Genomic DNA, 72089 nt, shown 5'->3' with positions numbered 1-72089 from the left:
TTTCTTGGTACCTTGCCAAGGTAGCACAAAGAATTGTGGAATCAGTAGTGAGCTATTTTATTTTGAAAGACTGAACTGAGACTAGATAGGAATTAAAAATAGCTGTGCTTGTTGGCTAAGTGAATAATATCTGTCATGTAGATTCACAGTATGAATTAGATAATAATCTCTGAAATAATGATCTGCAATTACTCCATTACCTTAGGGAACCAGAAAGATAAAAGACAGTGAAAGCATAAATTGTGTGTTACAGATAGTTTTAGACCTTCCCCTGTTGATTTACACTACACGCAGGAAGAACTAGTTTCAGCTTGAGCATTTGCTAATAGCTTTGGGCTACACACATTTGGAAAGGGAGCTAGTCCTGCCTGGCTGTGTATCCTGTGAGAGATCGGATTACCCCTCCGAATGGGGCCGTCGCACACCTGGCTGTCCTGCCGGCCGGACACACGGCAGGCACAGGCACGGGACAGCCTCCTGGCACCATCTGCCTGAGGGAGAGTGGACTTCTGGCGTGCAGCCGCCTTGGAGCCTGCGGAGAGCTCACGGTGGAGAGCGCAGGGCTCTCCTTGCCCTGGGGTGCGAGCAGGGCTGTAACAGAGATGCTCCTTCTCTCTGTCAGTCCAAGGCGACAGGACGCCCACGCTTGCACCCGTTATGTGATGCTGTAAGACAATGCCAGGAACAGCCACCTTATTCTGCGCTTCCCTGGACTCATGTTCTGAATGTTTAACGTTATACCCCAAATCCATTTTTTTCGCAATGCTGAAGACACGCTGGGTTCTGGAGGGGCAAAGCTTTGAAGCAATTCCTCCTCCTGCACTCCATCTCTGCATCCTACATATAATACAGAGGACCAGATCACTGACCGCGGCTTTATAAAAATAATTAACAGAAACAGACGAAGCCCTGTCCTTGGGTCAGAACTGTGTCTTGAGCGCTTTTGCCCATTATGACTGCAGCAAGTAGGAAAGTCTTGCCCATCCTCAGCGATCGACCTCAGCTACCATTCTGTCTCTCTCTTAGAACCTATCGTTTTCTTTATGTTTCTAAATGTGCAGAGCTGCACAAAATACTTGCCAACTATTAGAGGATGAAAACTGACTTTTAGTGTTTTGTGCCTTATATACATCACGAAAACATGCACTCCCACAATCATTTTCGTCAATTAAGTATTCAGTGTCTGACTTCAGCCAACAGCAGAGAATGAAAGGGAGATAAGTGTACCAAACCAAACTGACAGCTCTGAAAATGATAATAATGGAATCTACTGTTTTTGGACAAGTTATGTTGCATTTTTGGTTAATGACAGAGCTATAATATCTGTCAAACTGACAGCAGAATTATTAGAAATGCAAATGGCATTAAAAAAGCAGTAAAGTGGACACAGATAAGAGTAAGGAGGGTAGTTTCTGTGAAATAACAGCACTTTGCCAGATGTTTCCATGCAAAACCAGATGGAAGTTGTAGCATTATTTATTTTTTCAACAGAATATAGAGTCTAAGTTGGAAGAGGTATGACTGTAATCATAAAGACACATGTGAGCCAGTTTTTTAAATTAATTGGTTTGATTGCCAGTAGTAGTATGGTTATGGCAAGCATGGCCATCAGCTGCCCAGGACTTTTCCAGATGGGCTCAGAGCATGGCACGTGGTGGCTAGTAAGTGAACAGGTTGATCCAAGGTAAGCTTACCCACACCTTCCTCTTCTCTACTCACAGCTCAGCAATGCAGTATGGATATTTCCTTACCTAATGTTACGAGAGATACCTACATTAAAAGTAGAGGGATTAATTAGAGTGACTTAGCAGCGTGGGGTTTGTGTTATGAGAAAACTGTAAAACCTGTGAGTTTCTTTGCCTGACTCCCATTTGTGCAATTAAGAGAGTTTTATGTTTTCTGAGAGTCAGTGACAACTGGTATATATATTTGCTCCAGAGAATAATGTGCCTTAATAGTGAGGGAGGCCGTGCCTGTATATGGGAGATAACAAAGTGCAGGACGGCCTGAATTAGTACTGAATTGCTTCCTCCTACGCTGCAACCCCACTAACCTGAGCTCCCCGTGTGCACGCAGCTCCCCAGCTGGGCCAGCTCCTTCCCTGCTACACCGCTTTCTCCTATGGCCAGTTTCTGCCTTTCCTGGAATTCTCCTCAAAATTGCCACAGAGGGGAATACTTTTCCTCTTAGCAGCCCTGGCTACAGGATATCGCTAAGTCTGTGTTGCTGGCTGACGCTGATTTTTGTGCTTCAGCAACACTCCCTTGCTCAGCTACGTCTTTTGTATCTCTGGCTTGAATTTACCGGGCTGTCAAGACAGAAGTGTCCAGAGAATATTGCTAAATATTTTGTCAGGGCTGGATTAGATGCAGGCACAGGTCTGTGTAAGTGTTCACGTCCAACGACAGTGTCTTAGCTACCTGAGGGTTTTGTGGCATTTCTGGCTCAACGTTTCTCTAGCATGTTGGGGTAATACTAAAGGTCTGTTCTGCCACATCTCCAACTCTGTGGATTGACATAATACCACTTTGTATGACATGGTGATGTTATGCAATATACATATAACATATCACCTGTCCCCATGATGTGGCTAATTCAACCATTTCAGGAAGACACATTAGCAGTGGAAGCTGCATCATTTTTTCATAATGTTAGTGTGTCAGCATGAATTTAATGGGCCTCACAGGACAAAGGTTGTTCTTCAGCCTCTTGAACGTGCTCCAGTGGAGGAAAAGCACTGAATTTGTAAATGGTACGGGTATCTGATCTGGCCACCGCATGCACATTATTTCCTAGGCAGTATTTTCTCTTCAAATATGTACTAAGATTTTTTTTCTGTGCAATTTGCTTCTCCGTTCATATGTGAATGCCACGCTGTGTTCTGCACCTCTGGGTGCAGAAGGGGAGGGACTCATCTTCTGTAACTTCAGGTGCCTACCTTGGAGATGCACACCTTGGACTGTCTTTAGTGTCAGCTGAAAGAAATGATCGTTCCTGGGACACAGCAACTCTGAACTAGTCTTACCTCCTAGGTGAACTCAACACTTTTACCTACCAGGTAGGTAAAGTGCTTATCTTAGGACATGGAGAATCAGGCTTTAGAAACACCTAAGGCCTGAAGTCACCTTCAGTGACAGCCAAGAGGGTCTAAAAGATCTGGATTCGGTCACACGAATACTTTGTAGGAGGCCAAATTTAAACCTATTGAGTGGCTTAGATGACTACCAGTTGCTGTTACGAGCAGGGTACTGCTTACCCTAAGTAAGATAAGCAGGACAGGGTCAATGTACCAAGTGAGTCTTAAATTTGGGATGTCCTTTGGACTCACCTGAAGCATGGGCCTAACTTGTATGGTGACTGTCTAAAACCTAGAGAGTGGGTAGCACATGAACGTCTGGTAGTGCCTCTCTCTTTGGAGACAAATAAGGGTAGAACATATATCTGAATGCCCAGGGGGTTTTGTTTCTTATATAAACAGATTATTTTTATTTAGAGTGGGACAGGTTTACCCCGTCTTCTCCTGGAAGAGCTCATAGCTGCAATCAAAGGGGAGATATAGCAGAGGAAATTAGGATCAGGCACTCCTGCCAGTGCGGTATCAAGTGATAAGCCACACAAAAGGTTACAAGTTAAAGAAACTCACTCTTTGACAGGTAGTAAAAGTATGAAAGCAACATAATCTAGAAGTCATGGTAAAAAAATAGTAACTTTTAGACACTGGAGGTCCCTGCAAAAATTCTGAAAAAAATTACTCTTAGCCATCACTGCTTCCAGAAAGAAAATAAAGGAAATGTATATATGTAAGGTTCTTTTGTTCTTTTCCAGGAATGTGATTTTTTTTCTTATCTTGTGGCTACAGCTTTCCCTAAGATAGAATAATCGCCAAGCATAAGGCTAGTTTTCTGATATCATTAATTGTATCATGAAAGTTGTCTTAAAAGACTGTCTAGGGGATTTGACCCTGAAAAACTTAATGAGCAAAATCTGCAATTTTATTTAAAATAGTTAATTTTTTGAGAGAATTGTAAGGATAGCTTTGATTGCATATAAAATGTTTGCTATTTGCAGTAAATCCTTTTTCTTAATTTTTTTTAAAGGACAAGTAGAGTAGCTTCCTAGCTCCGGTTTTCTGATTTGAGGTCTTCTGAAGTATGTGTTGAAGAAGAATGGAAATACTGTCTTTTTTTTCTGTGCCACAAGAGTTGTGTTCAGTTCTAAGTAACATAAGCACATTGAGCTCTATACAGTGAGTTAACAAAGATGTCAAAGAGCTTCTCAAGTCACGATGTTTTAGACGTCTCTTGTCAAAGTATGTGGCACTTGAATGACAATGACATTGAATTGTGTTCTTCTAAGAAATGTTCTTCAGAACTGTTGCATTGCAAGCATAGTTCTTTGTTGAACACTTAATCGGTCAAAATGAAAAATAATCTCACAACAATACTTTATTGCAGAATTTGCTGAAATATGAGGACATCTAACAGGAGCCATGTATGCATAGAGCCTCCTGGTAGCAGGCAATTCATTTTTAGATTGAACCTCATGTGCCTTGCCCTGAGTTTTGTGTGGAACCACTTCTGATGGTCTACCCCAGGAAACTTGTATTCCTTCCAAAGGCTTTGGGAAAACTGTGGTTAGACAATCAAACCATGCTGTTCATGGTTTAGTGGAACCTAATAAGCCTCATTTTGTCTGCAACTGTTGTAAATTGTCCCTTGCCAATCCTTTCTGTGTCTTTGATCTTATAAGGCAACTTTGGCTTACTAAAAGGGCAAGCTAAAATGGTCTTTTAACAGAAACCTGTTCTTTTGAACAAACAAGATTTTGTGTGAGATGTGTCTGCAGAAAATACTGATCTGGAAAAATTATATCACAGTTTATGGTGGTTGTAGCTGAGTTGTGCCATAAACTAATGACATTTCTGTGGGTTAGTTTCTTTGTGTGGATTTTGTCTGGCGTGATACCTTAATCGGACAATACTCCTATGTGATAGTGTTGATGTTAACATTTTCTAAAGCAGACATACCTGCTCCCTGTAAAAACTCCACAAACAGACCACGGAAAAACAAAAAAGGTTTTAGGTGTCATAAAGAAGTGAGAAAAGCCTTAAATTTATTTTCTTTGCAAATCAGCCCTCAAGGCAGATTTCCCTGGGCTAGGTTAGCCCAGTGGAAAGTGTGAGCAGGAGAACTGCAGCCTTCCAGATGTCTGAAAGTTTTCTGTTCTGCGGTACTTTGAGTTAAACGTATTGCAAGACCTCAAAAGGTCCCAGAGTTAGTGAAACAGTGACATTTCAAAGGGGCTTTGCCAGCATTGTCATATTAAAAGCATTTTCAAAGCACTCCAGTGAAGGCCCAGGTGCCTATCACACCCACGCACAAGTGCCAGAAAACTTTTCTATGTCATCAGAGGTTTCCATTTCCGTAGGAATCTCTGTATATCATGGGGCTCTGAGGCAGCCAGCAAGGATTCAGCCTGGGTAACGAATGATGAATGGGAAGCTTCTGCTTCCATGTTTTTTACTGTTCGAGACACATTTTAAGGCAGAATGACAGCTCCAGGATCACACTCTGTTCCTTGCTCATCTCGATGAAAAACAAGACAAAAAAAGAACCCAGGTCGGTCCCCTGCCAGACATGGAAATATCTGTTCAGAAAAGCAGCCACTACTATTTTGAGGGCCAAATGCCGGTTACCAGTAGGCTGAGTGGGTGGAGAGCGTCTGAAGGACTCTGCACCCAGACACCGGGAACCAGAGTGGTATTGCAATATTGCTGCTGCTGATTTATGAGCTGAGACTCTCATATGCTGTTCAATAAAGTCCAGAGCCTGGAAGAAACTTATGGCCCATCATCAGTGAGACCCTCAAAAAACTAACGGCGAAGTTCCTCTCATTTGTCCCCCTGGTATGTATTTATTGGTTTCAACGTATTGGTGACTCAGCACCAGATGATGGAAAAAATGGCTTGCAAGCTGCATTTTAGCACTATTGGGGAAAAATCAAACAGGGAAGAGAGAGATGGATTAGACCCTTGTACAAGTACATGCTGTGGGAATGGATGTATCTTTCTTTATGCACTTGCAGAGGCTACAACGATGTCGTGGTTTTGCCCCAGCTGGCAGCTAAGCACCAGGCAGCCGCTTGCTCACTCCTCGCCCCACAAGGGGATGGGGAAAAAAACCTCGTGGTTGAGATAAAGGTGGTTGAATAAGATAACAAACAATGATGATGATGATGATAATAGTAATAGTAATGATAATGTTGTGATGCACAAATGCAATTGCTCACCACAACGAAAGCAAAAAACACTAAGCGTTGCCCAGTCTGTTTCCGAGCAGTGATCCCGCCTCCCAGCTCGCTTCCCCAGTTCTGTCGGGATCATGACGTTCCACGGCAGGGAACATCCCTCTGGCCAGCCTGGGCCAGCTGTCCTGGCTGTGCTCTCCCAGCTCCTTGTGCACCTGGCAGGGCACGGTGAGAAGCTGAAAGGTCTTTGACTTAGTGTAGGCACTACAACTACCCAGCAACAACTGAAAACATGAGTGTGTTATCAACATCATTCTCATCCTAAATCCAAAACACAGCACTATACTGGCTACTAGAAATAAAATTAACTTTATCTCAGATGAAACCAGGACAAACAGTAAGGTAAATGACTAGGCTGTCTGGGGACCAGTCCTAATGAAATCCCAGTGATAACTTAAAGCCTTATGTATTGCTTAACAACTCACATATTAAGGTGGTCTTTGAAAGGAAGAGAACTGGAAGAATATTTTATAGAAAGTTACACATTTTGCACTATTGGAGCTTTATGAAGAAGAACAGAAACATTTATTCAGAATTAGTGAAAGATTTTGAATAAATGTAGATGAAAGACTTTGAAATTCCAAAGGGATGTGCATATGCTCATGCAAAATGTTTTGATTTTGTAACCAATGCACCATCTTACTCACCATCTCTTTCATTGCGTCATCTGAGGCTATGTGGAACAAGTACATCTATAAGATGAATTCCTGGAAATATGTTTTCCTATTATTGCATGTTCAAATTGCAACTTGCAGGGCAATAATAGGTATAATATTAATTCTGCAGAGTCTTTTATAAAGACATTACTGGGGGATCACACTCTTGAACTCCCTTGGACTTTGTAGTATTAATGAAGCAGGGGCTTCCTCTCTGGAAAGGTATATAAACCCAATTTCAGTGCATGTGGCCAGCTTAAGCTTTTGTCTGGAGAAGGATGCTGTGATTTTAACATGACTTCTGTAGGAGAACTTATTTTGGGAGGAATAATCATGTTAATACACGGAAGATCCTCAAAGGAACAAAACTCAGTGGCCTTCTGAAACAGACAGGGAAAGCAACGTGGCTTATCCGACAGCAAATATTTCCCTGCAAAGGATCAAATCCTGTGATAAAAGTGTGTGAATCTGTGCTATGCTCTCAGACTGTAGGCTTCATGTCTGAGATTCAACTAACAGTCAGACCAGCAGAAACTTATACTGGAATTAATTGCCTGTGTTGAAAGCCTGAGAGCAGGAAATAATTACAGCAGCGGTGCAAAAGACGAGTCGTGTCTGGCTGGTAGGGCTTAGCCGCTGCAGGACGGTCGCACAGACCGCCTTGTTCACCGCTGTCGCCGTGCAACACATCTGCTGTAACCAATAGCGGCCACTGTCAAACTCGGCCATGGCCAGTACTTCAGATTGTTACTTTGATTTTACTACTCTCATTTTTCTGTTGCAGAGAGTATGTCCTTTGATACCGAGGTCATTGCTTGCTAGATGATTTTGTCAAATATGTCTGGCAGACATATTTCATGTCCTCCAAGAGATTTTTTTAAATTTACTTGTATAAATTAAGGGTTTGATCATAACACTTGGTGATTTTAACAAACACAGACATCTCACAATAAACAAACTCACATTTATCTACTGCTCTCTGTATATGTTTTTCAGTGTGGTTAGAGTTTATTCTCATGTATGTTCCTACCAGCTACACAAAAGGAAGATCATATCAACTGCTGGAAATTTGGAACAACTTTATGTCTGCAATTAGAGGGGCAACCAATAAATATTTTCCAGCATTACAAGAGCCACATACATCCAAGATGCCAGATGCTTAATGGCATCAATAAAGAGTAGGTTCTGTATCTCAGAGTCATGCAAATGGGATATTCTAAATAAAGTTCTTCCTCCTCCTTGCCAGCAGAGACAAGATGGAGTTACACCCTCTCCAAAACTTTGAAGTACCAGGGAAGAAAGTAAATAAAGTAGTTGCATTTGAAGCACCCTGGACAAATATTAATGAATATATCAAATATCCAAGAACTAAAAGTTAACCACTAGATATCATCTAATTAGTGAATTTGAAATGAGTGAGTTGGGACACTTCATTACACCATCAGGCTGTTTTAGATGATAGAACGAGGTTAGATTGTTTTTTCTTGTTATAAATGTTGCAGACTTGGATAACTAAATGTTAGAACAACTATTCTGTTGCAGCTCAGCTGTTTCTTGAAGCACTGCTTTTATTTTCAGATCTGCTGTTAATACCACTGAAATTTGGTCCAAAAGAATTTGCGCTACTATTTCAGTAACATTCAGATCTTGAGTGGATTGCAAAATTGTTCTAGGATATTGTCTCATTTCTACAATATTCCTTCCTTGCAACAACTTAAAAGCAAACAAAATGAAAAGATAAATCTATTAAACATAAAGCTGGGAGTGCCCCCATGGAATGAAGTTATATGATGAGACTAAAGTTCTCTGTGCCAGGTAGTGGGAAGAGAGAGTGCCAAGTAAAGAATGAATGGTGGAAAATTGGCATTTAAATAATTGTAAAGGAAAACAGAGATTGCAATAAGCTATCATTAAAATGTGGGCTTTTAAAATCAAAAGCTGGTTGCAATTTTGACAATTCTATGTTGGCAGGTGGCTGCAAACAAAATTACACTTTTCATCTTCTCTGGAAATAGTAGTTAATAACTCTTAGGCATTTCTGGCCCGTGGGACTCCAAAAACAAATCAGTGTGCCTAGATGAGATAGTAACGGGTGGTTCATGAAAACTGGTGCCAGTATGAACCAATTCAGAGCAGTGTGGTAATGAAAACTATAAGTTGTATATAAAGGTGTTTGTAGATGAAGGAGACTATGGAGGAAGTGGGAATGAGAAGACTGGAGAGATCTGTGTTAACTGGCATTAGGATAAATGGTTCTCTGAAGAAGCAAGGATTTTTTGTAAGATGCACTTCTGTCTTTTCTTCCCTGAGAAAAAGCGCGTGGACCTGCAAAGTATGTGTTAGCCAGCTGTAGCTAAAAGTCCATATATTGCCTGTTTGTGGAAGAGAGAGGTGCTCTGGTCAGTACCATGAGCTGCAGCTCTGTGCAGCCCTCCCATGAACGCAAGACAGGGAAATCTGTTTCTTCTGGGAAAGTCTGGGAGACAAAAGAGACAAGTTCTGACATCTTTTCTGTTAACTTACTCTCACAAAGAGAAGAGAAAAAGGTTGGCTCTTAAGTGAAATGCTGTCATCTGCAAAGCCATAGAGAATAAGTGTGTGTGTGTGTGTATTTCTGAAATCACCGCAAAATCATTATATCACTCAACAGATAGCTCTTGATTTTAGATCAAAAATGAAATGTTAAACACTGCCCATGTAAGTTAAATACTCACAATCAAGAAAAAAAGAGCCTGTGATGAGCCATGTAATGAAACTGACCTACTTGGCAAAATACCATAGAAAATTATTGCAAAAATATGAGTAACACACTAAAAATGTTCCCAAACAGAACTGATAAGGAAGTGCTTGTTTTTAAGGAATGCTACACTGTGCTGCTTTGGTAAATTCTCATTAAAAAATCCTTAGCACAACTATAGAGGAAAATCCATTTTGATTGAAGATGGCATTCACACTAAAAAATTAGATGGGAATGTCAAAATTTTGTATAACAATTTGGCATATTTAAGCCATACATTCATGCAATCATACTATTAGGGGTTTTATTTTTTTTTTTTTTTTTTGGTAAAAAACCCACGTGTCAAGAGAAAAGGCAGTCTTGTGTCAAACTGTATTATTAAGAGGCAATGTTATTTTTGTTGTTAATCTTTTAGTTGAGTTCAAGTTTCTAATTCAGTTCATTTATATTGAAACCATGGAATTAGAAAATAGATGTCAGCTCTTTTTATGTATATATTCGCCTCATTAAAGATGACAAGAAAAAATGCTTGCATGGGAAAAGAGCAATGGTCAGTGACAACCCTCCTGCAGTTATATTTTAAATTTATTAATTCATATTGTACTATAACAAAGGCACTGTGGATGGCAGGCAGGGCGTGTCATCTGGAAATAACTGCTCCTGCAGGGAATAAGAATGTGGTTGGGTATTATCTTCTGAAGATCCATGGCTTACCTGACACTCCTCAGTTTTTAAATACCAAGACTTGATTTTCCCTTAGAAAGTAGAAGGGCAATCTTGCAAATGCCTGGAGACAGTAACTCCATTACCTCATGTGATATATAAATGTGAACTGCTACTGTTTGTGTTAAGCTTCATATGTACAAAAAGCAATAAGATCTGAAATACAACAGAAATTCCTGTGAAAAGCTGTCTTTTCACGTCAGTACATTCTGATCCCTCCTTCCTTGCTTTTCTTTTTTTTAATGAAACAGGTATGTTTTTGAAAATTCCCAGTTTTTTATGTGTTTGCTGGTTTTTAACTGAATCCCAGCATGAAGAGTACAAATTGTTTTGAAGTGTCATGAAAATATTAGATTTTTTTTTTTTTAAATAGGCTTTAAATATGGTCTTCAAAAACACCTAAGGAACAAGTTACTACTAACTTCTTATTTCAACAAGATGTAACTTTCTTACAATTTATGTTAGGATCCATTCAGAAGCTCCCTGTTGACAGATGAGCTGTAATCTGGGTCACACCAAGGAACATTTGTGTTAAATTCAAACTCCTGTATCCTGCGGCATCTGAACTTTAGGACTCCCACCCTGGCTGGTGGCTGAGAAAAAACCAAGTACGTTTAGCCCTGCTGTTTCATCCCACCTCTTGCCCCTAAGGAATACCCTTGCTTCCAAAAGAGATTGCACGGACAAGGAGCTCTGTTGCTTTCCAGCAGGTACCTTAGTGTGGACAAGATGTTATCCAGAAACACAGTTTTCAGTTTTGTTTGATATAAAAAGTCAAAATATTCTATGCATGAATTCCTTTTCATTATACTAACCCCAAATCTAGCAAGACATAACACATGTGAACAGAAACAACATCTCAACCCTCCATGCAGTTACTGACAATCAAGAATCCGCCACTCTTCTCTCCATCGCTCCGGCTGGACAGCACTTTTTTCTGTCTGCTCTCCCGGTCCTATCTCTGGCATAACTGCAGACCCTGGTGTAAAGCTGAAAGAACAGAAAGTCTTGCAGAACTCAATTCCCTGCTCTGTTCAGTTTAAATTACCCTAAAATGTCTTATTCATGAAAATCGTCTTGTCTGTTCTGACACGACGTTAGATGAAGAAGAGCTTTTATCGGCACCAATTTTCTTGCAATTAACATTTGCTCTTGCATGGGTTTGTATCTGTTATCACTTTCCTTACAGTGGTGTGGTTTAATGAAGGATTATTGCACTTGGGATCAGGAGATACAAAATTGCTTTGGAGGCGGAGACCTCACCAACCTTTAAGTGCCCCTTCTCTCTCTGTCCATTAATCTTTTTTCCCGGTTTTTCACACTTGATTGTGTAAGAGGTAATGTTGCATCTTGCGTGGTTTGTTGTAAAGCAGTTATCAGAACTGTCTGCTAATATTACATTGTTATAATGTGTGTATCACGTTGTTCTTGAGAGACTGATTTTCAGTATGTAAGTGTCATTACTTATCAGAATCTCCTTGAAATTGTTAACTGAAAAGATATACAATTAATTTACTTTGCATACCTGGTACAGTGATGTGGTAACAATACGGGGAAGCAGAATTAATTTCCAGTGTTAGGTTAATGAACATTGAGTCATCTTACCAGCTCTGACTGGGCTACTGCTGTTGCTTATGTGCTTTAGGGCTCTGTAATTAACTTCCTGAAAGTATGACTAAATACTTCTTACATCATATGTCTCCTTCACTGATATGCACAAAGAAAATGGTTAAATGAGGAAAATGTAGCTTTGTTTTTCTTAAGCCTAATCACAGCAGCCCTGCACTGAAGTCTACAAAGGAAATGAAAAGAGGAAAAGGGAGGGATCAGAGAAGAGGCTTGGCCTCCTCCATGATAAAACATGAAGAAGAGCAATGATGTTGAGTGTATTTTTAGTTTTCTGATTAACTAATTTCTCGTGTTCCCAACAGACAGGAGTCAGTGTGAGGAGCATGCATTGTTGACAGAGGAGCAGTGTAGAAGCACTTGCCAGTACATGGAATTAGGTAGCTGGCCACAAGACAGCTAGGTACAGCCACCAGAGATGCGTGAGAAAGAAAAGAAAGGTGTTTTTATCATCAGTCTATGGTGATATGCTAGAGTCTTATGGTGAAATATGCATTAACAAAGTTATCCAAATAGTCTATTGAGTGTTGTTTCACTGAAAACAACTATGTGGGGATGAGAGAAAAATAAACGGCAGCTTTCCAGCATAAGTATCAAACACAAAAATTCTTGCATTTGGCAATGCTGGGAGGAGCGATGGAGGGAGGACCAGGTTAATGTTCAGTCAAGCCAGTCTTCAGAGCACTGAGCTCCAGTTGTTGTCTTGGAGTTAGAAATGGAGAAGGGAAAAAGAAAAAAAGAGCTTCATACTCTCAGCTGCACCTATTTCCCTTTGCAGAGCTTAGAAGAGGCTTTTCTTAGACTATCTTAGTCTCCTGATGAAGTACTGGCATTCACAAATTGAGACGTCTTCTCACACAAGGATCACCTAAACGTCTTTCACTAAAATGGATCCTTGTTTGTGTTTCAATGTAAAAGGATCAAGGTCTTCTTGAGAATAGGTCAGTTCCTAGGGGGGAACGATCCTAAGAATCTGATAGGAAACCTTATTTTAAATAAATTCCTGTGCTGCCCAAAAAGCTGTGCACTTTCGCGCACATTTGTTGCAGCCTTGTGCTGCAATGATGGAAAAGTCTCCTTCCAGTGGTGGGTGGGAGACGTTTTCTTTTCCCCCAAGCCCCTTGGCCCCTGGCAGCATTGGCCATGTCAGCGCGTCTCCGCCAGACAGCGTCCACCCTCCCGACACCGTCCCCCTGGGTCAGTCCCACGGCCCCTGGAGGCGGGGGCAAGAGGGCGAGTGCGGCCGCAGCGGGCACTGCTGAAGGGCGCTGGGGTGCTCATGGCAGAGCAAGACCTGGGCATCGCTGCCCGCAGGGGTACCCGGCTTTCAGTTGCCGTATCCAAGTCCTTAAGCTGACAACAGCAGCCCACCCTGGACTGTACGACATGAGAGCAAGAAACTTGTTTCTGCCTTGGTGGCAGGCCCTTTTGCAGCTCTGCGTACGATTACAGTCTCACTGTGTTCTGAATAAGCAATGAATGAATTCTAAGTTACTGGATCAAAACACGTTTTTTGGGGAGGGGGAAAGACCTGTGTTTGAGAGTGTGTATTTCATTTTCTTTTTGCGTCTTTGGCTTGGCAAACCTGATAACAGGACTAATGTATAAAGAATGCTGTGGAAAACGTGGAATGAAAGCAGCTTTACCTTATTCTTGGATGAACTGGTTCTGACGCGTCAGTACAGTATCTTCATATTCCTCTTGCTCTGTTTAGATAAATGTTTCCAGTCAAAAACGTCAGCCTGAAGATTTTGCCCAGACTGTGAGTTCAAATCTTGCCCAATACAGACCTTTCGTTGTAACTCTGTTACTGATCAAAATTTTTGTCAAATTTCAGAATAAGAGCTCATCTTTAGTTAGCGCATGTTTCAAAGGAAAGTATCCAGGCGTAGCAAATATCATGTATGCGACTCAGTGAATTCATGAGGAACAGATGTCATTTGCAGTAAGAAATAAGAGTAGGCACTTATGTTTTGAATTATTTAAGCATATGAGAGCAAAGGACAACCAAAAGATTAAAAAGAACGTATTTTTGCTGTGTTAGTCCAAGCCGCATATTCTCATAGTAATTTAGAATCATGCTAGGAAGGATTAATAATCAGCTGTTGTTGGCAGTAGGTTTTTACTTAGAGACCCCAACCAAGATTGGAGTCCTACTGTGTTGGGCTGTTTGTGGATATCTGGTAAGAGACAGTCCCTATCCACACAGATCTGTGATTCAAAAGCGCATAGTGAAATGGTTATTCACACTCGGGGTTGTTTACAGGGAGATGCATCCTGACTTCCCCCCGTGTGGTTTTCTGCTCCCTCTGAAGCAGCATCATAAGGCGGCAACATCTCAGAAAATATCTCCTCGTGTCCAGCTGCTCTGTACAAGGAGGGAATGGTCCCTCCACGCTCGAGGTGCTGCTGCACCTACATTGTCCTCTTTTGTGGGAGACTGTAGCCGTGCGATGACTCTGCTCAGCGTATTGGGGGTGAAATGGTGCCCAGGGCTGCCCTGCATGCAGCCCCCTCTCCCTGCAGGCTGCGCCATGATTCCTCTCAGACCTTTCAGCTGAAGGGATACGCCTGCGAATTTCACAGACAGACAAGGACAAAGGAGCAATGCGTATGGCTGTCAGGTAGGAACAGAGGGCTGTAAAGCTGCAACGTGAAATGAAAAGAGGCGTTGGCATCATTGCGATAAAAATCGCCAAGGTCGATCATCCTGGTCCCACTCAGGTCAAGCGAGTGTTGTGGCTGCTGCATTCATTAGTGCCCAGATTTTTCACCCAAAGCTACTTTTTAAGACAGAGAACGTGATCCATACCACTGGCTACAGAATAAGTCAGGATAAGGTTTTAAGACCAAATGAACATGTGTGTGTGTATATATATATATATATATAAAAACAGAAAAATGACCAGTAATCTAGTAAAATACAAACTAAATCATCTCTCTCCAAAGCCCTCTGTACATCATAGCAAGCATGAACAATGTATAGGAATAACTTCTCACTTTGCCTTTGCCTTTCACCTTCAGTATTTTCATGAAGAGCGTTTAAGACCGTAATTAAATTTGAAAAGCAAACAAATGCAATAAGCATACATCTGATCCTATCAAAATCAAACAGGATCTTCCTGTCTATGGTAATAGGTTTTTTATAAAAATTCTCATAGTTCTTAATTGGGACTAGGTTTAAGTAGGAAGGCTTTCTAATACCAGAAATTAGATTATTTTTGTGGTCTTTTTGTACTACGATTTTTATTCCCAAAATACACATTCTGTTAAAAATAACCATTTATAGAATGATCTAGAAAATTACTAAACACACCAAAGCTATAAAGGCAAGAAATGCAAATAATAGATTGAATAGTTATGCTTTTCTGAGATAAGACTTTTTCAAACTGATTGGAAAAATGTATAGTGCTGTAAATCTATGCGTAGCACATTGCAGCTGTAGTTACTGCAAAATTAATTTTGCTACATCTTATAATATAAATTAGTGAATTTCTGGTAGTGCAAACTATTCAAAACACTGTATTCAAAAAGGAGTAATTTGTCTTTTTAGTTTCATATGCAAAATATGGAAAGAGTTAAAAGATAAACCAAGAGTCAGGAGAATTATAAAGAATTTTACAGTTGAGAGATGCATAGGAAAAGTCCATCTCAGAAGCACAGTACATCTGTTAAGCATAACTCAGTATTTTGTAGACTTGCTAGACTCATTCACTGCTCATTGGTCAACCCTTGCTTAAATCAAAATAAATCTCACTAACTTTCATGGGAGCAATACTGGTACTTATACAGCTAATGCATATTTTAGGTTGAGATGTAAACAGCCATTTGCGTTTTTATAAAGAAATATATTTAACTATCTTGTGGCTGTTGCCATGAATTCTGTAATCATTTTTATTTATTTATTAATAAAGTCAAGGATAATCATTCCAGTATAGCAGACATCTTTCCTAAATATACCTCTTTGCATTAGTATTCGCAGTATCCGGTTACCAAGGAAAAATAGTTCTGCAGCACTTTTTATCTGGTATGAGAGTTAAAGTGCATACTTGGTTAGTGGGTTTGGAGGCAATTTGGATGTTTGTCTAGGCACATATGTTTGTGTCTAGCAGAATGGGTGGGTGCAGGTGAATGTTCCCTTGCATAAGATCTGGTGTGGTCTTCTCAGAGAACCAAACTTGTATGTGGAAGTCAAAAGGGAAAATGCAGATGTGGGACATGAAACTACATTTTTTCCATGAGATTTTGTCACAAATGATTACCATTCTTCGCTAAGCCACCTCCAAACAGTTGGCATTTTTAAAAACAGAGCTGGACATTTTTTTTCTGTGTGTTAAAACCAAAAAGATACTTCGAGGTTTTGTCCTGATTTGATATCAGGACAAAGTGTTTCTATAATGGAATTTCTTGTGTGATGAAAACACTGGCTGTTTGTCAGCTCTTTTTAGAAATCTTCTGCAGAATCTCCCAAAAGAATATATGCAAGCAAATACTGCTCAGAAAAAATCCAGCTGTGCTGCTTCCACTAGCAGGAAACACAGCCCATGATCTCCATACCTCCATATACTACAGACTAGAGATAGAAGACCATATTTTTAGTGTAGTGTTCAATCTCAGTGTTACGGGCCAGAAGAGGAATTTTCTCATGACACTGAGTGATATCTTAAAGGAATATTTCCAGTAGACTCTTGGTTTGAATCTGCACTCTGCTTCTTATCTTCCCTTTCTTTGCACAACTTGCACTCTGAGCATTACTCTGACACATTCAGTGGTTGTTAATACTGTGATATCTAATTCTTTGTAAATGTACTATTTGTTTTATTATTTGCAAGAACTTTAGGATCTTTGGACGAGAAGAACTCTTGAACTGTGAAATAATATAATTGTGATGTGATAACACATTACTAATTCAACTATATTCTGACTGGAAATGAATCATAATACTAAGCAATCAAGATTTTAAACTCATGAAAGAAGAATGATTTATAATTCATGTGAATTTACTCAGACGAAAATCTAAAGTATTCCAGAAAGAGATTAAAAAGTATAACATCTCTTCTCTATGCTCTCCCATCAATATGATGCCAGATGATTTCAGTTCATTTCAACCTATGAGACCAGTAAAGAGTTGCATCCAACATGATTTTGAAAGATACCTTCCTCTATTTCAGTTTTTAATTTGTCTCATTTACTCCATGTCCGTTAGTTTTCACTGAAAACAGTGAGTTAGCAAAAGAAAAAAAGCTACTAACTTAAGCTTAAAAGTCTTTTTCTGTTTGTCTTCTATTGTAATCTTCATCCTCGGTTACTAACTATTCTTATTGCAGACTTCCTTATAAAACAGTGAACTATAATAATGAAATGTAATGGCTTGTATTTCATACAATATACCCCTCTCTCTTTAAACATACCCTTACTTTTGATGTGTTGGTAATCTTGCTCACTGGGGTCACGAAAGTTTGGAGGACAGCTCCTTATTTTCAACCACATGTTGAATTCTTATTAACTCTTATTAATGCTGTATTAATTCAGTGGTAATTTTATTGTTCAGTGATAAATTTATTGTTCAGTTATTGTGAGAAAATTAAAATAGTTCTTTATGATAAGAATGTAAAGTAAATTAATAAATACACTGGCAAGTTTTTGTGTCTTTGCATAACTGAAAAAAAGAATTGTTTTAGAAAATCCAGCCAACAGATCCAGCCAACAACATTGTGCAACAGTAAAGTTTAACAAGGAAGGCAAAATGAGATAATCTATCAAAAATCTGCATGAGAATAAAGTAAATGTATCTATCCATTTTACAAAGAAACAGTAAGAACAAAAAAGTGGTCTGAGGTTGTCTTTATGTCCCTTTTTGAGTCCCTCAGAGACCGGGTGCAGAATCTTTGCTGATGCAGACAGTTCCACTGACTACATGGACCTTCATCATGGCCCAGGAAATCACGTTTTAGCAGCGTTAGATCTGCTGCAAATAAGGCTACTATACAGAAACCATTATTCTGTATTTCTTGTACTCTTTCCCCAAGATATATTTTTTTTTCCTACTGTCTTTAGCTATCTGAGAATATTTCCATGCACTGCCTAAAGAGCACTGTACTGAAATAAAACAATAGCTTGCGGTTTAGGCCTAGAAATTCTATCGGTGGGGTAGTTTGCTGGAGAAACGCTTCCTGTCAGCATGGGTTCATGAAAGGCAGATCCTGCCTTCTCTACTCTGCAAGGCTGACTTTACAAGCTAGTGACTTTTCTGTACTAGGGGGCGGATTGAGAAAATTTGACCAAATAAAGTAAAGGCAATGTGTGTGTAGATGAGTACAGAATGGCTTCTGCAATCAACTAGGCAAAGGAAAACTGAGGGGAAGAGTGAAATGGAGTGACTATGCCCTTTTGCAATGAAAAGGAAGAGTTTATGTAAAAATTTCCCATTTTTCTTGGAATTAACTTTTGTGATGCTGTTAGTTTATTTTTTAGTTGTACAGAACAAGGATTATTTAATTCTGGCTCATTGTGGATAAATAAAAACCTTTTAAGAGTACTGATGGCAGTTAGTGATAGATTTTCCTATAGGTGTTGTCAAAGGTCTGGGGCATTTGCAGTAAAAAACCCCAGCTCCTGTGTCACCTTGTTTTGTCTTCAATATCTAACTTTAATCGTAATTATGGTCTCCGGTCTGATCCTGGGCTTATCTGTGAAAACCCTTTCCTTTCTTTGAAAGATCTTCTGCCTACCATGAAAGAGGTGGAAGAAAATGTCAAGTGTACTCACTGAAAATTCATGGCCTAAAGAGCAAAAAAGGCTATTTCATAACTGTATTTTCAAAGACATTCAATAAGATTGTATTTAACCATTTTTGACATGACACCTTTGTGAGTTCCATCGTGAAGAGGAGACATCTATTGTCATCAATATATGTAGACACAAGTACAACCTATCCACTGAGTGAAAACAGCTGCTTTTCAGATGACTTATCAAACCCTGGTCTGTCTCATGTTCACATCAGATTCATATGTGCAGGAGTGCTTACAGAAAACATGCTCGTGTGGACTAAGGTCTTTAATAATAAAGTACACACTCTTAGTGCTTTTTATTCTATGTATCAGCTTCCATTGTTTTGAGGAATTCCAAAGAGCTTTGTAGCACAATGGCAAATGCTGAGGCAAGTGTGCTTGGGTGTAGTTGTAAAAGACCTTCCGCAATCCCAGCAAGTTCCTGATGCCACTGATATATCCGGAATTGGCAGTCCTTCCCTGTGTTCTTTACTGGGTGGATATATGCATATGCATATCTAAATGTCTATATGTTGCTATATATATATACACACACATGTTTGCATCCACACACGTATGTGTATATATGTGTGTGTATATACTTATATACACATACATGTACGCATACACACGCACTTTCGCTGTATACAGTAAGAGCAATTGGAAAAAGTCTTCAGAGAAAAATGCCAGAGGGAAAGTGGTGAGGAAGGTTGTGAGACTTTACTGATAGAATTAAAAGGGACAACAGCAGCATAGCCATTGGTGGTGTGCTGACTTCATGTAATATGCAACTCATGAGAGAGAGAAGGAGGGAGAGGGAGAGAGGGACCTCCGTGATGAGAAAGTTGTTCTGGTCCATTCTGTGTTTCTAATCCCACGCTTACTCACTCTCAATATTCTCTGCTGGTTTCTCCATTTCCCTATGGTTCCTCTAGCTCCCAGTGACTGCACTCGAGCACTTCCATTTATGCTTTCCACAATATTCTGGAGCATGAAAGGCACTACTGAGTCCAACTTCTACTTATAACACTGAGGAAAATCACTACTCTACAGATCACGTAGATTGCCATCTACTTAGGGGAAGGAGGAGGCTAATAAAATGGAAAAATGCTAAATAGCCAAGTCAGAAATAGTCTGATGGTGATCTGACCAGGATATTAATGTCAGGAAAATGTGATATAATATCTTGCTATAGGTAAGTTTTCAGTGGAATATGAAGTTATTTGAGTGTTTGTGACTACTGTGAATTACTCTTACACTGTCCTCTTAGCATTTGGCAGAACAGACTGGATGATTAAGATCAGGAAGCAAGACTTATTTTGCTAATTTTGCTCAAGACGATATTGACATTTTACAGTTAGAATTGAGATAGACCTTCAAAATGTTCAATGCAAACTTTAAAAAGCTTTTGACACTTCTGCAGTTCATAAAGTATCGAAACTAGAAACATTACTATGCCATAAAGAGTTTTAAATGAGTGGTGCTTAGGGTTTTCCCAAAGGTTATGCTTTGCTTTGTCACTGGTCAAATTCCTTCTGGAAATGAGATTAATTAAAACTGGCATGTAAAATAGGTTTAGCCCCCTTTTTTAATGTTTTCAAACCAGTCCTGAAATAACAACTTATCATATACACTTCTTTCCTGTGTATGAAGTCATCTTATTTTCAAAAGCCAGGATAGACTTTAATAAATGCTTTCTCCTGTTAATAAATAGCACATGTTCTTTTATGCATGTGCTCAGTATGTGAAACGAGTTTTCACCTCTTTTTTGATAGAAAGTTACAAGTGTCTGGTAGAAAATTTAAGGCTGTAAATTAAGATTTTTTTTTTCAGAAACATCTGAGAACTCTTTGGATTGTTGAAATCATAAGGGTGATACTTAGCACTTTTCTATTATTTCCTTTAGTCACTATATAAGCATTCACATTTATATTTCTTGCCTTTATTAATATATTAAAATTAATACATTTGTTAAATTACAATAATCTGTGTTAAAATTCATCATTAACATTGCAGAGGGAAGTACTTGAAAGCCAGAAGAGTTCCAGCAGCAGGGCTGCCTGTTTGGATGGCTGCATTAAGGTACAGTCTGAGATGATAGTGGAATTACCACAAAATCCAAGGAAGTCATTAGCTTGACACCAGGCTTTCGCTTACATCCATAGTCCCCTGGTTTTGAGAAGGGCCAGGTGGTAATGGAGAGCAAACCACACTGATCTGGTTCGGCATGTTAAAATTTGCAAACTTCTTTTTTTCTTTCTGGAAAGTTTGTGGTTTCCCAAAATTTTTGGGTGATTGAATTCCTCTTTACTATGTTTTAGTTTTGTGAAGGTGCATGTGCCTTAAAAAATGAGAAAATAAAATGTTCTTTCAGGTCAGAAGGAAGTGTGAAAGGCTATTAACCTGGATATTAAATGAGTGATTTGTTTTCTAGAATCTGAGTGCTGCTATTTTTCACCTCAAGCATTTTAATTTGCATCCCATGAGGACAATTGGAATGGCCCATCATTTAAACCTATGCAATTATTCTTGATGGGGCTAACTTAAATATTGTACAAATATTTACTGTACTATAAGGCATACTTTTCCTCTAAGCTAGCAAAATCTGATTCTTAACACACAACTGCTGCATTTTAAGACATGACCTCAGTAACTTTCTGGAGTTTTTTCTCCTTTGACTGAAAGAGAAATATGAAGTTTGCAATTGATAAGCACTGAATTTTATTTCCATAAAGGTTATTGAAGAAAAATTGCACTCTTTTCCTCCCAGTTTTCTGAATATCTGAAAAGAAAGAAGCACATCCAAGCAGAAACTCTTGTGGAATATTTTGTTTTTAGGACTAGATCAATATGGTGCAACTGGCTAGATCTGGCCCATAAGATATTTCCATCAGGCATGCCACCTTTCTCAGACAAAATGGGAAATACAGCCTTTACACATGGCAAGAAAGTCATTATAGTAGTGCTGTAAAATATTACATTTATAAAAAACTCCATAACTGCCTTCTGTCAGAAGACTCAAAGTCAATCCTTTGACACGGTTATCTTCACATGCTTGTTGTGGTATGAAACAATTTATCAGTAATAATAAAACTGTTCAGGAAAAAAACCCACAGTCCCCTTTTTTCCTTTACTGGTGGCATATAAACCACAGGCAAGCTTCTACACTTCTGAGATGGTGAATAGTTTGTTCTGCTGTTCACAGGATCCCTGCAAACATGACAAGGTAGCGTTTGGGAGACTATTTCTGTTCTTGACATTGATAACTTTCTCCTATTAAGAGTAGGCGGTATATAGTAGTTCATAATTCCCATCGTAGTAATGTCATGAGTTTTATAAAGAGGTTAGAAGTGTAGTTTCGTGGTTGTGCATCTTCCATGATTCTCATACATGGAAATTTCTTTGTGCATGTAGTAGTAAAGGTACAGACATTAAATACTACATAGGTGGTCACTGAACACTGAAGCTCTCAGTATTGACCTCCCATACCTAACAGTACTGGGACTTAAAGAAGTAGTATGTTGCTGTACAAAATTTGGAACTAATAGTAAGTCAAGAGTGAAATATGATGCTATATTTCAATCTTATCACTAAACCAGCATCTTTTCATGCTGGGAAAAAAAATCCCAAACCTCATTGTTATTTACATTAATTGATGTTTTATTTGAAAAAAATGTGCAGTGCTTGCTGTGTGATTATGTGTGATGGAACACGTACATACATTTGTAACTACACACTCATGTATTTTATGCAGATAAAACTGGCTGGTCACTAGCAACAGTATCTGCAGTTAAAACTGGCCAAAGCACTTTCATGTTTACGAGCTTCAAGTATGTTAAATAAGAAGTGATACTGAAAGTGTACCATGCCCTAAGGATTGTACATTGGAAGGGTTCTCCTAGGCTAAATAATTCCCTGTGCACTAAAAGCAAATGAAGCTTGATTTCTTAATTTGTGCCTTGTGAGGTAGTAACACTTTAGTTAAATATAAGAGTTTCTCATCCCTGGACAGTCCATGCAGAAAAGAGATGCTGATTGCTAAGGTCTGGGAAAAACCCTGTGAGACATCTTGTCTTGTTAGACTTCAGAGAACACACATGGGTGAAAAGCTGTTCCTGAAGGGTAATTTTCTTTGGTGAATATAATGCACATTGAGTGATTTGGGGAAACAGGTTAAGAGTACATGCAGCTTAGAAATTCTGTTTTACATCAGCAATTCTCTTTTTGTCAGCACAGTAACATAATGGGGTAATAGACACAAGAAAAGATAGATGTGTCTGTCTGCTTCTACAGTCACTTGACCTTGAACAGGCAAATTCCCAGTTCAGGGTTCTTGAAAGTATGGGATAGTTCAGTAGTGACAGGAAAGGATGTATTTACATTTCTGGGGAATTTCAGGGGGTTTAGTGCTTATATTTGGGAACTATGTAGTTGAGGTATATATAGGTATAATGGATGGAGAGGCTGTACCCAAGAAATGCATCAGATCGGCCAAGGAAAGAGGGCTATGAATGAACCTCGAGACGTATGGCATTAGGATACTGCATGTAAATGCAGAAGACTAGGAAATGTCCCCTGGGACTAAAAAGGACCAGGACAAGTAACTCATTAAACATGGTACAGAGCTAATTCATTCCATGTGACATCAAACCTCTTTTCTAGTCACTATTTTTATTTGCCACTTTCTGTATTATATACGTAGTTCAGAGGAGAAAATTCAGAACACATAATTCAATAAAAAATTAGCTTAAAATCAACTTTTGTTGTATCTCTACCACCTTGTTCAAATCATCCTGCACGTACCCTTTAGCTATTGCAGTGTACCAGCACAACCATGTCACTTGTTTTCATATTCCTCTGCATGGGGGAAAAACAAGTGTAGTTCCTTGCCTGTGGTTTGCTTATTAGTTATGTTTAGCAGAACGACTTTGGCCTAGGCTGCATTTTGATTTGTATCAGTTGAGGTTAATAATTCCCAAACTTCAAACCGTGCTACCACGTTGTCCTTGTTACTGGAAGCGTCACAGGCCATTTGTAGAAGCACTTCCCTTTCCTGCTGAAATGCACCTAAATCACGCGCTTGGCTCTACCAGCTCTGCAGGACATATCTGTTTTCTGAGAAAAGCACCTGTCTTCAGTTCAAAAGATATATGGTGTCCTCAGGCTTTCTACACTAATACTTACACGATTGCCAAACGATGCCTAATTAATTGTGTTTCAGTAGCTCTTGCATACTTCTAAGCAAAGGTAAAGTCAGAGAGCTTAGAACCTGAATATATTTTCATGGTAGACCTGCTGCTGTTGTGTGTCATTATATGAAAGAATAAAGATATATAAGCTTCTTATATATATCTATATATATCTTCTTCTTTTAATTTCTTTAACTTTGACCTGAGGTTTAAGGGTGGGATTTTTTTATTATTTTTTGAGGGGAAGATTGGTTTTTAGGATATTCTATTAATTTAAAACATAGCTACCACTGAATAGAGCCATGAGATCCATATCGGTATTTCACTTTTGCTTCCATTAATATTTCATTTTAATCTCAGTGGTCTAATTAGCAAAACACAAGCACATTTATTACTTCTTACCTTAGTGTAAAGTTTTAGTCAAAAATCTAGAGTTTGGTGTATTATACAAGTCTATAGAGAAAAAGCTTGCCATAGAATCTCTTTGTTGAGTAGCTATATTCAAAATCTAACCTCTTATTTAAAATAAATTACATTTTGCTGCAATTAAAAAAAAAACAGAGAAAGAAACCAGGTTTTAACTTCTTCGGCCCTCCTAGAGTTCTTACAATATATTAAAACAGTATAACTGGTCCCCTATGCATAAGTACATAACGCTGGTAGTAACTTCTACACTTAAATCAAGCTGAAATATCTCTGTTAATTTCTGGGATGATTACTCCTCATGGACAAATTGCGAATTTCTCTTTAGGCCATCTTCCTGTACATCTCAGAAATTTAATAGTGCCTGTTAACTTTTCCCTCTTTTGCTTTTTTTTTTTGTTGTTTGTTTGCTTGTTTTCAGAAGGAGGTTAGTCAGCATCCCACCTGTCCCTGCATTGTGTTAGCCTTCTGACCTACAGGGGTTTATACAAAAGCATAAGGAATTGTTTCTAGCATGATGTTGGTGAGTTCTCATCCTTTGAGGAATGATTTGTTTTTCTTTCTGGCATTTTTTTTTAAAAGGATTAAAGTAGCAGGATGGAGGATAGAAAGCAGAAAGAAAAAAAATTCTCTCTTGGTTAGAAGTCAGACATTCTTGCTGCCTAGTTACTGTAGTTTCTTCTTTGAACTTTTATACTTTGCGTATCATTTAGTGAATTCCAGAAATGGAAATTATACATTATAATTTCATGTTACCCTTGTACATTTGTTCTTCTATTTTTCTTTGCTATCTGCCTCAGTTAAGGACAGTAACTCATTGGATTTTGAAATTCCTCCAGTCATCTGCCGCTTGTGTGCTTTATGCAGCTATCTCTCAGAGGCCAATGCGTTTTCTCTTGTAGCTGTTGTTTTATTATCATTTTCTAACCTAGCTGTCTCTTTGTTCTTTAGTTATCTACGGTGATGTCAGAAATGCAGACCAGGCTTAGTGAGCAAGCCTTTTTCCATTCTCAGTCTCCAACACAAGTCCTTCAACTTCTAACTGCAGGAAAAAATCATATAAATGGCTTTTTTAATGTCAGAAAGATTGTGTATCTTATTTAAATATTACAGCAGGATAGAAGTCTGGCCATTTGTTTGTTTTTAAATGAAATGTTAATCTGTGTGAGATAACTTCCAAAGCCTTTTAGTTTGATTCAGTACCTTGCTCACTGTTTGCCTTGACTTCAATGCGTTTATTTGCAGATTTAAAGCACTATGCTCAGCATTCACAGTGTTCTTTTGAAAGTAATTTGGAAGTCGGTTCGCAGGTGCTCTGTTGAGCTGTGAACAAATCAATAGTGTGTTGTCAGGGAAGCTATACTTCGGGGCTAGCACGTCATGATGATGGGCAAACACCTGTACTCGCGAGTCCCATAGCTCCTTCATCTTCTGTGAAACCTCATCCTTCTTGCCCCTGACTTTAGTCATACACCCTGCATCTTTCACATCAGGTAAGTTTTATTGAGAAATCAAATATATTCAGTCCCCTGTTCAACCCTGTGAGCTGAAAATACCTATAACTGCAGAAAGAAAGGCTATTACTTTTGACAGAAGAACTTGTTGGATTTGTTCTGCCATTACAGGTTGGTCAAATGTTGCCTTAAACTAAATCATCTCTTCGGGCCAAATTAAAAATATTAATTCCCTTTTAACGTCTTCCATTCATGGCGCAAAATTCTGAATTCAGGTGATCAGACTTAGTGCAGCTGAGGATTCAATCACGAGGCTTGACCGCGGTTGTATAATTCAGGTCCAGCATGCTCTCGTAGGGCTTATATGTTTAGGACTAAGAATAGAGTGAGTTTGAAGTAGTGCTGGGATGTCAGGAAGTTATTTTGACTCTTCCTGTGCTGCAGGCTGCTTTCAAACCTTTGAAAACACTGGGGAGTTTTAAGATGTTATAAAGTTTACCAAAACTATCGCCATTAATAAAATATTTTAATTTATGTAATATTCTCAGCAATATTCTCCTTAACCATGCATAACACTGGGTGTTTTCAAATCACTTTGCACACTTCTTTGAGAGATGGAATATAGCTTCATTTTGTCTATGTGGCAAACTCCATTTAAGTGTCACATTGTTTCATGCGACTTTGGAAATATTTAGAAATAATGTGCAATTCAAACACTGATACTAGAATAATCTGATAACAGTGGAGCCATAAATTGACACGATTTGGACATTTTTATTGTGTAATAATACTGTGAAGTTTTTTTAAATGATTGTAAGTGAGAGTGATGGTTTATCATTTCTGTTTTTCTGCTTTTGTCTCCTCATTCATTTATGTGTATCCTGATACCACAGCAGTTAAAACAATGAAAGCTTTGCCAGGGCAAGTCCTTGATAACAATTGATAACAAAGTGAAAACAATTTTAAGCCCCAAACAAAGTGTAGCTAATCCTATATAATTGGTTTATATTCAGTAACAACTGGCTATTTATTAGTTATCATCAGGTGATCATGGTCTGCCTTTCTTTTTGTCCTGATTGTAGCAACATAAGAGTTAACGGAAAAATATGCATATTTTTTTCTTGCAATTGTTAAGAAAATTTATTTTTCATTAACGTTGTTCCAGTACTCTTTATGTCTACTAACAATCCTCAATCTCTGGAAAAATATGTTATGTAGTCCAACTTCACCTCACAAAACTTTAACAAGAAACTTTGGATCTTGGCTGCTTTGAAGTCTCTGTTATTCAGGGAGGAGGACATTGCCACAAATCACAATGGTTTGAGAACAGAGTTCCAGATTTTGAATACTGTATTTATTTGTTGCTTTGAAATGGTGAGGGGGTTTTGGTTTTGTTTTCTGAATAACAGTAATGAAATGTTTTTGAGAAAGATATGCTAAGAATTTAAAAAAAAGATAAAGAACCCAGTCTTTCTAGGTGAGAAATTTTGTTCTTAAAAAAATGCTAGTATTATTCTTTACATTAAATTATCTAAGTATGATCCCAGTCTTCTGTATCAGATGACTCCTTTCTGCTGACATGTGCAGTAATGTAGTGGGGCGGTGAATGCTGTAAACCCAACATTTACGTCAGAAAACCTTTGGATAATTTTCAAAAGAGCAGATGTGCACAAAATGTGATGTTTTAGGAAATAAAATAAGTGCACAAGCTAAAGACACTGTAATAGTGTGTCACAGCAAAGTTTACATCAGCTCAACTCAGCAATGCAGTGACTTGCTGCTTGCACCTTTAGAAATAAAAATTTCTGATCTCTCCTTCTTTATTTCGAAAAGACTTGTGGGCCTGAAACCTCACTGTAATTGCTGGAAGGACCTACCACAGTATGAAATACATTTTAATTGCAAACATATTTTCTCTTATTATTCCCTAATTCATGTACATGTCTATAATGTGAAAAACATAAGAATAAAAAAAGTAAGGATTTTTCACCTGGTACTATTAATCTTTTCTTGCACATTTTTTATGGACTTTTTTTAAAAAAAAAAACAAAAACTGATCCATTCAAGTGTGCCCGGTTTGATTTTAAGAGAGCTGCACTTACTGATAAGAATTTGCAGGGTTTGCTCCCCTTCTACATTTGCAGCCCTCTGAGTTGTGGCACTTCCTGGTTTTCTATAGGTGCTCTGCTGATGTGTTCTGTTCTGTGCAGAGTCTCTGGAACTTGTGTACAGCAAGAAGCTAATTTGCTCTTTTGTTTTGCTGGTGACTGATGCTTTAAAGCGCTTTAAAGACATACAGGAGCTCCTCCACCTTCCTCTTCCAGAACATGAAGCCTTGGAGGGCTTTAGCTGGACCTTTGCCTGATGTTGACACCCTGCATAACAAGTTGAGTACAATGCTTCTGTGAGCGCGCGGCTGAATTAATTCTGAATCTGTTATGATGGTCGTTGCAAAGCATTCTGTTTAAATTACGGGGAACATGTAAAAGGAATTGTATCTGATAACTTTAATTGGAGCCAATTTAAATGGACCTTTAAAAGTTTAAATATTCCCTAACATTTTCCTTTAGAAGTGTAGACTTCTGGAACAGGTCAGCTCTCTTTTCGGTCAATTTACCATGTTTAAAAATATAACTTTTTGTGTGGCACTGGAAGACGTAAAATCTCTTGAACATCATAATCGAAACATGTTTCTCATGATGCGTCATTTCTTGTAGATAGCCTAGCCAGGGCACTACCTCGGCATTTGGGATGCTCTGTACCTACTTTTCCTGATGAAGAACACAGTTTTTTATTGCAGACCACTGTGAGTCAGGCCCTAAACTGGATTCTTTCACATCCCAAACTAGTGACCTAATCTTCAGTATATAGCGTGTGAGCACGCTTTCTCTCTCAGCTTTCCCAGCAAAAACTTTGTGGAAACAGATATGTCTCTGAAAAGTGTTTTGGCTTGGATGAAACAGCATATTTCGATGAAATTTCATTTAGTTGAGAACGTTCCGACCCGCTCTAATTACAAGCCTCTGTTATAAGCTGGTCACGGCTTTGCCAAACATTAATGGGTTGGGCTGAAATTTTCCATGATTGTTCTCTGCCTTAGGCTGAATGTTTTGATGGCAAAGGTTTAACCGTTTTGTAGGCCAGAGAAACAGGGGCTCTTCCACCGGTGTGAAAGTAGCACTCTGCTACCTCTAGTATTTGGAGGACAATCTTCAAATTTGACAGGGAGAAGACCTGGTTCACTGAAGACGTCTTTTGAAGTTCTCATGGAAATTCTTTTGACTTTCGCCTTTGACGGTCCCTATCTGACAGTAAGGCTGCAGAACTTGTAGAAGACTTGCTGATGACTTTTTTTCTGTTGCGTCGGCACCGATCATACTCTGCCTCCACAGAAGTGCCCCACGCGCCAGCTCCACTCAGTGCCCCCAGCTCTGAGGCTGAATGCAGAGGATGATGCATTGCCCTGTTGTCCTGGGAGTAGCTCGGGGTGGATGTACAGGGCAGTGAGGATTGCCACCGCTCCCCTTTGCTGAGTGGTACGGAAAGAAATTTCTCTTTGAAATTCTGAAATTGGAAATTCAATTCAAATTGAGCTATCGTGGCTCACGGACTAGGGATTTTCCAGAGGGTCATTGCTGCCTCAGTATAGCACTGTCTCAAAGGAAGAGCTTCCTCCCTCCCTTCCCTGGTTTCTGCTGGTAGCAAAACTTAGTGCCGCATGTGTGTGCACTGATTACATGAGTCACCCAAGCCTGTACTGTGGGTACCAATAATGTAAGATTGTAATAAGCTTTGTGCAACAAGGTGATTTTAATCTTCTGCCCTCTCACCCCATCCCTCAAGATTATGAAAGTGATTTAATGAGGAAGTGTTTGATATTTAAGATTACTCCTGAGTTTAAAAATAAAAAGAAAAAAGCTACTGATGCATCTTTAGTATTTCTTATAACAAGTGACTTTTGTTCGTGAGCACAGGATAAGAAAGCCATATTCAGTAAAATGTTTAACCGAGTATTAGCTTCTGACATGAATGATGTAATTCATTCACAGAAAGCGAAAGAACATTCAGATTTCCTTGGGGCACTGCTTTACCAATATAAAAGCTAATCTACTAGTTTAGCAAGTTATGTTTTAGTGTGCCATCCTCCAGTTTGGACTTTCATGAATCCACTTATTGAAGGCAACATCTCACCTGCAGCTCTGGGAGCCTTACAAATGAGCCCCCAGTTCCTCATTTCCCAGAACCACAATAAAATCCTTCTGAGGTAATGACTCATAAAATGCCTTACGCCACTCAGCAATAAGCTTTTTTTTTTTTTTTTCACTTGCTGTGCCCACTCACTTCAGCTTTACAAAACATCTTTTTTGTACTTTGCACAGGGTGGCCTCATACAGTTATGTCACGGAGGCCTGTGCAGGAGAAATCTCTCCCGACAGCATCCCATGCCGCTAAGGGAGGCTGGTTGGGGCTCCATCTGCACCAGGATTTTGCAGGGCTGGTCTTTCACGTGAGGGGAACTGCAGGATACAGCTTCCTCCAGCAGGAAAAGCTGGGGCTGGAGCAGAGCTCGTCAGAAGGTGATGGGGACCAACGCTGATCTGCTGCTGCCTCATGCCTGCGTGGAGGAAAGACTGGCTTCAGGTCAGGGAGACGATCTTACGGACGTAGCTTCAGTCTCGTACAGCAGCTGTAGAGAACAGTGAGGTACTTACACAAAACTCTTGTGAGTGGTTTGTACACTGGTTTCAAAATGAGTTAACAAGCCCAGTTCTTTGCTAAAAGAAATACATTTAATTGGGCCATATTAAATCTTTCTTGGCTGAACCATTGTACAGCTCAGCAGCTTTCTCACCGCTTCCTGAAAATGTTTGCAGTATTGTCATTGGAAGAAAAAGAGATTCACTTTTGCAAGAATTTTTGAGCTGAAACTGAAATTAGAGCTGATCTAATATTTTCCACAAATTTTTCTTCATTGAATGTGTAGTAATTGTGAAATTGTACTTTTATGTGCAAAAATTTCAATTTTATTATTGTTTTCTATTCCCCAGTGGGAAAATTGAAATAAGACATTTTGATCATTTGGATTGACTCCTCAAACTGGAAGGCATTCAGTCTGACATTAGTCTGCATCTCCTCACTGTGCTATACTGTATGATAAGAGCAAAGGGTAAAAGATCCTGCTGTTTTCCCCTGTGGAATGAATTTCCTTCTTTTGAGAGATTTCACCTCCTAAAATCCACCTGCAGACATCAGAGGCTCATGTCAAGGGAGATGACTCTAGATAATGACAAACGTGAGGAGTTTGTGGCGTTCAAGCATCTTTTCCTCTGTGCAGAGTGGCTCTGCAAGCAGGATACACACTGCATGAGAACACCAAGCAGTTATTTATCGGATAACGTGCAGAGCAGATAGCCGTGCCGTTCAGCTGCTACCCCGAGCACTAACATGCTCAGCTCCCCCATGAGACACTCATGTGTTGGCCATGGCGGGGAGGCTGACAGCTGATCCACAGAGGCAGGGAATTGCTCTGTTCCATTCTCTGCTCTTTTTTTTCCTTGAGGTTTTACACCTTTCCGTGCCAGCGTTTCTCCTCTTGAATCTGCAAGCTGCTAACTATTACGATTTCAACAACTACCCTCTCTCTAGATTTTTACTTTGCTTATCTTGCGCAGCTTTGGTTCATGTACGTTCTCACACCTTAACAACAATTTTCTCAGTAAAACTGTGCCAAGATCACACAGCTGTGCTGTACCAAACAGGATTACAGATCGCTAAGAGTTTGGGTATAATTCACCGAAGGACAGTTCCCATGAGATATGTGATACTGCAGAGAGTTTTTGAGTTAAAATAGTCACAAAAGTTTCAGGCAGAAGAAAATATTTAATCATCTGTTCTGGTTTTGAATGAAAAAAGTTGCACTACTGCCTGCAGAATGGAAGTTTATATTTTTCACGTAGCTCTGTTTAAAACAGTATGAAATATTTGTTATTTGTTACCTTTTAAGATTTTACAGACCATACATGCAGAATGATAAATGTGTGCATTTATTACTCTCACAACTGAAACATGTTTTCATATTATGATTATAGGTTTACCTTCTTAAAAAGGTGCTATATCACTAAGCATGAATCAATTGAATAGCAGTCCATCCCAACAAGCAGGATGTTGGGCAAAAATACCAAGACACCTGTATGGATGAACAAGGAGCTCCTGGCAAAATTCAAAGATAAGAAGAAAGTGTAGAGAAGGTGCAAGAAGGGAGAGGTAACCTGGCAGGAATACAGAGATACTGTCTAAGCGTGTAGAAATGGGGTTAGGAAAAGCAACCAGGGTTGAATGTGGTCAGGAATGTCAAAGGCAGTAAGAAGGGACACTGTAAGTGCACAGGTGACAAAAGGAAGGCTAGTGAAATTGTGAGCCTGCTGCTGAGTGAGGTGGGGGACCTGTTGACACAGGACACGGAAGAAGCTGAGGTACCAAATACCTTCTTCACATCAGTCTTTACTAGCAAGACCGGCCTTCACGAAACCCAGAGACCAGGGGGATAATCTAGACCAAGGAGGAGTTTCCCTTGGTGGAAGAGGATCAGGTCAGGATCATACATAAATCTATGGGTCCTGATGGGGTGCACCCACAAGTATTGAGAGAGCTGGTTGATGTCATCAAGAGACCACTCTTGATAATCTTTGAATGACAACTGGTGACTGGGAGAGGTGTCTGAGGACTGGAGGAAAGCAAATGTCACTCCTATCTTCACAAAGTGCAAGGAAGACCCAGGGAACAGCAGGCTGGTCAGCTTCACCTCAGTCCCTGGGAAGGCGATGGAGCAATTTATCCTGGAAACCATTTCCAGGCACATGAAGGGCAAGAAAGTCACCAGGAGTAGTCAGCACAGATTCAAAAAGGGGAAATCATGCTTGACAAACCTGATAACCTTCTATGATGAAATGCCTGGCTTGGTGTTTTCTCCTTGCTTTTGCCCTCTGCTTCCATTTCCTTCCCATGTATGAACATTTTTCATACTATGTCCCCTGAATCACTTGTTTTCCTACTCTCTCTCCCAATTACCTATGTTCCTCCAAAGCAAAGTGAATCCTTTGTACCATCATCTTATTTTTTTCCCCCTAGCATTGGAATATTCATTCAAAATATTCCTTGGCACTTGCTTAACAAATGGAGACTTATTCATTCAGATTTGTTCCTACTAATCATTCCTTTTAACAGTTTTCCTACAAGAATTCCATCAAAAAAGTAATAAAAGCTTCTTTAATCTTTGTACTCCTCAACCTATCCATGAGAAAAGACTTCTAATCCTCTTACTGCTGTGTGTCTGATCTGCTTTGCTTGCTTTCTCATTTTTTTGCTCATTCTACGGCCATTGCAAGGGCTCTCACCCCACATCAACACTGGAAAATGGTGCCAAATGACATGCCAAATCCGTATAACTAATGCTCTCACTCACCAAAACAGCACGGATATAAACTCTTTGTGGAAGTGGTCCACAGTGTGGATTTGGATGTCCTTATATAAGTAGTCACGTTGTCCCTTATGTCCCAACTGAAGTAACTAATGCACAGTGCTATGTTGTTCTAAGAAAATGTGACAGTGGAGGTAACAGAAACAAGCAAATCTAGAGATAGCCTTACATGTAATGCAGCACTGAAATAATGAATTGATACCTCATCCTTGGTGTCCTGGTTTCAGCTGGGATAGAATTAATTTTCTTCCTAGCAGCTGGTCTGGTGCTGTGTTTTGGATTTAGTATGAGAATAATGTTGATAACACACTTATGTTTTTAGTTGTTGCCAAGTAGTCAAGGACTTTACTTTTCAACTTCTCACGGTGGCCTGCCAATGAGGAGATGAGGGGCACCCCAGAAGCTGGGAGGGGATAGAGCCAATACAGCTGACCCAAACTGGCCAAATGATGTCATGCTCAGTATATAACTGGGAGTTGGCCGGGAGGCAGCATGGCTCAGGAACTAGCTGAGCATTGGCTCCAGGTGGTGAGCAATTGTGCTGTGCATCACTTGTTTTGTATATGATGATTATGATCATCTTCTTCTTCTTCTTCTTCTTCTTCTTCTTCTTCTTCTTCTTCTTCTTCTTCTTCTTCTTCTTCTTCTTCTTCTTCTTCTTCTTTCTTCTTCTTCCTCCTCCTCCTCCTCCTCCTCCTCCTCCTCCTCCTCCTCCTCCTCCTCCTCCTTTTCTGTCCTATTAAACTGTCCTTATCTCAGCCCATGAGTTTTACCTTTTTATTTTCTTTTCCCACTGTGGGGAGGAGTGAGCAAATGGCTGAGTGATTGTTTTAGCTGCCTGCCAGGTTAAATTGCAATACCTGGCCAGCTAGAACACACAAAAATAAATATATACCTCTGCCTTTTTTTTTTTTTTTTAATCAATCATAGACCCATGAAATAATTCATGGTGGCAGGGATCTCTGGAGTCTGTCTAGTCCAACTTCCTACTCAAAGCAGGAGCAACTGCATCAGGCTGCTGTTGGGATACAAGGGACAAAGTGTTCAGTCGGAGTATTGACATACCGTTCAACACCTAAAGTACACGCACAAGTGTGAGCATTAAAACAATAATAATACATGATCTAGGTCCAAAGGCTATTGAAGGTCAGTAAAATTATTTCTGTTCTACTAAAACAGAGCAAAGGCACAGACATTTGTGCACATCTGATCATATGGTCTGAGCTTTTAGCATTTTTGACCAGTTCACTTATCTGAGATTCCAATTTTTAAATGAGTCCCATTTCTGTCCAAGCAGACAGCTTGTCCTTGAGGAAGGAAGGAGGAAGAAAATGTAGCAGCAGCAATCAAATATTTTACCAGTTCCTGAGTGCCAAGAAAAAGGAGGGGGCAGCAAGGCCTATATTGTCTTCTTACTCTACAAGTAAAATGTTCTTACTCTCAAGAATTTCCATGCTGGTACACTCACAGTGAATCATAATTCATATCATGAAGTATCAGCAAAGACACTAGTGGAATAGAATATGCTAGTTGTTGTGAAAAAAGAATGTCATAAATTGGCACAACAAATGAGTATTTCACATAAACTTTCTTGTAAATCTGAAATCATACCACTGATGGCATTTGTTTTACCTTCTCCATCTACAGCTCTCACACAGTTGTCTCTGACTGCAAAATCATGCTTATGATTTAGATATATGTCAGCTTCTCTGTTGCTGTGGTAACATCCATCCCCTCCTAAGTTCTACAGATTCTATCAAAACATGAATTCTCATTTTTTGAGTCTTTTTGTCTTTAAAGCCACAGGGGTGCTGGTACTTTATTATATATTCTATTTATGTATAGTGTTTCCAGCTTCTTTCCAGCATGTCAGTTTATGAGGAAATTGTTTCCCGCATTTTCCATGGAAACCCTTTTTAAAGTGAGCATTACAATCTTTTCGCTTCACTTACGCAATGCTGATGTTGTTTCCTATTACACAGAGATAACTGGCTATACTAATCTTGGGATATTGAATAGCAATGGTCCAAAGCACTGTTTATTCAAGTGGAATGTCTACAGTTTCTATGTGTAATTTCTGTTTTCATTCCTACTCAAAATCAGTGCTTTTATTTATTTACCCATGCAAACCTTTACCATGCACATTTTTGTCTGAGGCAAAAGTCACTGGGGAGTTGTGAGCACTTTTCATGGGTGTGTGAGCTATTCTGTCTGATAACATGACGACAGATGTGTCAGAGACACGACAGATGATTTTAATAGCTATATTTTGCAAAGTCTGGAGACCAGTGATATGGATGTCACAGATGAAGAGGATAGTATAACCATAGTGACTGATTTGTTCCAAGTAAGTATGTTCATTTTGTTTTGGTTTTTAACTTTCATTTAGGCTGTTCCTTCTTTGTACATCATGGGTATTTCAAAAAGGAAATTCATTAAGTAGGTTAAATCAAGGGGGAATTTGCTTAAATGTAAATAGCAGCATGGATTTCTAAAATATTTAGTCTAGGCTGATGACATGAATGACAACAGTACAGTATCTTTTTCTGAAACACAAAATTTTTGGTAGATACTATAAATATTTGAGTAAAACATTTTCTTCTCCATTGAAAATAGGGAAGGTGCTATTTAGGCTTGATCTGTTACTTCTTACACATGGAGAATATTCATATTTGCTTCACCTGGTAAGCAGTTTATTTGGTGCTCTCATTTTACAAAAATATTCCTTGAATAAAGCTGTGTAATCTTTTATAGTAAGACAAAGCTCTCTACTTTTTTTGAAATGAATGAGATGATAACTGTTCAGTCAGTAAGAAGGAGCCTTCTTAGAAATGTTCACATTTTGTTGTAAGTAATAGGAATTTGCATTTCTTTGTACAGATCATCTACGTTTCTCTGTACACTGTAATAGAATATTTAAAATATACTGAAATATTCCTACCAGCTTAATGAATTATATTTAACCAAAGCAGTTAATATTTTCGTGTCCAAGTCAGGCTGAAATTCATTAAGTGATGACTAACACTTATATATTCTCTAAGTTCAACAGCAAAGGAAGAAAGATGAAACCCATCAAATGTTTGTACAAAATTGAAGATTGAATGCAATCTCAAGAAGTATATTTTAAAACTTTCAAAAGATATCTGTGGTAAAGGGCAAGATTAATCCTGGCATCCACAGGGCCATGTGGCTCACCACACTGTTGATGTCTTTGGTAGTATCTCCTTCTGCACAGGAGTAGTCTCCAAACCCCTCTTTGAAATGCAGGTGGACTCGGATGCTGGAGCGTAGTAACTGGTTGCAAGTTCACCAGTGTAAGCACCTGGCGTCTTTGGTGTAGGAGCTGTACACTCAAGTGCAGCTTTGGGTGTTTGAGCCTGGGGAAAGACGGATCGGCGCTCGTGTCTTTAGGCGTCACTAGCTGGGTTCGTTCAGGCTTTGGCTCCTCGCTTAACACCCCTGGGGTGTGCCAGCATGATGTTCCTCTGACAGCACAAACAACTTCACCAGCAGTGTTTTCTCACTGTCCTCTCATTGTTTCTGCTCCGTAAATGAAGGTGAGCTGCCCTTTCTGTCATGATGCATGTTGCAACAGATATTGTACAGTCCCATTTCTCTGTGAAAATCAGGCAGTCCCTAGCAATTCCCAGGAATTGCCTAAATCATACCCAGTTGTAGAATGGCTGTAAGATGCTAATGTGATATATCCCTTACAAAAAACCTCCAAGGATGTAACTGCTTTTTCAGATACAAGGAAATATTCCAGCACCCACAGGGAAGCGTTGGTGCTGATGGACAAAGCGTTGGTGACAGATCTGATCACTGATGTTGAAGGAAAATGACTTTGTACTGCACTGGGTGCAGAGAAGGGCGAAGGGGAGAATGAAGAGGAGGGAGGGTCTAGGAAATAGCTACACTTCACAGGGGAATACAATGCGGAGACCTTGATGGGATCTCTTAGCGTAAGCGGCATGCGGGGCTGCTGCGGCGGCACCGCCTGCAGAATGAGAACAAACTGCACGGTCAGGGAGGGGGGATCCCACTGTGCTTTTGCTCTGGACTCCACATGTGCTGCGAGAGGGCCCAGCCTGCGTCTGTCGTGCAGATATGTCCTGGGGCAGCCCGGCTGGGGGAACAACGGCGGGGAGGAAGCTAGTACTGGAGAAGTAAGGGGTAAGGAGGGAAAAGGACCCTTTTAACCACTGGCAGAAGACCAAAAGTGACCATAAAGAAAATTTAGGATGGACATGTAGAAGACTTTTTTTTAAACAGTGATTTGAATTTTTGGGTCAATGTGGGCAAAGGGGGGAATCAAACTTGGTTTTAAACTTTACTCTGGCAATTTATTCAAGCGATTCTGTATCTCAGTGCCTGGTTATGTCTTGACGTGGAATCAAATTTACTCCCTTACTTGGAGTGTGGAGATAAGTGATGTTTATCTTTAGTGATGATTTACCTTACCCACTTGGCAACAAGAAGTAGTTGTACAGTTTTGTGGATCATTTTCTTTTTGCTATGGGAGCAGATAGATATTTGATACCTGGCAGTGACCAAGTGTAGATGTGCATGTGCATTCATGTTCTCTTCTAAAGAGAAGGAAACCAGGTTATGGCACCCCTGTGTTGCCATCACCAAAAAAAAAAAAAAAAAGAAGGAAAAAAAGAAGAGAAGAAAAATCTGGAGTTTTATTAATAATTATTTTTATAATAGTGATTTCCACTTCTTTGCTAATCAGCAACAAGAATTTCAGGGAGAGAGTGTGACAGGGAGAATGGAACTCGTTATGTTGTGAGGGGACAGGAGAGGGGAAAAAAAGGCTTGTCCAGGGCTACTCTCCTATTTGTAAGGTTAAACAAACTAAGCGACTGAACTGAAGTTTATGTAAAAGAAATGTGATTGACTTGCACAGCAGGGATTAGAGAGGGAGTTGTTAATTAATCATTTGAGAAACTTTGGTAGCTCCTTCAACCTCTCACAGCTTTTATTTTTTAGATTTTATTTCATAATGAGAGTGATTTGGTGGATCATAAAAACACAAATGAAACCTTTTGGAAGGATATTTTTATATATCTATATTTTCCCAGCTTTTTATTAGAACTTTGTTTGTATAATAATAAGTAACCTAATCTAGGCTGTTTTCTTTGTATTCTAATCAGAACAACCTAAGAAAACAGTATCTTTTATTATTAGGATTTAATCTACACATCCTGATTTTACTTCCTTTTGGAAAAATCTCATTGAGCTAGCCATGTTAGTTATTGTAATCCTCTTTTATTTTATGAGACTCATTCTTATGAAGCACTTTAATAGGCCTCAACAGGTATGGTGTAAGAAAAGTTGCATTCACTACAGCCATCCTTCCTCCTACATGAAAGAAGACCTTTCTCTTTGATGTAAATCAGCATGTCCACACTTTAAGCCAAAGCGGTTTCTATTAGGAATATAATTTTTCTGAGTAGTTTTCAAATGGCTCTACTTGCACTTCCAAGCCACCTACCGCATTGGTGTTTACATATTGCATAAAGCTCCCAAATCAGCTCTAAGCACCTAATTTAGCTAGCTGGCTAGTTTTTCCGAACTACCCTCTGAAGTACCCCAATTCTCTCCATCGATTGCAGAGGGGGACCAGGCATTGCGCTTGGCAGCCCTGGGAGCCTGCGCTCTCCCTGAAATGCTCCATGCGCATCTCCTGCAGAACTGCAGGAAACAGCTTGTCCCGGGCCATGTTGAATCAGTTTCTGCTTTTATGAGACCTTAGAAAAATTGAGGGACAAGTGTATTTATTTAAGCACAGGGTCATAGAGATTCCTGTTATGATTTCTCTCTGACACCAGTTTGTATCAGCCTGTACTGTGGGGTAGTCTGACTATAGGTACCGGGGCTGCTGGTGCAAGTTCCCGCCCTCCTGCTAAGGATAGCGCCGTGGATAAACGTGTCTCTGGACCAGATCCTGGCACCCCATATTTGACACATTAATCTCTCTTGACTGTAACTAAACCACTCTCTGAAGGTATCCAAGTCTTTTCTCTGATTACAGAGTGAGGCTAGGAAACTGGCTTTTAGGAAAGATAAAATTAGGTGAGTCCCAGTCCTTCTGCATAATTAGATTCGTCGGTCACAGTAGGGGTCTTCGTGGGACAAGCTGCAGCTTTGTGTGAAAAGGGTATCAGAACCAGACGTTTTGCTGAGAAATACAGCCGCATTTCTGTCAGTGGCTCAGTTTGGCCAGCGATCGTGGGTCTCCTTCGATCGGTATCATGTCACTTGTCCATAACGTGCTTCTTTCACGAATGAAACCAGGGATGTGAAGCACTGGAGCGGCAAGTCCCACACGGCACTGGAGCAGCTCAAAAAGATGTAGTTCCACATTGAACTCATGGAAATAAAATTATGTGGATTTGGGTTTTTTGATTTTTTTTAAATGGTTGAAATGTTTCAGAACATTTCTATTTACATTAAACACAGAGACAAGTGGGAGGGAGAGAGAGATGGAGAAAAAACTTGTGTTGTTCCAGTGCAGTAACAATTGTCAAAATGATGTAATTCTCTGCAGGGTGGAAATTTCCTTCTTTTTTACAAGCCAGCTCCTCTGAAAATCTGGTGTTAACTTTAGTGATGGGTACACACTGCTGTATTTCAGAGTCCTTATTTGCCTAAAGTGGAATCATAATATTGCATAACTTCCATTTTTGTGGTTTAGGAAAGATAACCCTTTTATTTCTGTTATTAAAAGCTGAGTTATTACCATGAACAAGAGATACTTTCAAGAATAATTATAGGAACAACAGGTTAATCTGTCAGATTTCTACAAATGTAACTAGTCCTGAATGAAAGTGATTAAATGCAGTGGACCGGCGAGGGTGATGCAGCGAAATTCCGCGTGAATCCTTGGGTCACTGTTGATTTACACTGGACAAAGATCTGGTCCCTTCTGCTTTTGCTGCTTCTCTTCTTTTTCCATGCTTTCCTTTGCCTTCTCATAATTCATCATTTGCTGGTTAAACTGAAGTTCTCTGATGCCATAATATGAACGGTACTCAGTGTGAACAAAACAAAATACATGGCCTCCTTGATGCACTTTTAAACTTTGCAAGAGAGAGGGCAATTCTCAGTCAGGTCACAAGAGACCCTGACTTAAATTGGGACACAAGCATTTCACATGGCTCATGGTGGATTTTTGGGCCAGGGTTAATTTTGCCCTTTAGAATATTTTATAACCTTCTTTTGCCTTTGTAGTATTTGAAAATAAAGTGGTGCAATTACCCGGGTGCCAATAGTATTGATCTAGTACTGACAGAGTGATAATGACATGGGCCGAAATCTTAAGCAGCTGGTCAGACCGCTGTATTTGTCCAAGCCTCCTCACAAGGCAGCTCTTTGCCCCCTGCTATTATCTCATAGAGCAATATTGTACCGATACCACAAGTTACTGTGTAATAGCAATCATGGCTTCCAATACATCTTCCATGTAGTTACCACACACTTAACACAAAATAGCATATTTTATTTTGTGGTAATCCAGTAAGCGAAGGCTGTGCAGAAAACCAGGGCTGCGTATCGGAGACAGAGAATGTCTGGTGCTTTTTGTGGGAAAAAGCCGATCTGATAAGCTATTCCTCCAGAAATGTTCTTTTCTTCTACTGCAGCTTTTAAATGGGTATCTCCGCTTTACTTTAACCTGTTAGCTACCGCAGACATAGACAAACCTCCCATCTACCAAATTTACAGTACGTAACACACTGGTGCTCTACAAGTTTCAAAGGAAGGTTGTATAAAGCTAGTTAATTCATAAGTAAAAAGAGCATTAATTCAACAGCCAGCTGTCCATGGCTGGAAAGAACAGATGAATCCACATCTGGTTTTTGCCTGTTTGTTCCAATCCCTCTGTTTTAGTGGACAGAGGGACTTTTTACATTCCAGTAAATTTCCTTGTCAGCTTCTTTTCCTGGGCACGGTGGTGGTCTTTCTACATTTGAGAGCTAAGCAAGCGAGGCCTGGCAGAGTAAGTGAAGATTGAAAGCTATATGCATGTGTATTTTAATTTAGAAACAAATATTTTTGAAGGTGTGTTTTAAGCATAGTGTATGGAGCTCTTTAACAGAATAGATCTTGGTGATCTGAGGACTTTCTGGAGGTGAGGACGCAGATGAGGGACATCATCTCTCACCAGGCCATGATGCTGCAGCCCCTTTTATACAGCCCATTGCATTCAATGATCCAGTTTGCTGTAAGCGTAATACATGTAATACATGCTTGAGTTGTAATGTTTCTCTCTAAAAATAATTTGAAACAGCTGTTCTAATGAAAATTTACGTATTTTCCTTCAACTAGAAATTTAAAATATTTTTAATTTTATAATACGGCAGTAGAGATGTTCTCTAAAATGTTTGGGATCAAGATCCAAACTTTCCTGGGCCAAATTCTGAGTTTACCTAGTAGGACATATTGGGCCTATGGTGAGGTCTAGCTCGACTCTCAGGAAGCTCATGGGGTTTCATGGGAACAGCTGGGGATAGATGTGGGCTCTTTCCATGCAGCTCATTCAGCTACACGGGGGACCCTGTCAGCTACCTGAGGTCACAGTGATTTCGTTGACACCTATAAACACCACGTTGGTGCTAGGATGTGAGGATTATCAGCTGCCACCTCATCTTCTAACCATAATGTCAAAATTACTTTAGTTAACGTCACTGTCTCTCATTTTTTACAAATACATTGCACCCAATTCTGGCTACAGACAGCGAAGCCAAGGGGATTTTGTGTCTGTACTGGAGAGTAGATTTAAATCCATTGTGTTAAAGTAAACTGATAGCTTCGATTATTAAATGCGAGTACTTGGCCAGGCTTTAGTGAAGGAGGCCATTAAAGTTTCTGAGATCCTTTTTATTTTGGTTACCAAAGCCTGTTTCCAAGACCCAGTGTCTGAATCCTGTTAAAGCAGGACTTTCCATCATTTTCCATTAAAGAAAAAAAGTCTGGATTGGGCAGTATTACCACCGCACTCAGACTTCTGCCAAAGCCTCCACTTGGACTGCACAGCTGCCTTTAAGACATTTGAAAAGCAAGTCCTTCCCTGGTATATCTGAAATCCCTCCCTTTTCAAGCAAGGCTCATATTTCTTTTGGAAATGTAGTAAGAGAACTGTTAAATATGAAACACTAGCATGTAGGACCAGCTTTAAAACAATTACTTGCATGCCCTAAATGGGGCTTAGTGGGATATAAGACTCCAAAGTACATCAGAATTATCCACCCCTCCCTCCCAGCTGCCCATCTCAAATCAGGATGCCTCCTTCATTAAGCTGACAGTTCCCACGCTGCACATCTGAACAGGATGGCAGAGGGTGGTGAGGAGGACCCTGGCTGGGTGGGCATCCTCTGGACATACCTTGCTCGCAGTGACGGTGTCCAACACAAAATGCAGTCTCTGCTGACTATTTTTTAAAACAGAGTGTCTGGAAGAGCAAGTTCCCACCACCTGCTCCCGCCCTGTGCCCAGAGCACAGAGCAAAGCATGGGAAGAGGTTGGTCTGACCCAGTCTTCAGTCGGAGGGCAGTCACTGGCACTTCTCCCACCCTGAGACCACTGTCTTGGCCTCTGCCCTGCTGGCTGGGCTGCGAGGTGGCTCTTCCCTCCGCAGGGGTTTGAGCCATGGAGCAAAAAAGGGGAGAGGATGTGAGGGGGAACAGGGCTGTGATGAGAGCTGCGTCCGTCCTCTGTTCCAGCAGCAGTCTCCCTCCCTTAGGAGACCTGTGCTGAGGGACTAGTCATCTCCGACTGCAGCCAGCACCAGAAATATGAATATTAAGCCAGACACCCACAGTGTTAAAAGGCAGAAGAGATGGTTAAAACCTGCTTTGAAACCTCACTGGGAAATTTAACTCGGGTGGTTGCTTGGTAGTCTAAGAGAAAGTTGCGGGATGAAACAAACAGATAATGTTGGATAAGGGCAGCAACAGGTGCCACTAAGTTCTGTTTGAGTTTTTCTTTTTTATTTCCCAAAGAGGCTCTAGACAAATGCATATTTTCAAAGCATATGGTGGTTAGTGTAACCCTATCCCAGATATCAGAGGAGCCCCACAGATCTAAAATCTCAGGGCTAAAGTAGACAGTTTTATTTGTTTAGTCTGAATTTCAGCTATGTGACATCTTCCTTGAGACAAATCCTGGATACTTTCACTCTTGACCATATCTCCTTTGCCATTCACCTCTTGTTCTGAGAGAAATGCTGTTTCCACCGTCCGGCATGTTCATCGGTGGTGTTTTCTACGGCCAATATTTCCCTGGCAGTGACAGATAGACAAGTCTTCCAAGATGTTAGTTGCCTAAATGTCTCTAAATGTAGATAGAAATTCACCTGAACTTTCAACGCCTTGGTGACAGAGGGTGACCAAAATGAAAACAACTTGTGCTTGCTGTTTCTGCTTACCCACTTACTGATCACAATGTGAGCAAAACCAGGGGTCTGTTAGCTGCAGTGCTTGTCCAGGGAAAAAATAGTGCAATTCCAAATTTCCAAGGGAATTGAAAAGAAAGTTCAGTTTCATCATGAACTCTGATTGCAAACTGAATGATTTTTTTTTTTTCCAGAGGCACTTGGTTCGCCTAGCTAAATAGAAAACATATTTTAAAGCTGATGGATTTCTTTCAGCTGGCATTTTGTTGATAACTCATAGATCCCAGCTTGATTACTCTGTAAAATTTTGAAATATGTTTTCTTAGTTCTGATGTGGTATGAAAAATTAGGTTATATATCTTAAGCGCCTCAGGCAATAAAAATAAGAAAATCATTAAAATTACACACTTTTATGTATAAAACATAAGTGCCAATAAATCATACTGTTGTCCCTCCTCAGCCACCCTACCAAAAAAGTTATTGTTGCTGTTGCTAGCAATAACTATTGAGTGACTCGGTCTAACAGCTTCCATTTGAAGCATCTACTTTAGTCATTTCCTAGGCTGAGGTTTTTCAGGCCTGGTACCAGGATTATGACTTGTTCTTTTTTCATCTGAGATACAGCAGAAATGGAGCGAGGGTGCTGACGGTGTCCATCGGGGCAGGACCCACGCAGAGCCGAGCTGCCGCCAGCGTGCTCAGCCTTCCCGGACGCGAAGGCTCCGAGGTGGGCGAATGGTGTAATGTCTGTGCCATCCACTCTCTCTTTGCACCTGGGTTTTCTGCCAGTGAAACGGAGCTAGCAGCATTATTTCTGTCCTTGATTTCTTCATCAACTCTGCAAGTTGTTAATCAGCAGTTACCGCCTTTTCATATACGTTAGTGCGCTGTGCTGAGGCCCCTCTGAACCTACTCATGCTGCAGCAGTGCGCTGTTTATGATGGGTCAAAGAGGAAAATGGCTCTAAAAAATTAAGTAGACAGGACAAGGGGTAATGGGTTCAAGCTGAAGGAGGGTCGATTTAGATTAGATGTTAGAAAGAAATTATTTACTGTTAGAGTAGTGAGGTACTGGAACAGGTTGCCCAGAGAAGCTGTGGAGGCCCCATCCCTGGAAGTGTTCAAGGCCAGGTTGGATGGGGCTTTGGGCAACCTGGTCTAGTGGAGGGTGTCCCTGCCCATGGCAGGGGGGTTGGAACTAGATGGTCTTTGAGGTCCCTTCCAACCCAAACTGTTCTATGATTCTATGATTCTAAGTTCACGGTGTTTTTGTACTGGTGAAATGCTGTGTTTCTTATACACTGTTTTCTATAGAAATTTAAAATTCTGATCAAATTCCAATGTTTTCCCCCTTGGTGGGTATCATCTACCATCCACACCACAGAGTTTGGGTTGTAATATGGAAGAAGCATATATTTTTTATAGCATATATCTTATTGGTTATTACTGTATTAGATGAAACGTGCACTAACAACAGATCTATGAAGGTAGATGGAGTCTTTTCTCAAATTATGCATTTGGAAGGCTTAGCTGCTCTTTTTTTTTTTTTTTATATTTTTCTTTCATAATACTTCCTTTTCAGTACCAAGAAGATCGCTCTTACAATGCCCTTAATGCAACATAAAATTAGAATTTAATTATATATTGAGGCTTCTGAAATATTGATTTAATTTTATATCAAGGCCCCTCTGAAAGGAGATTTGTCTTTCAGGAGTGTGAGACAGCCAGCAAACTGTCTTGGGATTTGTGGACATTTAGGATCTTTGAAGAATTGTTCATCCTAAATAAGGAATTAGAACTCTAATTTAAGGTACTTATGTTTTTTTCTTCTAAAGCATGACCCAAGGCTTTCAGTGTGCAGAGCAGATGTCCTAAAGATTATTTTTTATTAATATTACTCAGTTATAGCTAAATTTCACTGTCAGGCTACAAAGAAACCTATGAGTTTCCTGTGTGAGTCGTATGTAAACTTGGCTAGTTAGGAAATATTCACACCTTTAGAGTACAGCATGTGTTGTTAAAAGATCTCTATTAAAATCTTCAGTTTATTAAACTGACAAATGGTAGGAAACTTTCAGACCTCAAAAGCTATGATATCATTTCATTTTAAAATAACCCCACCAAAATCTCACATTTCTTAGTGTGAAACTAAAATTGTACATGTGTCATTGCAGGCAGCACCTCAGGTTTGGTCATCATTAGCTGTGGTTCTTGTGTTTAAATCAGAGCCTTCAAGGCCTGCAAAGTTAAAAAGGAGAACCTGAAAACTTCCATTTACAGTTGTCAGGGATTAACCTTTATTCACGACTTTCAGATGCTATATCCTGTAATGGATTTTAGATAATGAAGAGACAACTTCTGAAAAAGGTGTTGTTCCCCCCTTGCCCCTGCAGAGGTGACACTTTACACAATGCACGTACTTATTGCTTAGATGTTTAAAACATCGTCTCACTAATGTGTACCGCTAGCCAGATATCTTAGCGCTGCTTATACAGTTGCATTTTTATTGCTTAGGTCATTCCACTCCTGTTTTAATCCAGTAAAAACTCCCGTACCGTCCCTGCTGGTCTGGCTTAGGGCTCCCGTTCTGCAGTGCATTAGCCGAGGTGACGAGGCTCAGCCCGCTTGCTCCCTCTGATCTCACACAGTCAGTCTCAAGTGCCTCGACCAGCGCGGTGGTCTGGTGGAGAGCAGAGAGGTGGCAGAGGGTACTCCCTGCAGGGTCACGCGGCGGTGCAAGAAGTGAGGTGAGCAGAGCCTTCTTTCGCTGGAGCACCTTTCACTGCCTTGGGTCAGCCCCCAGGTGCACACAGCGCTGTTTTACGCAGTGGCAGGACAGATAAGGGTGTCTGTCTGATGCGGAAGCCTCCGTGCTGGAGGGTCAGAGAGCGGTTCTGATATGCCGTGCCCTTGGGCTTCTGCGAGATATGGCAAGAAATCTTGGACTCGCTGCAGCAGGGCTTTTTGCGTTGCGCTACAGAACCATTCAGAGTCTTTGTAAACTCTGCCTGTTGAGGAGGACAGAGATTAAGCATCACATCTTTGAATATGATTTGGAGTTGTTTGTTGGAGACTAATGTGAAAAAGAAATTGTTTTGGGAAATGCCAAGATGAAACATTTTAGCCAAGGAAAATGATTCATTACTTTTGAAAATGTCTCCCCATGTTTTTTTAGCTAAACTACGTGGGCAGCATGACCCAAACTTACAAAATAACTTTGTCACCCAGGTTGCCCAGATTTTTTCTGTTGTTGACCTTGTGGCAAAGATATATTTGCCCAACTCACTTTCTTTACAGAAAGAAATAATCCTTCCCACAGATCCAAAAGGTCTGAGTGATGCCAAGCTATAAATACCACTGTGACAGGCGCATTGTAAGACTTAGACTAGAACAGATTGTTGAACTGGTATTTCTGAATTATGTAAGTATGGTAGAGAGCGTGGAGAGGCACCTCTTTATGGCTATGAAACACCCTCCTAATCTAATCTATGAAGCATTTTACTCATCATTGCCATGGAAAATGCATAAATTTTTCCGATCAAAAAAGAAGTAAAAATGGCATCCCAGTGGATTCAGGGAGTAACTTGGTGTGTCCAACAGCAACATGAACACATATGAAACACAGAGTCAATATGAGAGCTAGTACGTTGCCTGACAAACTTGCTAAAGACCTAGGTGGTGCCGCTTGGAAAATATCTTCCATTGCTTAGCTTAATTTTTTTACTTTCTAAAGAGGAGGAGAAAGTGGAATAGAGGGTTTACATTTCTTTACTTCATCAAGGAAAAAAGCTGAGTGTTTTAAAGAAAATGATACAATTGAGGCCCTTCCCCTTAATAAGTAAGTACTTCATTCCAATGTTAAACATTAAGGAGATGAAGTCCAAAATAAGGTATTAAAAAAAGGAAAGAAGACATTTGTTTAGTGCTGTAGATGGCTTTGGCAGGATTAGTTTGCTCTGGGTTTCACAAAGAAGTCTGCAACTTATTCCTATTTGTTTATTTGTAGAAATGCCTGTGTTTCCTCATAGCGAGGTATATCTCTAGTAGCTATTCACAGGCAGTCTTTGAAAATGTCTTGCTCCTTGTAACTATTTGATCCTCTAATTGTCTATAAAAGCTTGGATCCAGTGCTGATGCTGGGAATATTTTATTGCTCACCAAGGAGCACTTGTGGCTATGTTTTGATAGCCAGGTTTGTGGTTCTGGAAAAGTTCAGGGATTCCAGGACGCCATCAGTGCAATAATATTACTGTATCTTTTTAGTGAAAAAAAGAAAAATACTAGAGGCTAGTGAAACAAGTGAAATGTCCATAGGTAATAATTATCAATAATAAAAGAACATCTCTGGAATAAAATTTATGATGTAAAACAGCGAGTGTCAGCTTTAATTTACTTTCACCAGCTGAAGATAACAGCTGAAGGTATACAACTCACATGATGAAATATAGCAATAAGCATCACATTTTTTAATTCTAGAACACCCACCAGTTTATATTATCACTGTCATGTATTTTTCTTTCTTGAAATGCTGCAGGGAGTTCACCTATTCTGGATGAGAAACAGAATTGAACACAGTCGTATTCTGTAATGAGAGAGAGAGAGACTTTAACAAATTCTGTTCATTTTGTCACCATAGATTTCAAGCTGAATTCTCAGCTCAGGACTTCTGGAAAAAAAGAGTCACACTTTCACTGCATTTGACAAATATTGGAACATGTTTTAAAAGTCTGGCTTATTTAATATTCAGGCATCTTGCGTACCAGAATAACTGACTTTATTCAGAATATTATAATAAAATATTTATGAGCTTTCTTATGAAATTATTTATCTGGAGTATCAAGAAATTAAAAATTAATATTTCATTCTATGTTGTAGAATGAAATGTTACTGAAAATGTAGGAAACGATCTCTGGGGAAGGGAGAGGAATTCAGACCCTCTAAGGTTTTTTTAGGTGTATTCAGGCTGTCACAGAGTTCCAGCTTTAGACTCATATTACTTTGCTGCGTGTTCCCTACTTGGAAGTAGCCAGCGTGTCTTACACTTCTCTTGTTACACTTTTTAATATTTAATGCTCTTTAAATTGCTGAAGACTGCAGTAACAAATCCTTCATTCACACCCAATTTACGCATCTTCTGTTCTACCCTAATTTGTACACTGCTCTCATCGCTATGATACTTGAGTGATTCCCAAGTGATATATTTAATAGCCATCATGAGTACCTATCCTCTTAAAGGGAGGATATGTGTGCAGCACAGTGATTATTTTGTTTTAGTTATAGATGATGGGTGTCATTTATCATGAGAAAAGGTACATTTTTCTCATGTGTATGACAAAAAAAAAAAAAAGGAAAATAACTGTGATGTATGGTATCACGCTTGGAAAGGGGACAATGATTCTTCAGAAGTAAGAAGTAAAAATAAAGGCCCAGGGAACTACAGGCCAGTCAGTCTCACCTCCGTGCCTGGCAAGATCATGGAGCAGACCCTCCTGGAGACTATGCTCAGGCACATGGAAAACAAGGAGGTGATTGGTGACAGCCAACAGGGCTTCACTAGGGGCAAATGGTGCCTGACAAACTTGGTGGCCTTCTATGATGGGGTTACAGCGTCAGTGGATAAGGGAAGGGCAACTGACATCATCTACCTGGACTTGTGCAAGGCATTTGACACTGTCCCGCACGACATCCTTGTCTCTAAATTGGAGACACATGGATTCGATGGATGGACCACTTGGTGGATAAGGAATTGGCTGGATGGTCACACTCAAAGAGTTGTGATCAACAGCTCAATGTCCAAGTGGAGACCAGTGACGAGTGGTGTTCCTCAGGGGTTGGTACTGGGACTGGCACTAACATCTTTGTTGGCGACATGGACAGTGGGATCGAGCGCACCCTCAGCAAGTTTGCCAACGACACCAAGCTGTGTGGTGTGGTCGACATGCTGGAGGGAAGGGTTGCCATCCAGAGGGACCTTGACAAGCTGGAGAGGTGGGCCCATGCAAACCGCATGAAGTTCAACAAGGCCAAGTGCAAGGTCCTGCACGTGGGTTGGCGCAATCCCAAGCATGACTATAGGCGGGGCGAGGAATGGATTGAAAGCAGCCCCGAGGAGAAGGACTTGGGGGTATTGATTGATGAGAAGCTCAACATGAGCAGGCAGTGTGCGCTTGCAGCCCAGAAAGCCAACCGTGTCCTGGGCTGCGTCAAAAGCAGTGTGACCAGCAGGTCGAGGGAGGTGATCCTGCCCCTCTACTCCGCTCTTGTGAGACCCCACCTGGAGTACTGCGTCCAGCTCTGGGGGCCCCAGTACAGGAGAGACATGGAGCTGTTGGAGCGAGTCCAGAGGAGGGCCATGAAGCTGATCAGAGGGCTGGAGCACCTCTCCTCTGAGGACAGGCTGAGAGAGTTGGGATTGTTCAGTCTGGAGGAAAGAAGTCTCCAGGGAGATCTAATTGTGGCCTTCCAGTACCTGAAGGGGCCTACAGGAAAGCTGGAGAGGGACTGGTTACAAGGGCATGTAGTGACAGGACAAGGGGTAATGGGTTTAAGCTGAAGGAGGGTAGGTTTAGATTATATATTAGAAAGAAATTCTTTACTGTGATGGTGGTGAGGTACTGGAACAGGTTGTCCAGAGAAGCTGTGGATGCCCCATCCCTGGAAGTGTTCAAGACCAGGTTGGATGGGGCTTTGGGCAACCTGGTCTAGTGGAGGGTGTCCCTGCCCATGGCAGAGGGGTTGGAACTAGATGATCTCTGAGGTCCCTTACAACCCAAACCATTCTATGATTCTGTGAGATGTAAGAGGTTTCTAATGGCTCTTCATTCCCACCAAAATTTCATTAATGGCTGTGAGGTGGACCTTGCAAATTAGTGAGGCATAATGCTGTGGGCAGCTCCGTCCAGTTGTTTCCCACTCTGCCCACATTTTGAACCAGCTGATGACAAATTGACTTTAATCCAGCCACTGTGCTGGCTACTGAGTCCTGAGAGAGAGGGAGGGAATATTGGTCAGGCTCAGCACCATGCTATTACAGATATTACACTGTTGACTCTTAAAATGTATCTACATTATGATATTTTTACAATGCTTTATTCAAGCTAATGATCTATGACTAAGCAAAATCAGGCATTACCAAGGGTGTTACATTATGCGTTACAGTTTGATATCTAATGACTATTGCTTGTCATTGAGAAACAAGCAATCTGTATGATTGTTTCTCATGTAAATGGAGGCTAAAGCACTCAGGGTGATATATGATCATTACTATAGTAGTCTTTGTGAAATTCAGACTGTGAATCTCAAACTAGGGATCACACAAAGGTAGATTAAAATTTTCAGTGAATGCAGACCTTTTGCCAAAAATTGTACACGTGTCTGCTCCAAATCTATTTGCAAATTCACGTTCAATTTCTCAAGCACTACAGACCCAAACACTCCATGCAATAAGAACTGGGATCTGGATGTTCACCTCGTAGGCAAATGTCCATTTTCTTGCTATTCTGTGACTAAGAGAACTGAAGAAAAAATCTGTAATATATGTTCTTTACTCAGCCAAGCTTCTGGTTTTATTACTATTCTCTTCTAATCTTTTTCTAAATACTAAAGATATTTTGCTTAAGCAAATCTATTTTTAAAAGAAGTGATGGTAAAATATGGAAATTTTTTTTGTTTTCTTAATCTTTTTTCAAGTTTTTAGTACATAACTGTGATCATTGAAACATTTAGTTGTCAACCTTTGTTTACAGGAAAGCATTTTAATGTAATTCCTCAATGAAATGTGAAACTTTGTGGGTCTTCACAAGCTGTTAGCGCATCTATAAAATTTTTTTCTTGCTTATCATTTCCTGTTTAAACTGGAATTATTTTTATATTTGCCTGACCATATATTTGTTTTCAAAGTTTTGTATATGTGTGTCAGTTATACTATGGAATGAGAGAATGACAAAGTTGTCTTACAAATGAAATGATTTATAAACACCTAAACCCAGGCTGGGGTGGGACCACCCTGGACCAGATCCCAGTTTCCCCAGTGTCTCTACCTTGCACAGTGCGGTCTGGGTGGATCCAGTATTGGCCGTGGCAGCTCTTCCCAGGCCGTGGCTACGTGTGAGAAGGATTGCTTCTAAATATTGCTGGAGAAAGGCAGAGAGCAGATGCAAGTATCGCATGGGCCAGACCCACCGTGGAGAGGAGATTTGGCCCGCATAATTTACATGTGTATAAATCCTATAAAGATCAGGGACGATAATCTAATTCTAAAGCAGCGCGCTCTAGAGAATTTCGACAAAGCTCTTTGTTAACACAATTCGCCATACGGCTGCGCCGTGCCATAGAGAGCACTGAGGATCTGACTGAGCTGGGACCGGGCTGCTAGCGCCTGCAGAGGGCAATGGCGTTGGCCTAGGAGGGCACCTCAGCATGGTGTTGCACTGTTACCACGTGCAGCTCACAGCCAGCTTACAGCCTCGTCCAAAAGGTAGGGACAGAGCTGACTGCATAAAGGAGGACGGCTCTCCGGGTCTTGAGATGGAAAGTCCCAACTTACATTTTTAACATTGGTGCAAGTTTCGGCACTTTTCTTGTAGCACCCTGGCAAACATAACATACTTGAACCGGGTTACGAAGACTGAAAGGAATGTGTACCCTTCCACAGCAGGCTCATATAAAGCTGGATAACCACTCCGTTCCTCTCTCTGCAGGCATACACACTTTATGTTTCAAAGACTCTGTCCCCCAAGTTTTGTCCTGATTCTAGTCCTTCTAATGCAGTTGTGTGAATGAAAGACAGGAGTTATCTGAAATTCAGGAAAAACGGGGGAAAAGTGCTTTCACTTTTTTTTTCTTTCTCAAAATTTTCAGAGCTTACCCAAAACTCCCTGGTTGCACGTGCTAATAGTTTCCAGCCTTCTGAGTATACTCATTCTTCTTGTAACTGGAGCAGCTGCTGCGAGAAGATCTTTGTCTCACCTGTCAGTATGTCTGACAGAACATGGGAGACGTACCATGGAGCCACTGCCACCTGAGGAAGAAGCAGATTGAGCTGCTCTTGCAAAACAGCCAAAGCCCTTTTGTCCACAGCGCTGTTTCTCTTGCCCCCACCTCCCCTTTGCACTCCCTCCACTGGTGTGTGCTCAAGCAGATTTTAAAAGACTGGAGGACCTTCAATCTTGCTGCTCAACCCCCCCAATGGCAACTAGAAAACTACTTTAAAAATCTCCAGCTAGGACATTTTACCCTTATTGGATGAACAGGTAGTTGAAAGGAAACTGAGAAGACAAATGCGGGTATTTTTGAAGTATTAAGCCCGTGGGTGGACAGTGGAAGGACTGATAGATTTGTGAGAAAGGAATAGTATGAGTATTGTGGATTCCTGAGACTGGAGAAAAAGTAAATTACCAAGGAGTTGTCACACGCTTTGCCAAGGCACTTCTGGTTTGGTAACAATTTCCACTTGCTGCTTGCACAGATGAAAGCGATGGCAGTCGAGCAGCCGTTCCAGGCTCCAGCAGGAGATCCTGCAACAGGACTGATACGTTCACTTTCACCGACTCCTCTGTTGTTCCTTCCTTTTCAACAAACGTATGTAGTGATTTTGAGTTTAAGACATTTTTCAGTATCGCATGCATTCCACAGGCTTTAAGGAAATCTCAAAATGTACCTTTCATGCATGCAGAACCCAACTCCTTTCACCAGACTCTGTTTCTAATGTGTTGCATTACACTACACTTAGCTATTCAGTAAGGTATTTTGGCATTGTGTCTGCTGGTTCCTGTTTAAAGTAAAACACATCATAGGAGTTGGATGGTTGATTTTAATGCATCATCAGTTTGTTACATATAGAAAGCTTAATAACATAATATAGATCTTTCTTTTCCTGACGTGTCTTCTGTGTCTCTTTTTTCTGTCCCATGCACTTTAGGCCATGTAGTAAGATTCGACCTAAGACAGGGTTCACTCCTGCAGGACTTGTATGTTCCACCTTAATAGTCTAAATACTAAAATCAATACATTTGTACTTTGGTAAGCAATATTTTATAAGCAAATATATAAAAATACCTACTAAGATTATAAACACTACTTTTTTATTGAGGATGTAATGCAGATCTTTTATTATAAGAGAGTTAATGTAGAGCATAGATTAATACATACGGTATTAATTAGAGAATATTTTTGGAGCTTCTTTCCACATATTGCTGAAATGTAATATTCCATAACTTCCCAACTGACTTTTAGGCTGCCATTGACTGTAAAAGACAGGAGCTGTTTTATTTCCTTTCAGGGTACCATGTACTCCATGTTACTTTCCTCCAAAGTCAGCCGGCAGTACCTCCGAAGGGCTGGCTTGCCCGTTCCCGGCGGCCGCCCTCTGGGTCGGGGTGAAGGGGGTGGTCTGACGGCTCAGTGCAGAGCTGGGGGGAGTGGGAAGAGGGAGATCCCAACGTACGGCTGCGTGCACGGGTGCGTGCCAGCGAGCACGAGCTCACGTGCTGCCTGAGCAGGACCTGAGGGACTGCAAGGGAGACAGGGAGCAGGCACGCTGCCGGTGTCAGAGAAAATGAAAAAAAAGAGCTTTTTCCTGCAGACTGTGGAGCATCATTGCAGAGGTCCATGGCAAGCAGCTGGGCTGAGAGCAAGACAGGAGAAAGGGTGGTGCATAGAAAGAGGCAGAGTTAGTTTACAAACCCTTTTGATTTCACTCTGACTTTCTTTGAATGAAAGCCACAATACATCATTCTAGTTTCTGTGCCAATTAAACCTCTTTTTTTTAAGTTCTCACCCTATTTTGCTGTTTTGCTGCCCTTCCTTTAAGGACAAATCTTATGTCCTTCTCAAAGCTACAACTAATCAAAGTCCTGTCACAGTGATCAATTTCCTACCCAAAAGCACAGGTTCCTCTTTTCCCCATCTGTTATTCTCTGTATGAAGCTTTGACTCCTTTCAGCTATTACTGGGCATTTTGCTGGCACATGTGACTGACCAGTGTGCAGCAGATAAAATTATGCTCTCTTCTTCCTGTTCATCTGCCGTGATTGTAACTTGCATCTCCAGTGGCGGCGAGCAATGCTGGACCTCCCTCAGGTAACGCGCTGCCTTCTGGTCCCTGTGGCTTGACAGCTGGTCTGGATTTGTTTTGCTCTATTCAACTTCCCCTGCGGTTTGAACAATTCCTATTCCTTTCATTGTTCTCTATCAAGAAAGTAATTTCTGAGCGGTGCCAGCTTGGGATGAAAGTGAGGGATAGGCAGAGCCAGTGAGGAGGTGTTGGAGCAGCCCACCATGGGGAAGGGGATCCTCAGTGTGTCTTCTCCCACCTCCCACCTCCCACCACACCCCCCTCCGATGCCGAGAGAGGGAATATCCCCTGCTCCTTTTCCTGCTGTTTCTGCCTCTTCCTCCTCATCCCATCTTCCAGAAGCCTCCTCCGGCAGGGGCAGCTCGGGCCATCTGGCACCCAGGTGGGGGCATGAGGCCGGACACAGCATGGGCGCAGCGGCAAGGGGCTGAGCTGCACTCTCTGCTTCAGCCGCAGAGCCCTTCCCTGCGGCTTCCTCTTCTTCTCTCGTCTCATCTCTGCTGTGTATTGCCACACGGTTTTGGCCCTTTTGGTTTGTCCATCGATCTCAATTTCTGAGTGGTGGCTATTGTGTCTGAAGTACAGATGACTGCCTACATTCTATGCATCCCTTGATTAATTCATGTTCCATTCCCCCGTCCCCACACTCTCCTGTGTATTGAATCAGCTACACAGGTGAAAATATGGAATAAGTCTGTTACGCTATATGATCTATGGTAATTTATAGCAGAATCTGATCCCTTCCCTCTTCGTGGTTCCTGACTGTATCATAATAATATCTTATTAAATGCTTTAGACAGCTGAGTAATCTGTTTGGCTATCTCATATCTGTGCTTCACTGTTCTAAACCCATATGCTTTTTGTTTTCCCCATGTCACATGTGTCAATTTGTTTGTCGAGCTCTGGTTCTTGAAGACTGCCGCAGTCACTCTCTCCCCAACACCGAAAGCTTTTCAGTGTCCTCCGTCCCACCTTATTGTACCCACTCTCAGTTGTTGTAGTTCTTCCTTCTTGATCTACCTGCGCTCTTCAGGGGACTCAGAAGCTCAGTCCGACTGGGAGAGTCCGTATGAGCCTGCAGACCTGGTGTGGTCTACACAGACACAAGAAGATCTGGTGTCTCTTTCAAGAGTTAGTCTCTCTGCGGTGCCATGGTCCTGTGCCCACGAGTCTCTGGAGAGCATAGCTGGCCAGCAGATACAGGACGAGGCTGGCAGATGGTTCGGGATACCCAGTAGAAATGTTCGCTTTATTATACATATGCCTCTCTTCCTCATCTGTGAGTTTAATGGAAATGCTTCCCTGGAATGCAGTCTGAAAACAGTGCCAGGCATAGGCTGGAAAACAATGGGAAAATACTGTTGGGCTGTGATTTTATTGTTTTTTTCCTGGGGAACTACTCTGTCTTTGAAGCAGTCCCTTTGGGACTCATTCAGAAACATCAAACTGATGCTGAAATGCATGACATCTCTTTGGTGTAGAGATGAGATTCTAGGAATGCAAGCTGATATTTACATATATAAAATAGGGAGCTGAATTCCCTAGTTGCTGTCAGGTCACTTGGTTTCTAGCCAGGAGGTTATGCTACAAGCTCACTGTGGAGGTTTCCCCTTAAAAGGGTAACTGTAACTTTGCATGACATGTCCTATATTTGAAAGTTTACTGGAATAGGGGTTTACTTTACATAGGAATGTGATTTTTTGTAAACGTTTTTTCAAACAAATATTTGGATGAGTAGATAGCCTATGGTAGGTGGAATCATATCACTAAAATATGCTGATAGTCTCTCCTATGAAAAATAAAGCAAGCACTGGCAAACATCTTCAATGTGTAATCCTCATCCGTTCAATGATGTTGTTATTTGTCTCAAAGGCTACCTCCTCCTGTGAGGCAGAAGAGTTTTTCTAGATATCTCCCCATAAGCCTTCTTGTTGGACCATTCAGTACTGACAACTATAATAAACTCTCTCTCTTCCTAAAGAAATGAGCATATTCTCCAAGGTTATGTAAAAACAATAAATGTAGGACCTTGAAACGTCATGTTTACCGATCTTTTTACAGAGGACAACTTAACTGACGAGCTTGGTGCCCTCAGCTGTTCTCTGACTCTTCAGCTAAGGAATAATTTCTGAAGTTAGATGGCATTACAGGCTTTCTGTTATTCATACTGCTTATTTAAAGTGAGCCATTTTTTTTCAGAAATTTTACTTGTAAAATTTAACAGTGTTTAAAAGCTAACTGCTTGCAGAAGCTCTGCAAGCTCCCTGGAAGGACTATCAGGATAGCAGAACATGGTGGGTAAAGCTGAGGCCAGATAGGCTATTCCAGCTCCTCAAATAAGGGGAGAATACTTGGTGGGGAAAGTCATTACCCAAAGAATGCAATGACAAAACAGCACGTTATTCCAGAGTAGTACTGGACATTTCACAGGATCATAAAAATCTTGGCTTCCATTCATCGAGGGCCTTTAAGCAGTTGAGTGATCCAACTGCATTTGAGTGCCTAGCAGACAAGTGCTTGCTTAGTGTTACATTAGGTTTTGTAAATCTAGCATGTAAAACTACATGACATTCATGAAAAAAAGAAAAAAAGAAGAAAAAAAAGAAATTTCTTTTTATTCGGGTAGAGAACTGTATTCCTCTGTAACTGATAGAATGATCAGGGACTTTACAACTGTGCAAATACTGTCTGGCTTCAGAGAAAGTAACTGTTTGGGTGCATAGTTTTAGCATGGGCTCCTCTCAGGAAAGATCTGGAGATTATTGGATTATAAAAACTAGCCTTTTTTTTTTTTTTAACATGAATGGAAAATAATTCTGCTTTTCAGTCACAATGAAAAACATTCATGTGTTTGCTCCGATTACATTGTTTTGCATCTTTTAAAAGTTGAGGCTGATTATTCATGTTGCTCACAGAAAATCTCCATACAGTAGTAAAATCACTCGGCAAAACTGATCTTTAATTTAAATGCTCCTTGTTCTAATGCGAGCGTTACCTGGTCCTGCAAACACTTGAGTTATAGCACAACAGATGCTTTTTTTTGGTCAATTACTCCAAATTTGGAAGGCAGGATTTGGTAACAGTTTAGTTAGACCAGTTTACTAATCAATTATAGACAATGATACCTCCATTTAATGAGAATTCTAGAGAAATGAATGTGTGGTGAGGTTTTTATTCATATTTAGGATATTAAATAAGCATAATGGATTTCATGATGGCAACCAGTAGACAAGAATGCATTCCTGCACATGCCATGTTTCTTCCTTACTCAACCTTTAAGAACTTGCTTTAAGAATCTTAGATTTGTAGTTCTGTCACAGTTTCTTCAAAAGTGGGGGAAGGGTAAGTAAGGTATGAACTTAACAGTATTTACATTTGAACACTAAGCAATTTCTGAAGAGTGTGGTAGGAACTAGTTATTGCAAGAACTATTATTTAGTTTAATTGATCCCAGCTGGGCTTGGAAGAGATTCCAGCCAAAAGCATGCGAATACTTGCCAAGAGCCTGTCATATTTGATAGCTCACACTGCTATGAACTTGGCTAAGAGAGGTCAGTCACATAGCAAAAACTAAGCTCTCCTCCGCTGTATCCAGGCTAGCTTAAAAATGCAGATACGTTGCCAGCTGACTAGCAAGCCTTTCTCCTTTCAACCTTGTTTTAAGAGGCCCCTGGTTTCTTGGAAGTGGGGGAGTGCAGCACTGTGAAGCAACGGGAAGATGTTCCACACGTGGAACGATGGGCAGACACAGCTGCTCTAGGATCCTTTGGGCATCTGTTTTCATTAAAACTTCACTTGTGCATTTGACCTATCAGCTGGATTCAGCCCACGTCACTGGTAAAGGTACACAGTGTATGCAACACCACTAATTAATCAACCTTGCTTTAAAAAAATCTCCCCTCTGTCAGAAATACCTTCTTCTTCTTTTTAGGGCACCTCCTCCTCAGCCTTTGCTAACTTTGTTAAAGATTAGAAAAGTTTGCGTAACATAATTTAGGACAAACCATCGCAACAAATACCCCATATATATTACAGGACCAGACGCATTAAATCTAATGAATTTCACATTGCTTTCCTTCCTTGATAACTACCTGAATAATTTAGGATACAACAATAATTTTAAAGAAATATGAAACGTCTAATTAAGGACAATGAATTATCTAATCAACTATGCCTTTCCTTCTCAACTCACTTAGTAACTATAATTATTTATGTTATTCTAAACAGCTAAGCAGGCACCCCTTTCCTTGTTGAGATTTATACGCTGGGTTTCCTCTGTCCGTTTTCTCTGTTGGACCGTAACCACTGTGGTGGAACTCCCTCAGCCTCTACAGAGAAGTAGTTCCACTTTGCCTAAATAATTAAATATTCCTTGGACCAGAGGACTGGAACCTCTACAAAGGGCTTATTTTTTCCCTTCTTCTTTATTTTTTGTTTCCCTCTTACCCGGTGAATATTTAATTACAGAGTGGAAAAGTCCAACAGGAGAGATGGAGTCAGGGAAGATCCTCTAGGTCAGGGGAATTGGCTTTCGAGCAACATTGTCCCACTGGAGTGAAACAAACTTATCCTTCCATAGCTGAAGATCTGGCTCATTTAATCCAATGTACTGTCATTCTGTTTTTCAGAATAAAGACTTTCAGGGAGCACCTTTATGGGGAAAATTAAACAGCTACTATGAACATAATCACTAAACTTATAAAGTGCACGTTACACGGGTTCATTATTAGTAAATTTGGCAAGTGAGATACAGAAATGAACACAGTGTAACAAAGTGAGGGGTTTACCTATCATAGGGAATAAGTAATGGGACATGGAGGTTCGGGAAACTACTCAAGGGATGTGAATCATCTAGGCCACTGACTGGTTGCAATCAAAGCTTGTACTACCTGAAGTGCTTACTGAATTAAAAATAAGCTATATATCTCTGTCCAGTTCCTGTGAACATAAATATGTAGCATCTTCACTATTTTTAGATGGTATTCTTGCCAGAGAAGAAGTCTGGGCAGCTGCAGGGAACACATTGTCTTCTCTCTGTTGTTTTCAGAATCTGCTGAGGATTCATTGCGACGTGCTATGACACTGTTCCTGCTGCTGTTAATAATGGTTTAAGAGCGGGACAGAGCACTATGAATTTAGGGAGAGTGAATGGCAAGGTGTGTGCTAGATGCTATGCTCACAGAATTGGGAGACAGGAAAAGCAGAAGCAATAAAAAGCCATCAAACGAGCACTCTAGTGTTAAAGCACTGAAGAATCAGATTTGTTTAAAAAAAAAAAAAGAAAAGGTTCATTTTGTTTATAAACTCTATAATCATTTGATTAATTTAACAGCTCAAGCTTCTGAAAAGATCAGCTTCACACTGGCCACATTCAGACATTAAAACCTAGGACGTCTGTGACAATTATGCTAACTTTACACCAGCTATGTAGCATAACCCTCTTGCCAACCCTCTTGCCTTGCAAACTTACCATCCAGGTGTTAATTTTACAGTGAAAAAAATGAATGGTCATGATCACCTTACAAAATTTCTATTTAACAGCATCTAGTTAAGTAGAGAGACCATATTTCAAAGAGGAATTATGGTCTGGACACAGTTAAAAATCTGTAACAGATTCATTGGCAACTTCATTGTGTAAGCAGAGAGAAACACTGTGAGGGAAACACTGTTAGGTCAAAGTTCAAAACTGGGTACTCAAATAGAATGATTTTAGCAGCCAGGTACTAGAAATGGATATGTAGATGCCAGATGTAGGTGTTTATATTTGAATCGAGTTCCACCTATATAGACTACAGCACCACTTTTGAGTGGTGAAGTGTAAAAGAGTGACCCGTCATAATGAAGAGAGGCAAAGCAAAGGGTGACCTAAGTCTCGGACTAAAATAGTGTGGTGAGGGTGGTTGGGCAGAGTCAGGTAGAGATAGAACATTGATTATTTCATATTCTCTCATACACTGCATGGCTTGCAATTCTGCCTAATTTAGTCTAGTTCAAGCTTTCAATAATGCGAGTCGCTGAGCATTTGCCCATTTCCGTAGCTTCCTGGACTGAGGTAGAGCATCAAAAGCAGCGCAGATCCAGTTCAGGCACATGAGCAGAAGCCTGTGATGTTGTGGGACGTTACTGCATGGTGTTAATGTTAGGAATTCAGTGGGCTAGCATCCTGCTGGCGTTAGCAACACTCACGGTTTCTTTAGGCTACACCAGTAGCTTGTACCACCTTCTCTCAGGCACCAAGTGAAAAAGTAAGCATACTGTAGATACTCGTCACCACATCCTGTTTAACTTGGGCAGCCAGCCCTCTTTTGCCATTTCTGTCTTGGCTCGTCGTCTTGGTTGTAGGCAGAATGATTGCAACTGTTTTAGATGATGAAGGATTTCTCATGTGGGGAGCACATTTCATGACTAGAAATGTTTAACATTAAGAGAAGCTGAAGTTTGTAATAGTAATTCTTTTTGGACCAAAAAAAAAAAAAGTAGCTTTTTGAACAAAAATTAACATCTTTGAAAAGTTCAATTGAATGAGAACTTGTTCTAGCTTTTAAATGAAAATCCAGAGACCATAACTTCTAGTTTTGAAACTGCTTACAGAAATATCCTTTGAAAATGGATTCTTTCTATGAAAAATATCATTTTGGAAATCAATTAAAAAAACCCAACAACTTTTTATCTCTGTTTTAGAAAATAGTCATTAAGGCATTTTTGTATAGAACAGAGATATTGATGATGTAAATAACTATATAGAATACAGTGCATAGAACTGATATTTAGAACAAACATACATGTTCTGAATAACACTGATTAAAGGATAGTAATTAATAGAAAAGGAATGTCATGTTTAACTCTCCTACTCTGTTACTAATTTTTTGTATATTTCTCAGTAGAAAGATATGCAGTAAAATGCTGCAATTACTGTCATAGTGCAGTAGAGTTGGAATTACAGCCTGTTGATTCCAACCCTGGAAAAAGTCTCAAGAAACAACTGAGTCTGTACCTAGACCTGCACTGATATCAGGGATGACACCTTTCTACCTTAGTGACATCAGGACTGTGTTCAAAGTAAATATTGTGGTATCTTACACATATGGTTATCTAGAAATAGATTTATTCTTGTAGTCCCAAACCAGCCAGGTACTAGAAACAATACCAAACTTCAATTAAATGCATTTCACTTAGGAAGGGCTGTGCATGGGCTTTCACTTTCACTGAGAAGCACGACCAATGTGGTGACTGTCTTGACGGTGTAAAGAAGAGTGTAAAGAGGCTGCTTTGTTATACATGCCAGTTATCGGCCTACACAACAGAGTAAAGGATTAATAAATATCAAATTAATTCTCCTTCAGGTGGGTAGTGGATTAAAGCTACTGAGGAAGATCCACTCCAGTAGTTATATTGCTTTGGGAGGACAATGTGTCTATTCATTAGGGTTAGTTAGAGAAGGGAGACCATGCTATTCTTGACCTTTACTTTAAATTATTCTTCAAATGTCAATCCTCTTTTTTTTTTTTTTTTTTTGCTGTAGTCTCTGTATAACAGAGTGCGGGTTCATTAAGGCTTAAAGTGTAAAGCTGGTGTACACTACTTAATGGAAAAGGAATTCTGTTTTTCTCAAGTATTCTCTATATGGTACAAAACAAGACCATTTTATACATTTTTATAAAAAAATGTATGCCACAAAAGAAGATGTCCCTCAGACAGCTGTACTTTACCAGCTTCAGAGTTTTTATGTGTAGGTCTCCCCTTCAGCACCACGCCATGCCAGCGACGCGCAGGTTTGACGCCAGGAGGGCGCTGCAGAAGGAAGCCATGAGCTGCAGTTGCCTGAGGCAGGTGGAGGCACTGCAGGGATGCTGAGTGGCAGGTGCCACAAGCCAGGGAAAAGCTCTGCAGGCAGATTTTTGGTCTGCGTGCACACGTGGTGCTTTAAGCATGCTGGAACCAGTCTTGCTTTCGAATCTTTAACAGGGCATCTGAGGAAGGGAAAAGGCATTTGATGATATACGCAACGCTTGTAGTAATAATTTTACTTCTTAGAAGGGTTTTTACTGCTCTGCATAACTCCTCAAGGAGTAAAGTTGTGCACAGTGTGAATACAGAGAGCAAAACTATCTCCGTACTAAATTGCTGGAGAACAACCCTGTCTGTTGATTCATACTTTAGCTATTACTCCAACTCTACCACAAAGGAGCATTTTCTTCTTATTTGTATAGCCCTGTCCTCGAATGATAAATATCAGTTTTCATTCTTTTGTATTCAGTGGTCACTGTTAACCACCAACAGTAAGTAAATAAAGCAGACCATCTTGCATGTGTTGTCTGCTGTAAAATCTTAGTTTACACTACATTAAAAGCAATGATGTCGTCTGACAAAGAATTAAACTGACCTTGTGGATCATAGTCTGACCTTTTGTTTTACATAACCACTATCAGTGTTGTCAGTTAGGCAGTAATTTTCATTTTTCCACATTCCCTTCTCTCAGGTCCAGGGTGATAGTTTAAAGTAGCATAGAGGGGTTTTCTTTACTACTACTTGCCACTTGCTAATTTTTGCTTTCCCTCTCTTTCTATTATGTCTTTTGTTTGGCTTTTTTGTCTTGGCATTCAATTTTTTTCCTCTTCCAATGGCACTTGAAAGATATTGAATTTCAATAATGTTAATGATTTTAATGATTGATATTTTAATAACATGTGTTCTTCCTTTTGTTTCAGTTCAGAAATTGGATGTTGAAAATCATGAACAAAGAACAGACTTGCATGGGAAGTTAGCTACCACCAGTTTAATATTAGTCTACCAGGTGAACAAAAGTCTTAATCTGAAGTTTCAATCTGGGCTTTTATCTTCCCATGGTTTCTTTCCAATGAAATTGCATCCTTGTCCTTTCTGTGGCCCTCAGATCAGTCTCTGCAACTTCTAAGTGGCAGATAAAGGAAATCCTTATTGCTTCAAACAGCTCTTCCTATTCGCAAGGACCTACAACGTGGTTTCCTAAAACACAAGATGACAAGGCCACTCACCTATGAAATGCCACTGGAGGTGGTTTCACAACTGGAATTATGAAGCCCGGTTCCAACTAACCGTTGCCTGTGCCTCAGGGGTGTCAGCAGAGCCCTTCCCCAAAGCACAGGCATGAAGTTCAAACGAAGAGCAATGACCTATGCGATGTGGATTCTATTCAAAATTGAGAAGGATAAATATAGTTTTTAACCAGGATTTTAAGCTAAAGTGTTCAAACTGAAAAGGCCAAATATGAGGAGGTGCTAGTCTTATGTAATGTAAAAGCTGAATCACTTCTTTAATAGCTATAGCAGTTAAATGAACAAATTCAGTTACATTAAATTATATTTTCTTACCTGTTTTCTTGATGGTATGTACTATTACGAACTTCAGTTATATTGCTATTAAATGGGGATATTTTTCACTGTTCAGGTATGAGTGTTTAAATGGTGCTAAATTTCCAGGTATGTAGATGTGCTAATTAAAAATTTAAAAAGTTTTTATTCTAATGGGAATAAATTCTGAATCAATTCACAGTTCAAGTTCTGAAATAGTTTGTAAAGTTTTGCGTGATTCTTGAGTACTTCCAGGCACTTGAAAAAAACATGGTGCAGAAAAGTCCATAGTGTACTGTTTCTGAAACTCACAAGTTAACCTCAGCGTTGTTAATTTAGTAATAAATTTTTGTAAGAACTGCAGTTCATTTGACAGTATAGTTTTCAACTTTATAGACAACCCAGATATTAAAATTCAAATAGCTTCTGGTTTTATGGAAAATGGCAGAAAAATAAGGGGTTTTTTTAATCAGTAACTTTTGACTTCAAGTCGAGATTGGTAGGCCTTAATATTGTTGAAAGGCAGAGTATTTCATGTCAGTCATAGGTTAAAATTGCTCGTAAGATGATAAACAGTCTGGTTTTGCAATGGACATTTCAGTTCACTGGATGCAAAGGCAACTAAAGGAACCCCCAATATGCTCACTGTCCTACACATCTGCTGTCCTCTGTGGCCACCCCAAGGCTGTAGTACCCGTCAAGGTCAGCTGGAAGATTCATCTTTTCTGAGCATCTCTGCCTGGTGCTCTGTGCTCTAGAGCAAGGACCCAAGTATCAGTTGATCTCACAACTACCTGGAGTACATGAAAGTTTACTTATAATTCAGGACTTCTTATTTCAAGACCAAGCACCTTAATTGTGGATATGTCTATTTATTTCCATTTTCTTGCCTACTCTTTTTTCTTTTTTACTTTTTTTTTTCCTGTTTCTAAATACTGGACAATGTTCATTTCAAGTATTGGGTTGCATCTTTTTGTTTGTATGTACTAGAGCTTTTTTTTCAAACTCTCTATTTATTTTAAAACTAATTGCACATTTCATTTAAAGCCTAGATTCTTCCTTAGAAATTGGGGTTTTTTTCAAACAACTTCTTTGTTTCTGTTGCTGGATAAGAAGGAAAAACTGACATTTTCTTTTGTAACAGCACTAGGTCGTAGTATAGTAAAACTTGAAGAGCACTGCCAAGTCTTCCAGCTGCACTTTCCCCCTTTAGTTGTACTGATAGGCTTTTCCGCTCCTTCCCATGTCTCAGATAACTAGTGATGTTTCTGAATGCTTCTTTTATCAGCAGGGATAATCTTTGTACATCAGCTTTGCAGCTTTCCATTTAGTCCAAGACATGTTTGCCTCAAATATAAACAAACACAAATTTTGTAATACACTTTGTCCACACCAGCTGACATAGCTTTTTGGATAGGTATGATACCACTGCAGACCAGCACTGTTAGTACCAGAGCTTTTCTTCATCTTTTTTTGACTCCACCTCCTGATATTTTAGTTGATGTTCAATATTTGTGCTGCCACTTTCGAAGTCCTCATAATACAAGGGCATATCTCAGATTCTTGCACAATTTGTCTAATATGCCTTATCCACAAGGGAAAAATAGCTTTATACTGCTCAAGAGCAGCCTGTGGGAGACGTTTCAGCTGCTGGTGACTCACCAGCTCATGATCAGCTCTGCAGCTCTGATGGTGCTGAGGCTGTTGGGGGGGTCAGATATGGAGTGAGGGGAGGAAGCCCAATGGTGCTGGTGACCCTGCCCTGGTTAGGAGTGGGCTGCCTGTCCAGCAGCATGGTGGGATCCCTGGGACATCCCTGCTGCCACCTGCTCACTGTGCTCACCCACAAAGCTCCTGACGTGAGATGGGCTTCATGATCTCTGCCATAGGAGGCTCTTGGAAGGGCTGCTCGGGGTGTCCCAGACACCACTATCAAAGCTAAGAGAGAATCTCCATTGAAGAAGTTCAGGCTAATGCTCCTGTTATCTAGGAGCCAGAAGCCAGGTTTTCCAGAAATCTTCCAGTGTTTTTACCTTAGTAAAGTCCAAAAGTTGCCAGTTTCAATTTTAAGTGCAAAGCAAATATCCACTAAGAACAGTGAATGTTTCTTTATTAAGACTAGGCTGTTTGCAATTATAAGAAAGTAAATACTGATTTTACGAAACACACACTGCTTATTTCCACCTGCGTCTGATTCAGCTATGTGCCAAAAACCTGGGTTTCAGCACCTACATGTGTCCAGGATGTTTTTCAGAAGGCAAATGAAAATTAATTTTAAATATATCATAAAAACAACAGGTGTTTGGGATTTTTTTTTTTTTCATTTATGTCCATGACACTACTGCAGGATAAATAAAAAGAGATTGGTGAGAAAATTGTATGGACAGCAATCAGGGGAAAAAAAGGCAAAGTTTTTATGAATTTTATTATCACATCAATGTTAAGCTTAGTGAAAGTTTTAATCATGTCTATAAACATTTAATAATATAATAAAGTTTAATAATAACTACATTATGTGTGACTCAGTTTTTTCTTTAGTCAAACTTGGATTGGGAATTTAATAGTAAAGACATGAAAACTAATTGCAGTTTATGCCACACTTTTTTTTGGTACAATTAAATTATCTGTTGTTACTATTAACATGCCATGTGTGTTTAATACTGTAAATTGGCTTACCCTCCTGTTTGGAAAGTCCGATGCCAATTTTTCTTCCTCAAGGTGTAAAGTGTGGCGCTTGTAATGATGTTTATCACAGGTGACAAAATGAAACATGGAAGGTTTTGCTAGAAGATATCCAAGTGTTTTCTGTCAGACTGGAAATATGATGTGGCTGCAGTCCCTCAACATATTTTGACCTAATAGATGGGAAAAGAACAGAGAGGGTGCTATGAAGGGGAAGAGGAGAAACAAAGGGATGCAATCAGAAGAAAGAGAGAGAGGAATGGGAAGAAAAAGTACCTGCTTTAAGGTATGCTTTTGGACTAATGGCTATTTTACAGAGAAAGAGGCCACACAACTCAACCTTCCTCCTTTGGTGCAGAAGTAAAATACAGGATATGTGGTGGGTGCTGGTGTTCAGACATCTCTGCATGAGTTTCCTCCTAATGGGAGATCTTCCCCTGCATGTAATAGGGCTGGTCAGAGGGTGGCTGCAAAGGTATGTGTAGAAAAACTGGTGAGAATTTTCTTCAAAAGTCTGAAAAATTGTTCACCACCTGTAATGGCAAGTGATATTCTACATGTGCATAGAAGGAAAGAAAAATCTCACCAGAAATGTGTAATTTTCATATGACAAGAGGATTAAGGGTTGTGAAGACACATTCAACATATTTCTTCTGTATAAAGTTTCATGTATCTTGAATCTGGACTTCATTATATGATTTGCAGGTTTAATGTTACCTGGCCTTTTTATCATTTTACTCTCCAGAACTGGATGAAGAACACTTGTTTTGTAAGTCAAGCATATCTGAAGCTTGACTGTGTTAGAAGTATTTATTGTCCTTGAGGTTTAAATGAACAACTCCACCCTCCAATGCAATGACGTAGCATAAAACCCTGGAAGAAATGCACTATTTGGGTTTTTTCTCTATCTGCCCACAGTTTTAGGCTATCAACTGTAAGAACAAATGCCCAGAGTATGTTAGCCAACTGAAGCAGTTGGGAGTTGAGTCTTGTTATCATTTAGCATATACCCAAATTATTAAGATCATTCTTAATTCCTATTGATTAAAATATAGGCTTCCAGGGTGACAGAATTACCACTATGTCTTGTTCCCACATCGGTGCACTGTCTGACACTGCACCTATACTGCCTTCCCTAGTCATGCATCAGGGAAATTTTGAGTTCAGAGAACAATTTGTCCTGTGTTGGTAGGCAACTGAGTTTGATTAAAAACCAGTTTGTGCACATAATCAATGGAGAAAGTCACTATAAACCTGCTTTTCCTTGCTAGACAAGTAACTCATTCCAGCATTGAGCCAAAGATGAAGTCAATGTGTAAATGCGGAAAATGGGGACCGGAGGATGAGCTTGATCTTTAGGTCATGTCAGTGCAGATACATATATGAAGTGTGACAGCATGATAATGCAGAGGTAAAAGTACCAAATACTCAAAAATCAGAACATAACACTCCATGACCACTTATAGAGCGCTACAAATTCGTGTACACTATTAAAAATGCAAATGGTTACACTCTGCTAGGAAATAGCAACTCTACTTCTCATCAGAATAAAATAAGGAAACTCGAGATCCAATTGACTTTATTCCAAGGCATTTTAACATTTCAAGAGATTACTCATTTTGTACAGGAATTTCCAAAGAAACGTGTGTCTTATAGAGGAAATGAAAACCCTTCATTTTAGAGCCAAATTCTCCTATTTTTTACCATCTTACCTCATAGAAGAATGCATGGCTCTTGGAAGCCCAGCTTAGAAAAATGTTCCTATTGCTTTGGCTTGTTGTTATTGAAGATTACAGGATATTATAAGCTTTTTGTATGACTTATTTCATTGTTTGCAATGAGAAAAGGGAATTTTCAATAGTACAAAGTAAAACTGAAATGACAAGTAACACAACTGTCTAACGACACTGACACTAAAATTGTAATCAGACATCTGAGGGTCAGTCGAGGATGTATTTGAGTCTCTTCTACCTGAAATAAATGTTTTAGATTTCATCTGCTTCTTACTGGCTCACTTTTCATGTAGGCCATCGGCAATACAGTTTAAAATTTCTAGTCTGTTTTGGTGTTCAGTGCTGCCAGATAATCAGAATAAAGGGTTTTTTAAAGAAGTTTAAAACTGGTGCAAAGAAAACATCATGTAATTAAAAGAAAATTTGTCAGCAACTTTAAGCTGTAGACCCGAAGCTGAAATGCTACAGCTTATCCAGGTGAGAGAGTCAGTTCTAGACATAGCTGTCAAAATAACTGGGAATAGGGTTTTCTAGGTGAACGTTATACCATATGGTATTACCCTGCACCAGAAACATTGTATAACTCAAGTTTCTTTATCCTGAATCCTATGAGGTGTGTATAGTTCATAGGACATTAGTCTTCTGTCACCTGAGCCTTACCTCTGTATCCTTTGTGGATAGAATAAATGGTGGGAGACATTAATAAATGAGAGGAATCAAAGAATACAGACTAATAAACGGAAATAGTGCAAGTGTAAACGGGTAACTAGAACACATGGTGGATGAGCTGACAGCCAGTGCTCCCAGTTCAGGTGCCATACAGGCTGCCGTACGCCACTGTGAGGTCACTGTCATCACTGACAGCGGGGAGATGCCCCCGACCAACCTCTTACCGGTGTACTGCAGGAGACTGCTCCTATTTTACACAGCACGGAGAAGATGCCCTGGAAACCCCAGCTGCTAGACAGATATAAAACAGCTTTAAAGTTGTTCTAACTTTACACAGCCATAAGAATTAGGAGAAAATAAGAGTAGCAAAAAGCTGTATTTCTCTTTCCTAATTGGATGCAGTACCTAAGGGAATGTTTGGCCAGTCCCACAAATCACTGTCTAGGATTTAAATTAGGAAAATTACGTAAGCAGACGTTTACCTCATATTCCTTGTCCCCTCAAATTAAATTTACACTGAATCTTCCATTTTTTATGAGTTTTCATTCAGGTCTTACAAACAGAAATTTGAATTAAGTATTTCCTGTGGGATTAAGCCTCTATTTCTCTGTCCCATTCCTAGAAACATAATTTACTTCTCAAAGTTATTCAGCTTTATTTTTAAATTTTTAAATTTATTTTTACATTTTTAAAGGCACCATCTTGTATTAACAAGTATGCATACATGCGGAAGATGCAGATGTATGCAAAAACATTTAGCCCACTAACTGTGTGGCTCTTCTGTGCCTGAAGGACAGTATTCATTAGAATATCTGCTATTGTATTTACTTTCCTTACACACAGATGTTTTTCAAGAAATCTTATAATTTTTTTAATCATTGTGATTACTCTGGCTATTATAGTTGATTCTTCAAAGAAAACTTGCTCCTCAAGACTCAAGTATTACAAAAGCAATGAAATTGTCATGGCAAGAACATTACGTTGATGCAGACAGAGAGAATGAAATTATCCCTCTCGAGCAGATGCTATCTGAATATAATGCAGTACATGAATACTGATATGAGTCATTATTCATTGCTGGAAGCCTGACCAAAGGATTTAGTACCACTTACTCCTATAACCATTCATATGGAAGCATTATGTCAAAGAAGGAGGAAACAATCCCCACGTCCAGCCTAAACTGGAGGCTACTGGCTACTACTGACTTCACACGTAATGTCTTTTATTCAAAATTACTGATGTAGACAAGTTCCTACATCACTTTGCAGTTATTGAGTGACTTTTTTTTCTTCCCATTTGCTGACAAAGCGGCCTTGCTGAATGTTCTGGAAAGAAAAAAACGGTGACAAATATTTGCAAAAAGCATATCTGGCTTCTTTCTGTCATTGTTCTAGAGAACAGCTTTCCACGAATTCTTAATTTTCACTTCATAGTGATGCATAAGTGATTGAGAATGTCAATGTAAGCCACAGAAAGTAATCCTTCTGTTAATATATACATTCTCAGTCAGATGAAATACTATCTATTAAAGGAGAAAAATTAGTCATACTTCGATTTAATATTATTTGAATCTATTTATTATATAAATACCCTTGTGCTTTCTCATATACTTCATTGTTACTTTCCACATTTGTTTCTGTGGAATTAATGGGATTAATATAGTTTTATTAAAAGACATCTTACTGTACCTTGTAAGGATTTCAAACTGACCCAATATGTGTTGCCATCAACAAAAATTTCATCACTTTCTCAAGTAGAATGTAGGTCAAATTAATATTCTGCAGAGAATCTCAAATTATCTGGAAAATTACAAAAAAAAAAAAAAAAAAAAAGATAATTGTCCTGAAAGCAAAGAAAAATTATCTTGATTTAGTTGCTTATATTTTAAAATGACCTTTATGATCATCTGTAGTATGCTTAAAGTTCATTGGCTTTTCCATCTGACCAGAATTTTCAGAACTATAAACTGCTAATCAATTATTTTTGGATGGGATATTTTTGAGAGATATTGTGGGATTTTTAATCTTTCAAATTTTTATTTCCATTTTTCTCCTATAAGTTAGAATTTTAAAGAAAAAATTAATTGAAAAAATAGATTTTTTAATTGAAAAAATGAAGACATAGGAAATATTGACTACTGAAGAACTTCACCATCAAGTTTCTAGAATTGTAACATTTCACATAGTTGATCTATTCCAAGATTAGACTTTATTTTAACAGACTTGTGAGAAGCTTCATTTTAAAATTCCTGATCACTCCTAAATTAAACGCTTACTCAATCTTGCTTAACACAGAATAATGATGATAGTTCACACATCATGTCATCATCGCAGCTGGATAGTGTCTCCTCATCCTTTATAAAAGTGGACTGAACTAAGCAAATTTTGCATTTCCAAAATCTTTGCCAGCTTTACTAAGCCATTAAACTGTCATTGCAGCATTCTTTTTCCAGTTTTAGACTGATTTTTGGAAAATGGAATAATTACAAACATTGATGGGATTTTCATGATGCATAACGAGAATATACACGTTGCATTGCAAAACATGGGGAAACTTCAAAATCCTTGATGCCATCAGGGTATTGTGGAAGGGCTGGGAGTAAGAACAGGAGATGGGCTGTGACTATAAGCAGTGGCAGGGACTCATGGGACTCTCTCCTGGGTTTGCTGTAATCTCACCTTCCTATCAGGGATGCTTCAACCCCCTTTTTTCTTCCTTCATGGCACTTGGGGAAGAGGTGACTAATAAGGACATTTCTCATCACTAGCAGGGCGAGCAGAAGTGACAATTCCTCCATCTCATCTATTTGGAGAATTTTTCTCTCCCTACCTCCCCCACCACCGTGA

At 39.9% G+C, this 72089-nt stretch overlaps 1 long non-coding RNA gene across 3 annotated transcripts; it reads left to right on the top strand.

The window, feature by feature from the left end:
• Nucleotides 1-30293: 30293 nt before the first annotated feature.
• LOC129201611 (uncharacterized) lies at nucleotides 30294-66584 on the top strand. Of its 3 annotated transcripts, XR_008575449.1 has the most exons (4): nucleotides 34126-35708; nucleotides 44376-44484; nucleotides 45468-45566; nucleotides 63539-66584. It is a non-coding gene; the product is annotated as an uncharacterized LOC129201611 (long non-coding RNA). The 3 variants fall into 3 exon arrangements; XR_008575450.1 differs by lacking the exons at nucleotides 34126-35708; nucleotides 45468-45566 and adding an exon at nucleotides 30294-30588 and having other exon boundaries at nucleotides 44382-44484; XR_008575448.1 differs by lacking the exon at nucleotides 45468-45566.
• The last annotated feature ends 5505 nt before the right edge of the window (nucleotides 66585-72089 follow it).

Source organism: Grus americana, chromosome 1, assembly GCF_028858705.1.
Source record: "Grus americana isolate bGruAme1 chromosome 1, bGruAme1.mat, whole genome shotgun sequence".
Classification (NCBI taxonomy): Eukaryota; Metazoa; Chordata; class Aves; order Gruiformes; family Gruidae; genus Grus; species Grus americana.
Note: the sequence above shows the minus strand (reverse complement) of the source record. Positions and strands in the feature narration are given on the sequence as shown.